Source organism: Strix uralensis, chromosome 2 (genome assembly GCF_047716275.1).
Source record: "Strix uralensis isolate ZFMK-TIS-50842 chromosome 2, bStrUra1, whole genome shotgun sequence".
Classification (NCBI taxonomy): Eukaryota; Metazoa; Chordata; class Aves; order Strigiformes; family Strigidae; genus Strix; species Strix uralensis.
This window is the reverse complement of record NC_133973.1, coordinates 53484117-53556205: the sequence shown is the minus strand read 5'-3', so window position 1 is coordinate 53556205 and position 72089 is coordinate 53484117. Positions and strand designations below refer to the sequence as shown.

Here is a 72089-nt window from a genome sequence, read left to right as displayed (position 1 = left end):
CAGTTGGTTTCCATCAGAAATATTATCTCCATAATACACATGTTATAAAGGAGCCTGGTTTATATCCTTAGGACGAGGCCGTTCCTCAGAAAAAGTCCAGCTCACAAGCATTTCACTGAGGCATTTATTTCCTTTTCAACATTGCACCCCATTTCCCAAAGGCTCATAAACATGCAGTCAGGCCATGAACACTAGTTGTTGAGTTAGCGAAGCTGCAGAATTATGGTGATTTACTACATATTGTTTTACCTCCCTCACATTGGCATCTTTCTCTGGCAAAAACCAAGAATTGAAACATGAGGTCCATCTAAAGGTGAGACAGCTGCATGAGACTAATGTATTAATCTACTCACTGCCAACGATTCTTCACCTGCATCCTAATCATCACACACACACAGTCAATCTCCAGCTATGATGTCAGAAATAGTCCCTTCCTGATGTGTTTGCTCTTCGGTCTGCCGCCTGCATCCACCCACCACCAGCAGAGAGTACTTTGGAAATGGATCCGTCAGTTAGTGCTGGGAACAGAAAATCAGACGGTGGCACTTTGTGTTCAAACTGGAAATGGAGATGTTTATTTTTCAGCATTGCAAGGTGACATCTAACCACCTGCCTCATAAAAAATTATTTTCTTCAGGTTTGAATCACGACTGTGCCAGGGCTACCCAGGCTTGTGTGTCCCAGTCCTCCATGGGTAAACAGACGAATACACATGTTCTACTCTGGGCCACCAGTAAAGTACTCCCAAACTGGGATCTGCCTGTTAATTTGGCAAACATTTTTTGGTAATTTTGCAGACAAGAAACTTAGGCTGATGGAGAAAACCAAGGATTTTTTATGAATTGGATTATGTTGAAGGGAAAAAGAATCCAAATAACTCACATCACAAACCTGATGCTCTGTTACCAAGCTCACGGCGCTTCCAGAGATATAAATAAACCAGCAATATAGTACCCTGCCACCATCACTTTAGCAGTACACGGAGCTATTTATACACGTGGGAGCACTATTTCTGACACTGCATCCCCCGGAGCGTTACCTCCAGCCGTGCAGCCGTAAGGTTGCAGTCGCAGCAAGAGCCACCTCCCTGCGAGCTGGGGACACAGGGGCACTTGAGGCCAGCGCAGCCCATGGCAGCTGCTGGCAGGGTGCAGAGCATCCCCAGTGCCAGCAAGTCCAAAATCATGGGGAGCCTCTCCCAGAGAAGGGACGATGCAAAAAGGCTTGGGCTAACAAAGCTCAAGTTCAACAAGCTCCGGGTGGCCCCTCCTCCCTGATTTCTGCTATTATCACTCTGTAACAACTTCTGTCTTCTTGACCTTTTAGGCAGGGGCTGGAAGGGTGCAGAGAAGTGACCAAGCGCTCAGGAATCGGCACTCCCAGCCCCACGGCACCCTCCAGCTCAAGAGGCACTCCAGAAACACCACTTGCTTGGGGTGGAGATCTCAGTCCTGCCAGCATTGCACATGGGTTTTTTTGGAGCCATCCTGCCTGCTCCTCTGGCGCCTTGCAAAATGCTTATTGGGCAAAGCAAAGAGGAACCACAGTAAGAGGTCACCCTGAGATCTTCCAGTCACTGAAAATGCTTTTGGTGTCCGGTTGGATGCCACACAAGAGTGAACCACCTCCAACAACACAGACTATGTCAGTCCTAACCAAAACAGGCCCATGGCTGCTCCCTCTTGCTTCTGCACTGATATAAGCCCTCTTCCTCCCAGACTGGCAGAGTTGCAGCTAAACTGTCTGCGGCCTGGGAGTCCTGGGGATCATACTCCTCCAGCCTTGCCCACTGGGGATGGACGGCAAGGCTGCTGCCAGTGGTGCCCACCTCCTTCCTAGCAGAGCGCGGGCTGTGCAGGGGGAGCACAGCAGCAAGACCATGCGGGCAAGGAGGGACATAGAAAGTGGTTTTGTGGTCATGTGAAACTTCCTGCCTGCCCTGCTGATAAATGCAGACACAAAAGGTCGTCTCGAAAATTCTCTGTGCAATTTTAAGAAAGAGATCCGCTGTACATAGACACAACCAACCTCACTTACGGCACCATCTCCTGTTTTATGTATCCACAAAGGCCAACTGCAGACAGATGCGCTTTCAGTGAACTGCATCTTAGTCTACCATTGATTATTAATCAGCAGATATACTGTAGGCTAAATTCAAGTAAATGTCACAGGGAGATTTAAATACAATTTTATTTCTTCCAAGAGTATTTGAAGGGCCATATTTTGCCAACTTCAAATAATATACTAAAATCGCATTTTTTTTTTAAATAATATTTCATTTTTCAGGTATCAAATGAATTCACTCTTCTTTCTTCAGTGATACAGTCTTGTTTTTAAGACAATACAAATTCAACTCTGTTTTTTTTTCTTCAGAAAGGACAAATTTGCAAATGGTTTTGTAATTGCAATATGTTACAAATGGAGAAGCTCAGCACAGTTTACCAAGGTAAAATTTGCTCTGATTCAGAATAGTTTGATAAGGGATTCCGGCAAGAAGGTGAAGTAAATCAATGCACATCACCTGCAATAAAGATAAGACTTGTAAACCGATAAGGGAAAAGATGAACCCTGTTTAAATGTATAAGAAACTGCTGAGGAATTTATATGCTGCTTTTTTTTTTTTTTTTTTCAGTAAATGATATAAGGTAACAATGTTGTTTAGCACCAACAGATGTCTTTGAAGCATTTTATCAGGATCAGCTATCTTGTAGAAGCTTCTTAAGATAAATAACAGGTTCTGTACTAACATCACTATCAACACAAGACCACAGAAGTATATAAAGAATGTCTCAAAGCAAGCAAGCTGACTCCCAAATTGCAGTCTCACAAGTCACCAAGATCACCTCGGAGTACCCTACAGCTAGCTCACTGGTGGCCTATTGCTTGTGTTCTTCATCTTTCAAACTCATAAGAGAGATAGCTTAACTACATTAATTATTCCAATATCGGTTTTTTTTACCTGTCACAGGGAAGTTGCATGATTTTTGAGTTGGAGGGTAATGGCCAGAAAATTTCCTGTTTTGGTTGGCACACTCAAAATAATTTCACAATTCCTTCTGAAGCTGTTTAGTCAAGTATCAGTAAGGACTGTTTATCTTCTCAGTTACTCTTTGTGTCTCTAAAACTTTATGTTAGAAGTTGGAAACATGAACTCCTAAGTGTATCTTTATTCCTTTGCTATGATAGTAAAAGAACCTAAAAGGAAAAAAAACCCATACAGAATTTCTACCATATCTTGAAAAAGGAATGGTGTTTTCTTGCCCTGAAATTATACGTAACTAATGATTTCTCATAGTTCACGACTGAAATCTGTTTTTCTTTTCCAGGACACCTTTGGTATTCAAAGCACACGTATTTTAGTATTTGTTCATTCAATCCTCAAAACATGCAGTTTGCCATGAAGATTTACAAGCTGAAATATCATTATCAATGACTACAACAAGCTGTATTGTTACTTTGTTGAATATGGGCACATTATTGGCTAGCTTTATTGCAAACAATTTTAAATAAAATTGAAGCATCGCATCTGTTGGCAGTGTAAATATAAAAAAAGTAAGAACGGAGACTTGAATAACCAGTGACTAACTGCAAAATAAATGCAAGTCTAATTTATTGCTGTGTTTATAATTTATTATTCTCTGCCTTTAACTTTGGAAATTCAGCCAAGTTGTACCTGCTAGAAAATTACACTCATTCCTGATTAAATCCTGGGCAAAGGATGTGAAACCCACTAAGCCTCCCTGCTGAGACAAAAAGCAGGTTCTGAATCATGACGGGGATGCCTAGAGCTTGGAAGCTCTCAGAAAGCCTTGTCATTTTCTTGAGTGAGGCCAGGATTTAACCCAAGGTGCATACAAGGTCTAAAAAGGAGTTCAGGATGGGGAGAGGGGAGGCAGTGGAGAACAGGAGTCATTGTGTTGGATTCCAAGAGGTTTAAAAATTGCCATTCAGAGGGGAAGGACAGTTATAACTGCACACAGATGAATTGCCACCTCCCAGCCATATGAAAACAAAATGCTGACATGTCAAATGTTTTGTGATTTTAAAAGCAAAGATTACTACTTTTTAGGCATACAGCAAAAATCTAAATTCCGTAGCTGCAATGCTAGAACGGCATGTACATGGGGTAGGTTGAACAACCCATTTTAAGAGGGCATTAGAAACAGTACTGGGCAAGATGATGGCCCATGAATGCCACATGGCAATGTGAGAAGTGAGTGCCCCCAGATTAGCTGTGTCACTGCGTAGATTTACATGTGTATGAGCTGTTGTAATATGGCACAAATTCCAATAACTTAAAAAAAATGAAATGCACTTCAGATGGTGTTAAAGTAATCATTATTATAACCTCAGGCTATCCACAGTCACTTAAAACATTCAAATCCTGGATCATTGATACTATTAATGTGCTATTGTTCAGCCATGCTACTAAATAATGGAAGGCTAATGTAGATTTTTAAAGAATCTAATTCACTCCAAGTGTTTTCAACAGCCACTAAGAAAGAGTACTTAGCACAGAAGGACTCAATTTCAAATTGACATGACTTCTCTGTTCTTCATCCTCTTTCTACATGTCAATTTATGAAGAAAATACACTAGTTTGCAAAAATTCCTATCTATTTGGTGGGAAAATAGAGTGGGGATTTATTCTTTCCCCAAGCATTTCAGCAATTTTATTTTTTTCAGAGAAGATTATACAGTTTATGTTATTTCAGTGGATTATCTAGTTATAACTTCAGAAGACAATATATTAATGTTTGGGGAAAATGCAATAAGCAGGGATCATTTATTCATCCTCATTGATGATTATTTCTGCCAAGTCTATTTCATTGTCCAATTCTAAAAAAAGGGAAAGGGTTTTAAATTAGCAATTTCTTTCTGAAGTAAAACATCCTAGTAATAAAGTGTAATGTTTTTTTACAGACTCTGAGTGAAATGTATCAGTCATCAAGCAATAATATATGCATTCAGAGCACATTTTTAAGAAGTGAGCTACTTTGAAAAGAATGAAACCGATATATTTTTTCCATAAAATTACTAAAAGCTGACTTCTAGCTAAAAAACTACCAAGTTTATTGAGAAGGTGCTGTGCACTGCTGAGGTACTTTGCATTGGAATAATTCACTTAGTTTTGCAGTGAGATGAAAACACTAAGATATTACCTCAGGAACATATTTTTTTTTAATTTCTGCATTTACACAGGCACTCCTGTGGCAAAGTGGCACATGAAATATGCTGCAGTGCACATAACTTGAAACCACATAGAGTATACTGAAATTATAAATTATTGAGTGTTAAATAATCACAACTGAAAGGCTGTGTTTGAGTAACTAAATATAAATCATGTACTTTAAGAAAGTTAGGGACATCCTTTGGAAAAAATAATCGCAGTGAAACCATCAGCATTAGGCAATCAGTGATTATCGCCTGCTGGAACCTGTAATTTCAGATCTGTTCCTGCTGAGGTCGCAATTACTGTTATTTATAGGATGGTGGTTGTATTTATCTTCCTGTCATTAATTCACAGCCTTTGGATGGGACAGTGAAAGACACTCCGACATACATGACCGCTACACTGACTCTCCAGCATAGGTAAAAATTCATAATCTAATGAATGTGTTCACGAATGTGAATTAATTCTTACCCACACTGCATAGTCTAAGAAAGTTCATGGGATCTTCAAATCCAACAGCTGCTCTTGGTGATTATTTTACACTATGCTGACAAACAAACAAAAAAAAGCTGACAAACAGGGAAGAGTGCTGAACTGGTCTGACTGTCTCGTATAATTTCTTCTTACAGTTGTGTTGAAAAATATACCTATCTACAATATTGCATGATTTTATCTGATTTCTCCGAAGTAACTATGTTGCGCAACTGATTTGGGGGGATTAAAGAAGTTGGTACATGTTATATGCATTTGGAGACACCTAGACAATTTGGTAATTTTAGAAATTTCATACTACTTTGGGAAAAGAAAGGAGGAAGATTCTGCCAAAGCCAGAAAGCTCAGAAATTTACTCCTCTCTGGATTTCTACAATGCTTGTGTATTAATAATTGACATCCAAATATAGATTAAAAATTGTAGTACTATACTAACACATCCAATGAGTGTTGAATTTTCTTAAATGAGCTTGAGAAGAGACAAAATTAAAGCAAAGGTTTAAAATGTTGTAGATAGCATTAAAATCCACTGCCAAGAAGTAAAGTTGAATTAAAAATGAGCCTTAATTGCAGAAATCTTAAAAAAAAAAAAATGCAGCAGTTTATCATCATAAACAGTCATGAGGTACTCAGCCACAGGGGTGGGGTGTCAGGGGTGTGGGGAGGAAATGTTTTTTCTGTGTTGCAAAACTACTTGGTCGAATGCCCCAGGCACTTGAAAGCTTCATAAAGGTGCACTTTGCATCGGGGACCTGACTGTTATCTGTCGATTATCTGATTTAGCAGAGTTGCATCCCTTGGAAAAGAAAAAGCGAGGCAAAGTTAATTTTTGCATTTTAGAAGTGATTGTCCTTTTGGTCTTCAGTATTTGCTCACTAGGGCGGGAGGGGGAGGACAGTTACACCCTCGGTAGAGCCTGTGCAAAGGAAATAGTGCAGGCTGAACAGCAACAGCACGCTCCCACCAACCATGAATTTTGGAAGTTTTTGGCAGCTTCTGCTTTTCCTCTCACGCTCGAGAACATTTCAAAGGCAGGATTACAAAGGAAGACATCACATGTTCGGATCAAAACTGTAACTGGGGCTCTGGGGAGAGGAAAGGGGGCAGGTACAGAGGCAGCGCACGCTGTTTGGGAGGACTCATTACAAAGCACTTACCTTCACACCTCGCTGCGCAGGTAAGGATTGCAGCTGGGCAAATGATTCACCACCTCTCCATTTAGACAATAAGGAGGAGGATTCGTGAACCTGAAACTGCTTTACCGACCTGTGGATCTGACCTAAATACCACAGTTAAGCAACAGGGTTTTGTGGATGTAGGACTGCAGGCAGGAACTAGACTGATACAAACCTGACACTTTAGAGCAAAGACTGCCAACTAAGTGATTTATAAACATGCAGCTGCTGTCTTGTACCTATGAATTATGAATTTCACAATATATTCAAGGTGTAAAGTTGTCATATACCAGAAACCTGAGGTCACAGAAAAGACCAAAGTAGTATCACCTCCTTAAAGCAATAATTAATATGACTAAACAGCAGCATTACACCTCCTACTCTTTTGTCTTTCCCCTAGGAGGATTTGGTATTGCTTTTCTCTTGGCTAGAAACTCCTATTACGTACTGATCAAGATGATCACCTTGTTCCTCCTACTCAGTGGCATGCCTAGAATGCAGAGAAGGGAGTACTGAAAAAAAACCAAAAAGGTGAAAGAAACTAAAACCAACAAAATGCTCAAACACGTGCCTTTACGTCTATTCAAGATTTTAAATCCTTGCATCAACACTTACCTTCCACTTGTTTAAAACTTCATGTGTCCCAGGGAGGTAGAGAGGGAGGAGAAGAAAACTACCACTATTCAGATACTCCTTTTACTGACCCTATCATCTTTTTTAATAGTCTCTAATGAGTAACTCACTCATGGATAAAACATGCTAGCGTTATTATTTTGCCTTAGCAGAGTCAGCATGATTCAGAAGAGAGCAGTCATAAGACTGTCACAGTTCCCAAATTGTCAAAAGCTGTGAGAAAACAAAAATTAGTAGCTGAGAGAGAAGGCTTAAGTCTTACTACCATGAACAACCTAGCAGCCTGTTGGTTGATCTGAAATATATACATACACACACACACACACAAACTTTAGAAGGAAATATTGCTATCCAGCAGCGACTACTCTCGAGCAGACAGGTTTCTGCTGCCTGAGAATGACAGAAAAATCACTCTAATAAGTAAATTTATTCATTATACCAACTTGGCTGGAAAAACTGAGTTCTTTGACGCACAACCCCTCTTCTTAGGGCCTTAAATCATGCTGACTTTAAAAGTGCTAAGATGGACCTAAGACTGCATTTAGGCATGACAGCTCACGCTTCCTCGAGCAGGCTTCCCTTTTGCATCCCAGCCTTTTGAAACGGGTGGTAATAGAGCCATCACAAGGTACACGCCTACACGCTGATCACTGTCCTGGCCAGAGGACCGGAACCACTCCTACAGATACCTGCCAAAACCCACTGACATCTCCTGGTTTTTGGAAATCAAAACCATGTTTTCTTGACCCTTTGGGATCAAGACAAGCTGGCTCTAGGTATAATTTTACTACCTTGTCAAAAATTTATGTGATAAAGGCCCCTTATGTGTGTTTGTGTGAAGGGGTTCTACAGCTCTGGATGGAGGAATGGTTACCAGCAATCAGCAGGCGATGATGAGAGATGGCATGCTGAGAAGCTACATGTGAAAGTCTCCCAGTAACTGGTGAGCTCTGGAGACCAGTTGTCCTGTTACATCCACCAGAACTCATAAATTCAGAACTCCAAGAGCCTGCTGGCTGTGTACAAAGCCACTACCCACACTAGTATCAGCCGTGGGTTGCGTAACTTGCATCATGTACAAGCAGGTAGTGGTTGCTATATGCAGCCAAAAACCCTACAGAATTACATACACAGACCTGATGAAGCAAAGGGTTCTTTGACAGACTTTCTAAACTACCCACCTAGAAGCCAGAAGCCTCAGGAGTTGGATCGGCCTCCCAGCTGTTGCTCCTGCAGAGTAATTATGAGCATGCGAGTAAGTGATTGTGTTGTGTGAATAGTTATCCGCTATTATTTAACAAAAAGCTTTCTGTTGGTTGTGATCTGTATCTCTCCCAACTTGATCTGCTGTCATAGAAAAGGGAAACTACAGAATCAAGCATCCAACTATTTTAGCAGTTATTTCTCAGGGATACCAATCCCCAGTAACCAGGACTGCTGCTGCCACTAACATTTCATTCCTCAAATGATTTGCTCAAAAAAGTACTTGCAGAACTCACTCTATGCAAGAACTCAAATGGGACTCCAGCTGTTCATGACAGAAACACAGTGAACCAACCCAACCAGTTTTCCTAGTCCATGCAATCTGGACTCTCCATTTGAACACCAGCATGTGCTGAGATTAATCATCACAACAGACAAAATAAACCCAAGGTTAACACCTTTAGTTGCTTTTACTTCTGAATGGCAAGTTTAGGAAAGCATGTATCTCTAAACAAAATTCCTCTTGCTGCCACTTGAAGATAAGACTCTAGAGAGCCTGAACCTTTGTTCAAACTCGTTCCATTTTTCCATGATTCCAGGCCCAAAAGCCCCATACCAGCATAAACTTTCCAAGTATTTCCAGCAGACCTTTAGATTTTGTCACATAAAATCTCTCCCACACATATGCATTAGACCTACCAATTGCATCACAGCCACAGAAAGTTGTGCCACGTCATTATGCATTACTAGTCAGTTGGAGAATTACTCCCAGGAATCTTAGAGCTGTTAGGAAAGGTTTTAATGATCTCATGTGATGATACGCAAACTAAGCATTCATGCCTCTGGAAAGACTCTTTAGTAGGAACATGTTGTTGTATGCATTATTACTCTGCTTGAATAATTTCACTTCTACACTTCTGTGATTTGACTGTTCATTTCTTTTAAGTAGTGGTAAGTAACAACTCCATGGAATTAGAAAGTGGCAATTTCTGTCCTTAACAGCTTCTCTTCATTTGTCTCACTCTACCAATTCAATAAAGGGATATGAACACAAGTGGAAGTTTCTCTTTAAAAACAGACATATTGACGGTTAGTTACAACATGACACCAGGCTGCTACAGTGGTGCTAATAAAAATCAACTGCTGGGCTGTTTACACTGCTTTGCATAAACTCCTTCAAGTGCCCTGAGCTGAACAGTAGCTTTGTTGCTCTGAAAGTTTCTGCTCAGCTGGTTTACCAAGGTCTTGCCCTTAGCAGCAAGCTACAGGATTGCACTTTGAGATTTTTCACTTCATTTCAGTGTTTATAATCAGGAACTTTCTTCTGGAAATTCCAGTGACAACTGACTGCCAAGTCCTGACAATGAGCTTTTAAGCTTTGGGCTGAACAGAACTGCAGCTTAACAAAGAAAGGACTATTTTAACAGTTCTTTCTCATCCAGTAAATACTGAGTTTCAGATACACGTGACAATGTCTTAAGGCATTCTTGGCATCTTAATGCAAAATTTCCCTTCTATATAGCCAAAAAAGGAGACATTTAATACTTTAAAAGTGAGATGACATCACTAAACTGTTGAATTTACAAAGCACAGCATTCTCTCATTTATTGTTTTTCTAGCTAGTGGTCTGTCTTTAGATGTGCATTGGTTTACTCCTGTTGCCAGTATGAGAAGATGCCTCAGACTGAAAAACATCACCACCACTCTAATGCTTCTGGAAGACATACATGCAGAAGTTGAACTTTCTGATGAATAAAAGATATATAATTATTCTGAAATGTCAGTGTTCCTTTGAGTCAAAACATATCTTCTGTTCTTCCTGCCAAACTTTTATTATCAGAGTACATGCTGCAGATGTTAACTATTAAAACTGTTTCTAGGAAAACAGAGAAGCAACATTTTTACAACTTTGGAAAAATGGTGACAAACACTAGGAATGGTCTGCTTACATAAAGCAGAGATAAAGGAAAGTAAATTGTTGTGCTTTGGGATTTTCTAAGCTTTCTGCGACTCACAAAGCTGAAAAATGGTGGAAAAACACGATTTAAAAAGTCACTACCTCAGCAGGTAGTACCTGCAAGATCACAGGCAGTTCTGTTCCTGGATGCATAGGCGGTATCTTGTTCAAACTAGAGAAGGCAGGAATAATAGGCAAAGAGTTGCCCATTATTTAAAACACTTGAGATAGGCCAAATACACTGAACAGCTAGTATCAGCAGACAATCATTTATGACTCAGGGAACAAGCAAACAAATCTTCTGACATTGAAACTAGGTTAAGGTCCAAGGAGGGACAGTTTCCTCTAGGATATACCAGTGAGATTAGCCCTACCACTAGATTCTGGGTGGGAATGGACTCCTCAGACCTGAAGGCGTTTTATTACAGTGTGCACCTTCATGAGTTCTTAAAATTTTGTAAGAGGCCTGATCTGGTTGTCCAGCTCAAATAAATACCCTGAAATCTCTCAGATCTGAGGGTGATCTCTTGAAGATAGGGCTGCAAGGTACAATCAGTTTTCTTCTTCAAGTGGCATCATTAAAAGTTATTTCAAAGGCTCCATATATCACGAAGATAAGCTGCCTCTTCTTGGAATTTGTCAAACCCCATACTCAAATTATGAATTAAAATTGGTTGCTTAACTTAGATCCTTTCTATAGCTGTCTTAAGATTTCTAAAAAGAGCTTAAATTTTACCTGTGTAAACAGTCATCTTTCAAATTTAATAGGACTATTTTAAACAGTAGATGCTTGTTAGATTTTTTTTCTGATATAGTTCATTTATAGTTCAGGAATTATGACTTTGAAATAGGACTTATTAACAAATACCTTAAAAATAATATTTTCAAAATTTGTAACAAAATCATGACTCAGCTATCTTTGATATTAAATTCTTGCCAAACCAGCTACAAGTCATCAACCAAAATACCGGTATTTACCTGTAGAAATAATTGAGCTATAGAATAAAAATAAGTACCCATGAAAATATAAATATTATTTAATAATGTAATTTTAAAAAATCTTTATTCAAAATAAATTTAGTGAATAGTTTCTAGGACTTGCTCAGTCTCCACACAATCATATCTGAACTGAGCTGAGCTTCTGCTATTTTCAAAGCAAGTTCCTGGTAAAGGGCACCATTCATTGTTTGATTCATACTTAGCACACTCTCTTCCCGTTCATTCTGAAGCTTCTTTCTGAACTGCTGAACTCCTTCCTCACTGTCCAGTAAAGAAGCCACAGGAGGATCACTGATTTTCGTGCCAGGCTCATTCCCCCATGTGAAACTGTTTTCAGCTTTACTTTCTTTTGAGAAGAACAAACTCCTCAAGGTGAGCATTTCTTTTTCCAAAGCCAGTGCTAACTGTTCAGTAAGTACACCTTTGCTTCCAGATGTCAGGAGTTTTACATCACAGCTTGGTGGGAGAACTCTAGTGAGGCTATGAAGGCACTGGAACAAGACAGTCAGATTTCTGTAAAATAAGATTATTATTACTAAAGCTACCTTCTATCTTCAAAATTCTATAGTGGGAAATAAAACAAAGTTACTTTAAATCAAACAGGGAAAAACTTATGCTGATTATAGTTTTAAGTATTATCTGCACTGTACATATAAGAGTAAGAAAGGGCTTTCTAATGGTGTGCACACTAGCCACTGTATGTCAAAGAACTGACACTAAGCAAACTTCAGCAACATAAATACTCTATGCTAAAATATATGTCCATGATTAGGGTTACATCTGAATCACTTTAAGACGCAGTTCATTATATGTGAAGGCCACATGTAAGAGCACAAAGTAAATGTGTTGTCTGGTCTACATTTAGGTGCAGAAAAAAAAGTCGCTAAGTCACTTATATTCATAGATTGTCACTATCAATAGGTATGTACAGCATGGCTATTAGGTGGCCCACAGCTTGTCTTTTTTAAATGGCCACTGGAGAGGGAAAGTTGCACTTAAAAATCAGACATTCAAAATTATTAAGAAACCAAGATAAAATAATGCTGGGAACCGATACCAGTGTAGCATATACAACACAGTGACACATTCCTCATTCTAAGAGGAATGTAGAGTTTGTTCAAAGACTTATTTCCAGTATTTCCCCAGATGAACTCCTCAAAAGATGTCTTTGGTTGAAAAAAATCCCCAATTATCTCAGGAAAAAAACCCAAACAAGGCATGAAAACCAACCAACCGACCCCCAAAACCCCACAAGCATGCTTAAGTAGCTAGTTTTCTCACACAGATCAGAAATGCATCTTTCCTTAAAGTAGTTCTATTTCAATTTAGTTATCTTAACATTCCACTACTTATAACAGATACCATTTATTTTGGTTCTGAAAGGCTGTGAAAAAGAATAGTCTGTAGCTCCCACCTATCACAGAAATATCCTAGCTGGACAAAAGTTCTATCTGAAGATGGGAAAAAAAAGATATAGAAAGTACAGTCATAGTTACACCATAAACGTACACCTCACTAACTATTAATGTAAATTGGATCAAAAGTGAACAGTTTTCAAGTAACCTAACTTCAAAAGGAACCAAAAGTCTTGAGACTTAACATTTTACTGATTGATTTGTTAAACATTTCAGCCTTTCCTCTTACATAAAAGAAGGAAATCAACTCCTAATTTGAGTAAAAGATTGAACCTCACGATAAATTAGAGACTCTTAAGATATACACCTTTCCTTTCTTTTATATTTTAGCTTGAGCAGGCAGCATTTTTCAATACTTGAGAAGTACTTCTCACGTTGTGAGCCATATCCAACTAAATCGTAAATTATGGCAGTATTACTAACTTGTGTAGCCTGGTTTAGGAAATTTTATAGATACTTGTCCAAGAATCTACAGAAGAAAAGGAAATCACTGAGACTCTTCAGATTATTTCATTTTCAGAATCATGGTAGATAGGAAATAAATATATCAGAAACATGAACAAAATTAGACTAAACTACAAAATGACATAGCAATAAATTTAAATTTAGTATAACTTGGTGTTTGTTGTATGTTTGGGTTCGGTTTTTTGTTTTTAACATCTTCTTAAGGAATTTTTTCTAAATCAACACATGTTGAAAAAAAAAGTGTATTACACTAAGAATAATGTAAGAAAAATGAATACAAAATTATGATGCAGTGAAATGAGCAAATGAAATAGTACCAAGCAGATATTAAAGGAGACTAGACTTATTTGTAATTCAGTGTTCTAGCCTAGACAAAATGCAGTTCAGGTTCTGCCATAGTTCTGATTTGAAAAATAATTCTGTTACTGCTGATGTTTATCATCACTGTTTATCAGTGTGTATGCAAGATGAGTATACGCTACACTTTTTGAGCAATTTTACCTGCAAAATAATGTTAGAACTCCTTCAAATGGATTTTTCAGTGTCCAGTTGAAAACTGTACCATACACATTTCCTGCTTTATGACAGAATATGTTGTCATGGTATTCCTTAAATGGCGTGCACTCCATTTCTCCCAGTAACCATGAATTTACTGGAGTCAATGTGAAGTCAGAAGACATGATCTGAAAGGAGAATCTGACAGATACTGCAAGGACAGCATGTATATCTTCCATGGAACCTACAACAAAATACAGTAAAGAGATATTTGACCTAAATATTTTGATCATGTTCCATGCGTTAAATGTGCTTAGATTTTTGGTTCACACTCCCGGTTTTATATGAAGAGTTTGCACCTGCATTCAGGCATTCTTTGGGAATTTTATTCTCACTTAAATTCTTATACCTACTTCTGTCAAGCAAAATAGTTAGCTGATTAACAGAGCCCCACCTATATAAAGAACGCTCTAAAGATAAATATCGTCTTGCCAAAAGAAGACTATTAATAGCCTCCTGTGATACTAAGATGACATGTTGGCTTTAGCCAATAATACAGCAATATAGGAAGAAAGAAACTAAAATTCACTGCAAATGATCAAAAGGATATTTCATTACATGAGCAGAAGCCCTGTTCAAAATCAATTCAATCAGGCATATTAAAGGAAAGGAAAATAAATTACCTTAACAGACGTGTAGATGAGGAAAAGCTTGGATTACTTTAGTATTATTTAAGAGCTAATACTATGTCAGAAAAAAAAAAAAAAATCTATGTATCTAATCAACAGTATCTTATAGAAAAAAAGCAGGCTTCAGCATTCTGTACTCAGACTCATCTTCAAAATTAACCTTTCCAAATAAACTTCAGCACTCATGCTAGCACAAAACCTTATAGCAAGTCACATAACATTTTTTCCATTTTGAAAAATGTTCTGTCTTGCATTTCACCCAGCTTTTAATTCCCAACAGGTCCATGCAGTTTGTATTCAAAGAGACAGATGTGATTACACCTTGAAAACTTAGCTTGGCATCACCTACACTAAATGGAAGAATCAACCATATATTTATGAATCCAAATTATATCATCCATTTACCTGTACAGTAACTATTATCCCTTAGCATTGTTACTGAATATTTTCCATTTGAAATATCTTCCAGACTTAACAAAATCTTCCCACAGAGTACAGTAATCTTTTTGCTCTCCTGTAAACGTTTTTGTTTCTTTGCATGTAGAAGAACTATGCAACGTACACGATGAAATGCCAATAATGGTGAAAGGTTGGTAACAGCAGTGACTGTCTTTGTTTCATCCAGCTGAACCCTTGAACATCTCTTAGGAAACTCTTTTTTCAGCTCATTCTTGCTGTGCAAGTCCAATTTCATCTTTTTTGGAGGAGGCTCAGTCTGACACGAGGAGACAGCCAATGCTGAGAAGGCTTTGTTCAGCTTAATGATTTTATTTCGACACTCGATAATGGGGGAAATCGAAGAGAAGTTTTGATCCATCACTAGAGATAAACTGACATCACTCAGTGACCTGTGAAAATTCATAAGATGACTGCACTCCCAGTTTGTATTTTGCCTTCTGACAAATAACCAGAGCTTTGCAGATACATACAGACATTTAAGATTACCACAAACTCCAATATCATTCCAGGTTAAGTCACAGATTGTGCAAAGAGTATAAGTCCTTCAAATGACTATTTCAGCTAAGCTTAGTATAAAGTTTTTCAAACGTGGACTGAATTTTGTAAGAGCTTCTAGGAGTTAGATGCCTCATTGCAACTGAGAGAATTTGGTTGTCTAATTCACTAAAAAATGTTGAAAATTACACATAACCCACACGGATACTCTATGACAATTATAATAGATTTTTAAAGACTTAACTTTGTTTTAATAAAAAATTATAGAAAGTATCAATTCTGCCCTCTTTGACAATTAAAAGCTCTTCTGATGTTCTATATTGTTTTATAATGTTCAAACAAAATTGAATGTATAAAGTAAAAGGTTTAAAATACTACTACCTTAAACATGCATTAATTTCCTGAAATGTAGGAAGAACTTTATTTATTCAACACAGGGTTCTTTCAATGAAATTACTGTTTCAGATCCTCTCTTAATGAATATTTTATTCTGTCAATCAATTCAGTCTCAAGATGTCACTGACATCTGAAAGTCTTACGAATGTCTAATTTTCTTTACTGAGAAATATCACCACCTCACAATGAAATCTAAAACATCACTGCAATCTTGCATTAGTAGGAAGCACAAAAATAATCAATAAAGACTTACAGTGTTGGGGCTGGAGAGAAAGCAAGCCCTTTTCCCCCCAAAACACAGGTCATTGTATATAGTACTGAACCAGAGCCCAGAAGACCTAGGTTCTGCTGCTAGCCTGCCAGGTAACCTTTGACAAATTACTTCATCTTCACAGATCTTTTCTCAAGTGTAAAAATGGGGGAGAGGGCAATATCGCTGCTGGTTTTTAAAGAATGGTTCCAAATCTTCTGAAGATTTCTGAAGCTATACAGGAATTGTTTCATTTTCAAAAACAAAGTCATCATCATCAAAGCTACAAAAATAAACACTGGAAAGGCAAAAACAATCGTTTGCCTCAGTGGCTCTTAACAGAGGCTGTCAAGAAGATGAGGTCAACTTTCTTGTAAAGTTACAGCAATCTGGCAGTTGCGAAATAATATACCCACAGCTCCAGCAAAATGGCCAAAGGGCGTAACAGGTCAGCTCCCTCACAACCACTTGAATGATTTTCAGTGGCACCAGTAGTCTTTAAGCTTACCCTAACACAGTCTCAGCTACACTGCTTATGGGAATATAGCTCAAAAGGTAAGTTCCGACTCCACCAAAGTTTACATCACACAACACACATCATAAATTTATGTTTCATGTAATCCTGTTTTTTAAACTGTGTTCCAAACTAGTTCCCTCCCTGTGAAGGCAAAATGACATAAGTAGTAGTTACAACTAGAACTGAGCAATTAAAATGCACAGAATAAGCAAATAATTTTAAAGACAAGAATAAGCAACTCATTTTGAAAGTTTTGAAAGCTGAGCATTGAATTGATCAGAGAATTTAAAATGTATTCTTTTGTGCTTCTTTAAGCAAATAACTCTTTAGGAACAGCAAGATATTAACAGTAAGGTATCAGGAACTCTATAGCTGAGAGAGCTTTATCTAAACCACATACTGATGCAGCATAGCTATGTCAACACAGATTATAAAGAACCATAATTTTTGTCAAAGAAAACTCTGTTGTAAAAAGCCTCCAGTAATGATGAGGTTATACTGACACAACTGATTTTTTGCTATACAATGTATTTTTTGCACAGTGCTAGACAGAGACAAGCAGCAGCAACAATACTGACAAAGACACAGACTTGAAATAATTTATATACACATGTTCAAAATAAGAAAGTTCAAAGCTCAAAAATCCACTCTTGCTACTGCAGAGCTTAACCTGCAAATTCAGTTTCTATGAAACTACTCAATGAAATTATTAGATAAATTTATATACTTACAAGTAAAACGACTCAGTTATCTTTACTCCAACTACCAAGCTGTCACCCACAACACGCTGCCACAATTTCTCTATGAAGTGCTCTGGGACTTTAGACGCCAATGATGTCTCTTTACTAAGAGAATGAGGAGGATTTTCTACATCATCCCAGAGAGAGACAAGACCTTCCTTACAGAAAAACGTTTTTTTTTTAGATAAGTGGAGATATTAGTTCTTTTTATACTGCATTACTTCATGTTTTACCACAAATGATTGCTGGAAGTGCTTTTAAGATACATAAAATTAAATCTGTATAAACTATTTATTCTCTACAATAGATTCAAAAGATAGAATTGCATTTTCTTAAAACACATGATATCATGAAAAGCACAACTCATTCTATCCTTGTAAACAATCACAGGTATAAATCTTGAACTGTCATACAATTAATTGTCCAAAGAAGATTTAAGGTACTAGAATTTATTTTATATCACTGTATTAATTGCTTAAAATTTTTTTGTCTAAACCTGGACTTGAATGGGACCACAACATTAACTGAAAGGGAGATCAACTCCATCTCAAGTAAATTAGGAGGCTTCTTTTGAGCAACATATTAAGATAACATTTTCCCAACCCCCATCACCTTCTCAGCCCACAGTTCACTCTGCCCCCATTATAAAATCAATGTTGTTTACAGCGCATTTTTCGTAACATGTTAGATCACAGACACATATTCAATATCTAGGCAACTGCGCCAATTAAAACTGTACACTCCCCCTACTGTTTGTCACTCTTTGTTAGAGGTTACTCCTCCAGACAACTCAGTTGGCAGGAGATATTGTGCAAATCAATTTGAAGTAGACAACTAAATTTACTCTTATCTCCATACATTGACAGGTTAAGGTGATGAACCAGATTGAAAAAGCAGATTAATAAATTTTGGTAGTGGCAATCCCTACTGGTGAAAGCAACAAGTGGTTGAGGGAAACACCCTCAACAAATGGCTCAGCAGAATTCAGAAGTGATCTGTACTTTCTTCTGCATTTTACCTCTTTTGCAGTTGGTAGAATATGGGTTCTTTCTTCAACAAGATCTATTAATGCTCTGCAAGATTCAAGAATCACCCTCTTTTTGAGCCTTAAATGCTGCTGTAGCTCTTGAACAGAGGTGTAACCAGCCTGTAAAAGATAAAAATGACTGTTAGACTTATGCTTAGGTCTACTGCAAATAAGAATTGATACTAAGGCTACCAAGATATCTTTTCAGTTTTCCATTTTTATGCAAGTATCACAAGTCAAGATCCTGGCGTTCCTCAAGTAATGCTTCTAAAAAATGTTCAAGTCGGGCTACTCTGCTGCTAAAATATGAGTTTAAGAATCTTGGTCTCTCAATATTAAACCTGGAGTTTAACATTTACTTTAGAAGCTTATCTTATCAAATTATGTAGATATTCAGCCCTTTCATTATTATTCCTGCTTCACTTTTCCATTGATACCAGTTTTGATTTCTTCTCAAGACTTGTATTCATTATTGGTCAAGTAAATATATTGAAGAGTAGACAGTTTTACAAATAGCCTGCATGTATGATGTATGTCTATGTCTCAGGTAAAAAAAGACCAAAAAAAACCACACAACAAAAAACCACAACATGCCAGCACCAGCTTCTTAGATTTTAAGAAAGCCCTTCAAAAGCTATTCTCTGGAAAGCAAGATCCTGAGAAGCCCAGTGCTGCCAAGGAAAGAACAAAGCTTACCATTGGAATGCAAAACAAAACTTCCCTCCTCCCCACCCCCCCAAAAGAAACCCCAAACCAAATCACAACCAATCATACCCAACCGAAAAGCCTTGACTAAAAAGCACTTCATGTAAGCAAAGTGATGCCCTCTGCTCAAGCTGAAACAAGCAAAGGGCATTTAGAGCAAGTGGCACTCATCATATCAAGTTCTGTAAAAAATTTATTTGCAACCTAGCAAACCATATATCTTAAGTACCATTTCCAAGCAATAATCCAGTGTCAGACTTGAGTCAGGAGAGGAAAAGGAAGAGTTAAGAACAAAGATAATTCTACAGTACCTTCCTAATCTAGGTCATCACAATACCAAACCATTACTTACTCCCATTGCTGAGCAGCTCCTGAATAAACAACTGAGAAGGAAAGCAAATGGAGAAGCACAGACTGAGAGCCAAAGATCCACTGATGTATACTTGCTGACCAATCTGACTTTTGCAAGCCCTTCTTCCCCATAAAGCAATACAAGAAAGAGACCTGAAATTTACCACATGGCAATCCCAAAACTCTTTAGCACATCCATCAACTCTCTCTGGAGCAAGAGACATGCACATCCTTTCTGCCATATGCCAAGATGTACTGCCCAACAAGCATTAGCAGAAGTCACAATCTTTGCACCAAGAAAATAAAACTAGTTCACCTTAAAATAGAAAATAAACATCAACATAAAAACAAGGCAGTCCAGAGACAAACACAATAGAGCTGTGAGTAAATCCAGCACGAACAGCAGAACAGATGAATCACTGTCAAAAGCAAAGCAAATGAAGGCAGAGGCTTAGTGGTAAGTGGAACAGACAAGTGTTTTGACACATTGCAATTAAGGTGGCAGAATTCATAAATAGATAAATAATTTATGTATGTACCCATACATACAGAGCTAAAACTACTGGCTCAGTAGTGTGCCACAAGAACCATGGCACTTTTACAAAAGAAAGAAAATAGAAAGGAAGATTCACAATTTATAAGTCTAAAAAATATTGGGAAAAGCAAAAGTAAAAGTAGACAAAAAAGAGAGACAGGACATAATTCAGAGATCTATAGGCTGAAACTGCTCATATGGTAAATAACTGGTTCTATCTTTTTCAAGTGACTGAAATCCTTTATGAAGAAAATATCAAAAAGAAACTTGGCCAATCCACAGCAAGACAAAAAAATAAATAACACACTAAAAATAGTAATAAAAATCAAATCTACAGAACATTTCTTAAATAACTTTCTACCTACCACCAAATCAGCATTATCAGAATGAGAACAAAACAATTAGACATTGCAGCAATTCAATAAATCAGCAGTAAGGATTAAAAAAAATACCTACCCCTAAACAGGCAAACCAAATCAAAGGAAACAAGTTAATCATAGGTAAAAGAATTTGGCATTATAATTCTTACAAAATTGTTAAATACTTGGGGGGAGAACAGGCCAGTGGACATAAAAACACACTTCTGACTCACGCAGTTTCTGCCCCAACAGCCAACTAAAACCATGAGAAACCTAACCTCAGCTGTTGTAATGTAACTGCAGTACTCTGCCAAAGGAAGTCTTCAGAAGATACTAAAACAAGTGTTAAAGGAAAAAAATCTTCAGAGGAGAAAAGGCTGGGTTCAGGCCCAAAAGATTGTATACAAGATAAACAGAACAGTTAAAAATTTTTCAATTTCACTACCTGTAAAATGCAACTTATATGTATTACTGTGTATAACTTAAAGGCAGCCTACTTATTTGCAGTGGACCATAATTCAGTCCTGCCAAAGTTCTCACATGGCTAGAAAACAGCTACGCAGTTGTGGAATAAGGGGTAAGCAATGAAGTGTAAAAAAGCGCTGCATCTGCTATTTCATTTTCCCTAGAAGACAAGATTCCATAGAGACTGTCAAAACAGGATTTGATTGCGTATTTCTAGAAGACCTGAATTTTGATGATAAATATCAAGAAGCACCATTCCAAGGCTAAATAGCCTTTGGAAATTCCCAGTCTAAGCCAGATCCATGTGTTATTGCATCAAAACAATTGCCTTGAGATTCAGTTATACATCAGAAGACAAAACCCAACAAGATTACTTCACTGTTCAGGGAAACATACAGAACATTGCAGATCTCAACAAGAAGCAACAGTAAGGCTAAAACCAAATATCTGCACCTACTTCCAAATTCATCAGCATGACAATTTCAAAGATTTACAGCATTGAAACATAGGAAGATTTTCAACTTGTTTACAATGCTTGCGCTAGCATGTGGCTTTGAAAATCAGAGATCAAAAAGATCTTAAAATAAATAAGTAAATAAATAAATTAGGTCTTATTAAGGATTGTGTGTCTGTAATAAGAACTTTATCAGTAGATGATACATGAAATCTCCAGCCAGTGGCTTGTTTCCAGGAGAACCAGTAGAACGTGCAAACCAGACTATTGCCTTGATCCTAACACAGATTCACAGAACTACACAGCTGAAAGCCAGTTGGTGTATTAAAAGAACAAAGTCATAGAACAGTTACACAGAACATGCAGCTGTCAATGGCAGGGTAGACAATCTTCATTACAACAGTGGAAGGAGCAACAAATGGGAGAGATTGAAACTAATTTTTGTTTTGTAGAGGAGGAAAGTAATGTAATGAGTAGGGAAAGAATGCAGCATTAAAGAAATCAGTTTTAAAATACATGACTACCCAAAAGAATCAAGAAACAAACAAACAAACAAAGCATTTGGAAGGAAGTTTGCACTTCTGCATGTAAAAGTCAATAGTCCTCTAACGTGCACACTGAAGAACTGTAAAATGTAAGGTCAGAATGGACCTCAAGAGGTCCTCAGAATTAATCCAACTTCTACTTTCTTGTGTCTTCCAGGAAGGAAAGAAACCTACTGTCCAGTGTTCTTCAAACAAAAACTTTTATCTTTTGGAAGATGTATAATAATATCTTTTCAGTCATCTCTTTTGTAATTAGAACTAGAAAAATTGTGGGGTTTTTTTCAGTCTTTTCTTAATGGGTTGTAGTCCTCCTTTTTTTCCAGTACTACACTTTTCCCAGTTAATTTACTTCATTTTTAAAGGCTGGAGATAAAACTGCCACAATATCCTACTTAAATTTTCAATAATTCGCAAATGATGGTAATAGTTAGCTCATACTTAAAGCACTCAGACAAGTAACAGTTGCCTCACATCATTGACTCAATTTGAGATGTATCTATCTCCTAAAGCTTTTTTTTCTTTTTTTTAAATAATCTTCCTATTTTGTCAATTATTACCCATTTGGTATAGGCCAACGCACAATACTGCAAAAGAATATCTTGGAGAGTATTTTGGGGGTTTACTAACAGCATGAAAGGTAGAAAGAAAGGCAATGATATATTCCCATTGATTACTTGGACTCTGGCAAGTTTCCCCCAGCTTGTTTTACAAATGATGCTAATTTAAAAGGAGGATACATTTTAGCTTCATTTACTCTACTTTACAAAATTATCCTTATAAAACTGCTAGCAACAGGACAAAAAACATCAGCAGGTGGTGAAATAACCATGGTCACTAATTTGGGCAAAAGTAAAAGCCAACTTGACTGAAGTCCATGGACAAAGAAACAGACTAAGACTCTTCTTGATTTTCAGGATTAACCATCACGCATCAGTACTCACTGGGAACTTAGCACTACTGTATCAAAGAATGTAGTGTGGAGCAAAAGTAAACGTTCTCATTTTATTAAACTGGCATTTAAACACCTATGAGTAAAATGACCGTTATGAAGCTTTGATAGGACAGCTTCAGCATTATCTCAAAATTTTAATTAAAATTAAATTAGACTCTTCCGATTACCCAAATGCATTTGTAACAACAGAGAGAACTGAAACACAGGCTACCACTGATTCAAAAAGGGATACTTAATGTTGTGTTTTCCCTGAACCATTTGTCCAATAAAAACAGTAATATTAACCTTACTTCAGATAACTTAATGATATGGAAAAGTAATTTGAAGAAAATATGGAGGCAGAACTATTGAGTACAAACCTGTAATCTTGTTTCAAGGGCTCGGACAGTAAGCAAACCATTCTCTTGCAATCCTTCTGCAGCAGGAACAACATGTTTATAATTAATACCGCTCTGAAAAAACAAAACAAAACCCTGAATTAATTAAAAAGCTGAAAGTAAGGTACAGGCCATTACACAGCATTATAAAAATCTGGGGGAAAACACAGAAAACCAGAAGAATCACAGTACGCATCTTAAAAGAAAAATTTTATGTTCTGAAAGCAATTAGAGGTTGACAGTACGTAATGGAAAGACCCAATTACGAGAAGATAATTAACAAGCACTATGTTCTTAATTAAGAGTTCTTAGCCAAAAGGTAAGCATTGTAGCAAACCTGTTACATATGGGAAGCATTTTCAATGGCATTACTTTAATTTCCCAAAAGAATGTTGATGCTATCGAGGAAGTAGAATAATCTCTGCAGATAATTTATGATTACAGGGGGGAGCATTGTATTCAAACTTCAGGGCATTTCACAGCAGACATCCAATTTCACTTTGCACTGATACTTTAATGATTTCTTGAAGTCATCTTAATTTAGTAAGCACAGACTGAGTAGCTGAAAAAAGGCAAGCTGAACTTACTGCATAGTTGACCGCTCCAAGATCTGTTATTTTGAATGTACTTAACACGTCTGCATTGGAGTCATCCTTAAAAAGCAGTAACAGTTGCTCGCTTCCAGAGCCAATAAAATCATCCACCAGAAGAGACTTCACTTCTTGCCATTTGGAAGCCACCTACAGTAGACAAGGTTTAAAAATATATATATATATATTTGAATTAATCTTGTATTTGAGATTTCATTTTGGTGAAGCTCACTTTTTCTAGAGAGGCAGCCTGTTCAGGTGTGTGGAATACAGTATTTCAAGAAGTTTCAAGCTCTCACTCTTACTCCATCATTTAGAGCCTATGTAACTCTGGGAAAAATTAGCCATTCCTCTTTTAAACATCACTTTCCAGAATGCAGGTTGCAGAGATCACAAGTTCTCAGTATACTCAAACAGCTGAATAGCTGAATGCTGTAACATTTATTTAGAACCAGTAATGCCTGCAGATCAGTTAAAGACATTATACATTTGGCATTCAGAAATATCTCTGCTGCATTGCACACAAATATTTATGAAAGGTAAAGACAAATTTGTACAATAATGCCAACAACTAAATAGGACAAACATGCATTTCTTGAGTTACGTAAGCTTTCCTGACAGAGTATTACAAAACCCTAGCAGTTAGCTCTGTCTCTCTTGACTTTAGGAAACAAAAGCAAGGCCTCTTCTCATTTTCATGAAACAATATTTTTTGTTACTAGGCTAATGGGACTCGAAAAGTTTTTTAATTCCAATGAGAACTTTATGCTTTGCTATTATATCAGTTTACTTTCACTTTAACACAAATTACGTGGGCACACTCATAACTGAATTACAACTTCAAGTTCTCATACTATGAAAGTTTTCAACTAGCAACACAAACTTTGGTTCAGATTCATAAAATGTATTATTAAGTAATAGAATACAGGGTTTATTTTCAGATATATATAAGCAAGCAATAAAAGCAAAATAATCTCATACTTTAGACAGGTTATTTTAACAAAAGCAACAATAACAAAAAAAAAAAATCTATAGAACATGTAGCTTTTCAATCACAGAATCTCCCAGTAAGACAATATATACAAAAAAAGACACAGCAGTAAAAGGGACCTGTTTAAAGCCACAAATACCTGTAAGCTGTCTCTCCTCTGTACAACACAAATATTTCCGGAAGCAAAAGAGACAATAAATAGCAATTCATTGCTACTGGTTACAGCTGTTTTTACTGAACATGGTTTCTCATAAGGAAGCTCACAAACACCTTTAGGTAGCCCATCTTGGAACCAAATAAGCTGATTCTTGTGAGTTACGGCAACAAGTGATATTCGGAGCTGTTTTTTCAGTATCTCATTCTTGCAGACATGAACAGAAGATACCACTCTGCTGTAAGCATGAGGCATAAAGCATGTGCCAGTTAGCATTTTTTGTGACTCAATTGCATATCCGAAGAACTCACTACCCCAGATGGCTCTGTCTGAAGTGGAAAACTCATCCTCATCTTCACTCTCTGGCAGGCAAGCAGTTCTTATCCCTAAGACAACAGTGCCTTCATCCTCAATTTCACCTGTCCACACAACAGAAGAAAGATGAACAGGAGCACTTAGAACTGTGCAGGTGTTGGAAGAGATGTAGAACAGCTTGTTGGCATGCCTCCACAAAACTGAAGGGCCAGCAAACAACCTGATGTCTTCTTTCACCTCATAATCCAATTTAAAATGAAAGGACTGCTCAAACTGATTTGAGCTGTGAAGCAACAATAAAAGGTATTTGACAACATTGTTCCGTTTTCTCTTTTTCATCAAAATGCAGGGAAGAATAATCCCTGTCCTGGAATCCGTTGTGCAGCTACAACAAATTATTTCCATCTTTAAGGGACTGGCACGCATGCTGAATACTCCAGAAGACTTCTGAACAAACAGTTTAGTGTCTCTGTCGAACGCCATTCTTCTGACACATAAATTCATTGTTTTATCAGCTGCTCCCTCTGCATGTTTTGTTTTTGACAGATAAAATATAAGGACTTCTCCATTGTAGGACAAGAATTGTTCTTGCTCACCTAGAGGCATCTTTATGTATATTCCTTTACAAGAAAAATGTATGTGTCTCCATTTTTTTCAGGATTATTTCTCTGTGGAAATTTTAATCTATCTGGACATTTTCCATCTACAAAAGTGAACAAAAAAAAAAGTCAAATCGTTCTGGGACTAGCTGAACTAATCCTTGAGAATAAAAAAAATTATATGTTGTAAAGCAATGACATAGACTAATTTGAGACTGTGAGGCCAGCATGTGCTTTAATCTCACAGATTAAAATGAAATTAAGCAACCTTGTACTGAGAGATTTACATAATAGAAACATTTTTCAGAAATGCATCATCAACATGCTCATCAACAGCTACACGGCATAATAAAAATTAAAAGCAAACAAACCAAGCCATACTACGCACTGTATGTGTGACTGAATTCAAGGCATCAACTCCACAAGTATACTGAGCAGACTGGAAAGCAGCAGTGCTTCGAATTCTCAAATTTAAGAGCCTTCACTCAGGTGGAGGCTTTATTAATAAATATAATTCATTCTTGGTTAAAACTGTAAAGCCTCTTTAAGGAGAAAGCTCTCTGAAGAAGAGTCCGGTCATTTTGCCGCCAAGTAGGCTCCCTCCCTCCCCCAGACAAGACCCCGGGGACCCAGGGCGAACCGCAGCCGTCTCACCAGGTTTCACTCAACTTTCGGGGTACGAAGCGGCGCCCCTCGCCTGGCTCGGACGCCCGGGCAGGACAGCCTCCCCCGGCCGGCTGAGGGGGCCTGGGCAGCTGAGGCGCCGCGGCAGCCGCCCCCGCGCCCCTCACAGACTCGGCCGGGCCTCACCACCCCCCTCCCCGCGTCGAGCGGCTCCCAGGGCGGCGGCAGCCCCAGGGCTGAGGCGGCGGCGGGCCCAGCCCGACTTCCGCCCCTGAAAGCCGCTGTCCCCTGACAGCCGCTAACAGCCTCCCCGCCCAGCCCGACCCGGTTCGGCCCAGCCCGGCTCGGCCCGACAGGGGCCACGCTACGGAGAGAACCGGTGCAGGGAGGCACAGCAGGCTCCACGCCGGCCAGGCCTTACCCGGCTCCCGAGGCCGCCGCACTCCCGGCCCGGCCCCGGGGCAGGTGGGGGAGGGATGAGGAGGCGCGCGCCCGTCCGAAACTCGCGCCGCTGGGAGGCTGACGGGAGGGGAAGCGGGGGAGGGGGCGCGAACCGAGCGGGCCCGGGGGCGGGACCAGGCGCCGAGAAAGGGGCGGAGCCAGCGGGAAGAGGCTTCCGGGTGGGTGGCTTGGGCCGCGCCGGCGCCTCCGCGCTCGCGGCCCGGGGAGGGCGGGCCCTCAGTAGGCCACGCCCCCATGGCCCTGTGCCCCGCCCCCTGCCGGGGTCACGCGACGGCTCTGTCCCCATTTATCTCTGCCCCGTGCGGCGGCGGGTCCTGCTGCCGCGCTGCGGGCGGGGCGGGCGGCTGTGCTGGACCATGGCTGAGGTGAGTCCCTGCGCTCCCCCTCTCCTCCCTGTTGCCTTCCCGCCCCCGCCCGCCGGTCGTAGCTTGGGGCGGGGGGGATGGCTGGGCGCGCCGTACGGGTGAGGGGCCAGGGCTGTCTCGGGCCCCGGCCTTTCCTTTCCTAGCGCGCTCCTCCCGTTTCTTGTTTCCCCCTCAGCAGCGCCAGGACAAGGCCGCGCTGATAAGCGAGACTCGGCGGCGTTTCGATGCAGACTACCTGCCAGGTGAGCGCTTCGGTGGTGGGGCAGGGGGTGGGCCGGGAGCTGTGGGCCTGGCTCCGTGGATGTGGTCCCTGGGACTTGCCCGGTGTCGCTTTTTCTCCGTGGGTTTCCTCTGTCCCCGCTCCCCAGGTGAGTGGGTGTTTCTGCCTTTTCTTCAGGTGACCGAAGCTACCGGGTGGGGATGATGCACAAAGCTGGAGGTTTTCTGTGTTGGCTCTTGATGCTTTCTTCTAGGTCTCTGTCTTGGGCAACAACACATGTCGGAACAAAGGGTCTGGGTAACAACTGTGTTTCGTTGTAGTGTGGGGTCCGGGACACTGCTGTGCTTGGTGCTTTTTGGACAGAAAACGTGTGGGGGGGGGAAGAGAAGAATTCTGACCTCGACCAGTTTGTCAAGGAAAGAGTTGTTTTTCTGGAGTAGCTTGCACTTCAAATTTATGTTGGCCTTAATTAAAGCCATGCTGCGTGTCCAACTCAATTCTTAAGTGTATACGCTTTTAAACTTGTAAATGAAAGCCAGGCGCTGCTGGGGATGCCTTGGGGAAAGGCAGTACCAGGGTAAGCCTAGAGGTATTTTGTTTTATTTCAGGTTTGATTTGCATTGCTTATGATAGAAGAATATATAGTAGTATGCTAACAACTACAGTAAGCAGTACATTTTATTATGAATGTCTAAAGACTTTCTATTAAAAACATTCTTCTGTCCAATTTTTAATGCAAATACAGTAAGAACCCAGTAGTTTAGGAGTTGCATGCGTCCTTTTTAATATAAGCCTCAATCCTGCAAACACACGCCTTACTTTGATGTTCCGGATCAAAATTATTGAGGTTACCTAGTTACTACTTCTGCATGAGGCTTGCACACTTCTGTGACTTCTTTGTGATTGGCTATAGCATTTTCCTGGCAAACTGAGGGTCTTGAGGGTGGTACAACTTTTGCTTCATAGGGTTGCTCTGCTAACTTTCATAAAGGAAACTACTTTGGCCTTGATTAGACATGACCTGTATTTCTGGCAAGATGACAAAACTATAGAATAGTGTCTTGAAGAAAGAGCTTAATTTACCGTTTGTTATTTCTATGTGAATCAAGATGTCTTCAGCAGTCTTAAAGATCAGGCTCAGGAGAGTGGAGGATCATCTTAAACTATAAATTATTTTGGCTGTTAATGTTTTCAGTTAATGTGTATATTTTCGTATGACCGGTGATTCATCTTGCTTTGTATTCTATTATCCTAGAGTCACACTCATAAAAAATGACTTTAGGAAACCTAGAAATGCTTTGGGACAGTTGCTGCTGAAAGGGAGTATTACCTTTTCACTTGACCTATCCCTTACAATCTTGAAATTCCACAGGTTTCTCTAGTTGTAATGAAGCCTCTGTTGGGCTGGTTGTTACAGCCATTAAAATAATTGAATACCATTGCAAGGTAAGCTGTAATCCTATTTGCAGTATTTTTGAACATAGTTTCTCAGTAAGCCCATTTTTGGGTCATGGTTTAGGGCTCTTAGCCCTTTCAAGAAAATAGGATTAGGATTTTTTGAGTTTACATTCTTAAGTCCCTCCTTTGAATTTAGGAACACCACAAGCAAATTAATGTTGTCATGCCCACTTCAAGTGTGAAAAACGGGGGTTTAGTTTTATTGTGATCCTTCAGCCTTTACTGTTTGTTCTAAAATGTATTCTTTTATGCTTCCTCTTAATGAAAAGGGGTGTGGAGCAGTGCATGTGTGCAGACACCCCCAGATAGTGACTTTCTATGTTATGAAGGTACAAATGATGGCTTCATATCCAGAAGTTTTAGTCTGCTTTCAAAACTTGGGGCACACTGAGAAACGGATACTTTCTGTGAAAGTTTAGTGTGATCATAGAATTGTGAGCATCTACAGAATGAACTTAATTCCATTTACAGGTGAGCTGCAAATGTTAAAATTTGAGTAAAATTTTCAGGCAGCTTTATTTCTGGACAGTGTACCTGCTACTGTTTTATTTTCTCTCTGAGGAAAACTGTACTGATTATCTAGAAACTTGGTGTTTATGTTATGAAATGATTCTTCCATGTTATGGAATTCATAGTTACTGGTTTCCCCTCCATGAGGGAAGAATTGCTAATGGTCACAGATGCTGTGATGGTCTTACAGTAATGTTTATTTTTGTTGTGAAATGAAAACTTAGAGGGCCTTCGAAATCCTCATTTTGAGTTGAAGTTATTTTATTGGCAGAAAACAATGTTTTAAAGTAGAATATGCAAAAACACGTTATTGAAGTTACAACCAAATGATGTGCTATGGTCTTGACAGTTTTCAAGGTAGGAAAGAATTGTTTTAATAGTCAGATACAGTTTGGAAAATACGGTGTCAGAAAACCTTAATAGCTCATTTTCCCAAAGTTTGCACGAGAACTTTTTTGATGTTCAGCAAATGTGGCCATTGAGAGATTCCAGAAGGAAAGCTTTGCCACTGTGAGATTTTAATCTGCAAAGCAGTGTTTAGTGTTAACTGTGATCTTGTGGTGGTGTTTTTCTCTTCAGTGAATTTTCTAGCTGTATTTGAACGAGAACTTCTGTTCCTATGAGGAATGTATATCCTTAGTAATTAAACCCCTTGTATTTAAAGGGCATATTTCCAAAACTGAAAAGTTCCTGTTAGTTCAGTAGACTAGTAAATGCTGTCTGATGTGGTAAGCAAGCAGCACTATCTTTGCAGTTTTGAGGCCTAATTTCTGTTTTGTCTCTTTGGATTCTTTGTGACAGTTGGTGATGTAAATGATTTGGCTGGTGACAGGAACAATGAAAACAAAAGAATATTTTCTAGTACTGACTGGTACTAACAATGTTTTCTAGCAAACAGTCTTGTATTTTTCTTCCTTAGAGGATTTCTAAAATTAGCTTTTATTTCTGGGCTATTACTTTCCATTTTAATGTTACAGTGGAAATTATAATCAAATCTTGGTAGATTTTTCCACTCAACAAGTCTTTTCCATACTTCCTTTTGCATATTTACCATTTCTTATTGCCTGTATTCCCTGCCCCTTCCCATTTGCATTGTCTTCACTTCTCCTTTAGGCAAAGCTTAGTTTTCAGAAAAAGATTTTGCAAGAGAGGTTTCCCCCTCCAATTAAAAAGATTAAGTTTAATCATTACTTTCTTTAAGCCAGTAGCAAAATGTGTTTTATTAATCATATTGGCCAATTGCAAATAAAATTGTGGACATATGGGGCATCCTCAGAAAGCATAGTGATATGACTGTTGTAGAAAATTCTTAAAGTAATGTTTCAAACACCTGCTTATGCCTTTCTTCTCTGAAAAATCGATTTTCCCTGATTCTTGACTTTCAGGCTGAGAGATGCTAGAGGGATAAGATAGAAAACATGGATAGGATAGAAAACATACTTTTATAGAAAGGTATGTGATATTAATGTTTGAACTTTCTACTGAAAGTAGTCTTTGTCACTGAGAGTGTTCAGTTTTGCTAAAAAGATGATTTATCACATCTTGTGGAGGTAGATACTTTATTTGTTTATTGCTGCTTGATTTTGTCGAAATAACTCCTTATTGGGAGGAAATAGTTTTGTTCACTTCAGCTCTGTGCCTGTATGGCTACTGACCTTCTTAAATTGTTTTCAGTCTTGCCGATTTCCTCATGGAACTATTGAAGGCACATACCTGAATGGTTATAGTACTTAGCTTAACATGTTAGGCATCAACAACCAATTAAAATGGGTTTCCCCTTTCTAGCCAAGGTCAGAGGAATAATTATGGCTGTTTCAGAGCAGAGACTTTTTGGCTGAAATAACTTAAGGCAGTAGTTAAAGTGAGAGGCTTTGTATAATGGAGCACTTGACATACTTTGCTAAATTGCTTTTTTCCAATTTTTTGTACAACGAAGTGGGTTTTTTCCTCTAGTCAAAGGTACATAGTTGCTATCCCTACTTAGCTTTGTGTGTGACTTGTTCTGTAACATTTTTTTTCTAGATAAGAGTTCTTCCTGAAGGGAGGAGGAGTCATTCTTACAGGTTGTGAATTCTGAACTTCTGGATTAATTTAGTGTGGACTTAGTTATACTGCCTGTTTTCCAGTCCTGTAGTCTGTCTTCTATATTCTTGTTGAATATTCTCAATTTTCTATTTTTCCTAAAGCATGAGTGCCAGAAGACATCATAGCAGTGCACCAGTGGTCTTCTGGCAATGCAGATGGCATAAAAAAAAAAAATGTGAAGAGAAAGGATGCTACAATTTGTGTGTCAAAAGAATTTCATGAATTCTTCATTAAAGTGTTGCAGTGAAATCTGTGTTTGTTTAGCTTTGCATGATTCTGGAATTCTTTTCAGAGCTGTTGTCTTGTGTTATACAGGATCCTTTATGTTGGAAGGTAGTAATTAAGCCAGAGTTTCACTGTAAGTTTCTCAGCTTGGAGACCACTATGAAAAGGGCAGAAGGTGGTCTTAGAGGAACAGAGCTCCTCACTCAAACAAGAAAAAAGAAGGCAACTAATAGGAAGAAGCTGCTGTCAAACAGAACTTTTCCTGTCTCTCCCAGTCTTTTCCCTTGACCCCAAATGTTCAGTGTGGAAATGAAAGTAACTTTTAAGTAGCTATTTTTAAAGTGAGGTTAAATAAAATTATGAACTTGAAACCTTTAAAGTTCTGTCTGATTAATCTGGCTCACTGAAATTTTCCTGAATGTCTTTTTAGCCGAGGGAATGAAGAGAACTAATTTTGGCCTCTTCTCACAGAATCATCTAGGTTGGAAAGGACCTTGAAGATCATCCAGTCCAACCGTTAACCTAGCACTGACAGTTCCCAACTACACCATATCCCTAAGCGCTATGTCAACCCGCCTCTTGAACACCTCCAGGGTTAGGGACTCCACCACCTCCCTGGGCAGCCCATTCCAACACCTAACAACCCATTCTGTAAAGAAATACTTCCTAATATCTAGTCCAAACCTTCCTTGGCGCAACTTGAGTTGTTACTGTTACTCCATGATATATAACTTAAAACTTGGTTTTAATTCTCTGGTAAATGTCAGATTTGCTAAACAGATTATGCTTTCTCTTGCTTTTCTGGATCTGAGTCTTGCTTAGTTTCTACACAGCTTATCAGTTTGCAGCATCCTGGTTTAGCCCCTTTCACTGGCTGTGGAACTATTCTGGGATACAGTAATGTTTAAATCTCTTGGGCTGAGGGAGGAACTGAGTTTCCAAGCTTCTGGACAGTTGTTGTAACTGAAATGTTTCACAAAACTCTGTCACTGCTGTTATATATGTGGCTTTCACTGTCTCTTCCTGAACAGAAGTAGCTGTGAATGCTGTTCCTTGTGTTATTTTTGGGGCAAGTGAGGCATGTTCCAAATACCTTATGAAATTCTGTCTGTTATGGATTTAATTACAGAGATGTCACCTTCCCTGAGTAGAAGGTGACTAAACTTAGTGTGACTGCATTTTAGTGGCAGTTCTGCAGGTGTGAAGTAACAGGCAAATTTCTAGTGAGAAAAGCATCAGTATATGTTCACGTGTATCTTAAGTGGGTAGGCGTGGACATTGTCTGAGGTAAGATACTTCAGTTTATACTTCACCTGAATTTCCATTTGGGTGCCCCTCAAGTTCTGTTTCCTTTTTGTCCTCTTAACTGTTGTGCAGGATATGTTTAGATTATGTGTTGAGAACCCCAAATTTATGTGTTGAGAACCCCAAAGGTCTATTTTTCAACTAATTCTGTTTTAACTCTAGGAATTTCTAACAATTCAGTAACTGCAGTCAAGTGTTTCATGAGTGATTTAAAATTGGAAACATTCAGATTATTTCACAGCGTAGTTTGAAACCAAGTTTCAAGATGTCTGTAGAATTATGGGAAAGTCACAAATTTGAAGAGGAATTACTCCTCTGTATTGACGTATTTTCAATGACTGGATTATTGGAAGGACTCCAGCAATTTCATATCATTCTGCTTTATATGTGTGAGAACACCTTTATTTTGGGTTCACAATCTCATTCTAAATCTTATTTTGTAGCAAGAATTGGATAAATCAGGTAAGGTTACAACATTAATCAATACTTCTGTTCTATCAGTGTAAGCCTACCTGATTGAAATACTGGCATCCTGCAAGTGCCAGTGGAGGCAGAATTTGACTAGTTGTTCCTGCTTCAGTGTGTTAGAGTATATATGTAAATTCATACTACCTGTGTCTTGTTGAGAATTTAATTGCTGAAGAAAAATATCTTAAACTCTCCCTGTTTCTGAATCCAGCTTGCTTTTCATTGATGTTGAAAGTTTGGCTAAAATGTTATTTCAATTCCTCTTTCATTTCCTTAAAATATTCACAAAGTTAAATGTCTGGTTTTTAATATTATCTAAGTTCAGAGTTTGGGAAAACTTGCTAGTGGCCCAGCAATGTGTGTTCTGGGTGTGTTCCACATAGTGATATGTGAATGTTTTTTTTTTAAATTAGTTTGTTACAAGATGTCATTCTGACAGTTCTGCTCTCGAATCGGTATTGAGAGTAAAGACATCCTTAGAAAGCAGTGTGAAATGTTATCCTCTTAGTTTTAACTGGTGGTGTGTGTTTTTTCTCTTTAATTACACAGTACCCAAATCCCTTATACAAATAGGATATACATGGGTCTGATTTTTGGGTCTGATTTTTGGAAAAAGTACTTGGCTGATTAGCTGCAGTCACTCTTACCTGGAAGCTAGTGTGTGTAGTAGAGATTATTAAATCAAGTTGAAGTAAGGTAGCTCAGGTACTGGAGACATGTAATACTCATGTTAAAGTAAATCTTTGCTCTTGCAGAGGCCTAGTTTGGTGTGGCTATGAGTGGCTGTATATGGTTTGGACAGCCAATATAGCATAGTGGATAATTCACAGCATAGAATAGTTTAATATGCTGTGGCTAAGACAAGCCAGTGCTTCTCTTACTGTAGCTGGCTCTGGGTGTGCCAGTTTAGTTACTGTACCTGACAGTATCTCTGAAGGGGATTTGAGTTGGAATGCGTTACATGCAGAGAGGCTGTGGAATCTTTCTACCCTTTTGAGTTTTTAAAACTTGACTGAAAAAGGTATTTGGCGACCTGTTTGAACTTAGAAGTTAGCCTTGCTGTGAGCAGGAGTTAGGAGTGAGATGACCTACAGAAATCCTCTTCAGTGTTAATTTTTATGGTTCTAATTTGAAACGAGGCACTGCTCGTGTTTCTCAGGCAAAACTCTCCAAACTGTAGATCATTGGGGGAAGAATCAAATTTCAAATGAGCAGTTGAGATTTTGCAAAGTTTAATACCGAAGATCTTTGCAACTTGTTCCATCTGTGGTTGACCTAGAGCCACAGAGAAGTTGAACAGCATTTCAGTCTTGTACTGAGTGTTGACTTTACTGGACTTAGTCAGAATGTAGGGAATGAGCTGTTTGGTGCAAGTATAGAAATGATGAGAAAGGAACTGAAAGAATGAGAGTTTTTAGTGGATTTGGAGGCTTTTGGGCAGAGAAGAGCAGCTAGGGGACTAAGATTAAGGGAAGTGGGATTTGACAGTAGGCTTGGTTAAGGAACAAGGTAAGGTAGTGGGATGGGATCAAGGGAAGGAGAAAATTGAAACCTAATGAAACTGAATAGATTGTGAGAAGCAGTCAGATGTGAAGAGATGCATTGGAGGAGTGCAACTATAATAACTCTTGGTGGATGGGCACATTTAAAATGGGTATATTCTTACAGTTATATTGACTAATTTGTGACGGGAAACAGTATAAATTAAAAGACAAGTAAAATAGGTCATATCTTTGCACACAGGCCAGTAAAACTAAAAATTAGCAGAGTTTAATGGTGCCTTTTCTGAACATCTTCCTCAGAATTAAGATGTCTGAAATATACATCCCTAAACCATGCAGTCACAGTTCTATATAGTTATTTTAATCGTGATGGCCCTGAAAGTAGTTATTTTGAGTTTATTGGTGCCGACAGAAGAATAGTCTTTCAGTATGTGAAAATTAACATCTATTTTATTAACAACCAGTCTTAACTTTTTTCATGCTAATCATAAATTTAAGTGAATAGTTTAAAAGCTTGGGTTTTTTAGTAGTTAGCAAAGAAATGTGTGTTGGTGTCTATTGCTTTCAGAAGCCTTTCTATCATAGGCTCTTGATTTACATTCCAATTATGCAGATTTCTCAGACAAAGAGGAGCATTGATCTAAAAACTGAGTCTTCACTTAAGCATATCTACAATAAAAATAGGTCCACTTAGGCATTTGTATTTTACAAACCTTTTCCTGTCTAAAAAATAATAAAAAGAAGTAAGGAGCAGCAGCAATTCCTGTTTCATCTGAAGTTCTTCCTAAAGCATTTTAGCCTGTTCTCCTGTTGCTAATCTGATAGAGTTTGAGGCTTGGGGGTTTTGTACTGCTCTAGTTGTATGTAGTTTGTGTTCAGTAAGGTAACAATTTACAAGTGTAGAATGTGTAGTCTTTTTAAAGAAAACAATTTTATTTAATGCAATGATACATATAGCGCGTGGTCAAAAATAGTTATTTTAACATCTGTTCTCTGGCGTTTTGTGGTCTGACATGCTGATGCCTATAAGTTTAAGAACTCAAGCTTGAGCTAGTGATGCTTAATATACATTCATCAGTACACAGATTCTTAGACTATATACTAATTTGTGTTAATTGTAATTTTTCCAAAACCAGGTTTCTATACCCACCCTACACACACCTTCTTTTCTAATGTTTTTTTCTTTGAATAAGAATCACAGAAAATATTTTTCTATGGAGTAATCTTGTGTTCCTAAATATCATTACAGTAGACAGATGTCTTTAATCAATTTCTTATGCCATGCTTTGTCTGCTTGAGACTGTAAAAGAAATCCTATGTACCTAGTAGATGCTTATATTGAAACTTGATAAATCTCTCTTTCATCTTTTCATACAAATGCTATAGCCTTACAATAATTTCTTTATTTGCTAGATAAATCAGATAAATACGATTCTAGAGATGTGGAAAGACTTCAGCAAGATGATAAATGGGTTGAAAATTATCTGATTTGGCGTCACGATGTTGTGGATGATACATTAAAGATGATTGATGAAAGCTTTCAGTGGAGGAAAGAATATACAGTTAATGGTAAGCTATGTTATAGAATGACTTTGTGTGTTGCTTTTCTATTGAACTACAACTGACTTCTATATGTAGTTTTGTTAAGCACCTTTTAAAGGTTTTGTAAGTACTGCAGAGCTGAGCAAGAACTTTTGTACTCAATTTAAAAAAAAGAAAACTAAAATTACTGCTTTTCATGTTGACCAGTGCTATCTCACTGTTGTGGTTCCATATGTCTATTGAAAGGTTGTTTAAGAGGAAGGAAGCCGGGCAATTATCTCTTGTTTTGTCTCTGTATTTGCTAGAATGGAGTCCTTAAAGGCAACAATAACAAAACCCACAAAAGAACAGGATTCTGTTGTTCATGATAGTAGCACTGCTCTGACACCCTAGGTAGAATAGATGTGGTTTTTGTCCTGTGAGAATATTTTGAAGCTGAGCTCTATCTACAGGACTTCACAATCAGAATTAAAGGATAGAGCAAGAGGGGCTTCAGATACAAACAGAAATAAACATTTGCAGCTTCTCACATCAATTTTTATTCTTATTTCTTCCTAAGTAGATCCTATTCTACAGCATGAGAGGAGGAAGATAGTAAAGATATCAAATGAGCTCAATATTTGCTTTAGTTTAATAAAGGCTTTGGGAAGTGGTTTATAAAGACATTCTTGTATTGTTAGACTTCTGCATTTTTAGTGACTTGTGTTAAATTACAATGTGATTATTAATATGATTACTGAAATAATCTTTCATTTGGCTTTGCAGACTTGACAGAATCTGTCCTTCCAAAATGGTTATTTGAAAGTGGTGCTCTCTTTCTTCATGGATATGATAAAGAGGGCTATAAATTATGTAAGTTACATAGAATACAGTATTTTCAGTCATTGATCATTATTTTTTGTTTCCATCATTTTAGTGTCTAGTTTGAAAAATAAACATTTGAAAAGTAGGTATGTACTGGCAACTGTTTTTACTAAAAATGATGAGTTGTTGATAACTGAGTATCTCTTTGGGTCACAGAAGTGGAATGAGGAAACTCAGCAGTTTCCAAATATCTTAAACCTTTATCCTAACTGTAATGCAGTTTTTAACTTTACTGTCGAAGTACATTGTTTCTGTATCTCCTGTGGTGAGTATATGACTAGTATAAATGTTCACTATTACAGTACATTGTCATTGCTTTTCTAGCAGCCCATGTTCTTGCATACTTATGGTAGTTCACAGGAGGTCTGTAATAGTTTTCTTTTGTCTCTTTCATTTTTTCTGATCTCATTGAAATGTTCAGTAACAGTGTGAACAGCTGAGAATTGTTGGAGAATGAACTCTCAAGTTGTGTGATTAGCTTCTAGTAATGAAAGAATAAGATTTGTAGGGAAACAGTAAATATTGCCTGAAATACTCTGGAGTTTTTATAATAGTGTATAATAGATGGTCAGTATTTTTTCTATAACTTAATCTGTTGTAACATCTCGCATATTTACTTTTAATTAAATTTAAATCCTATGAAGCAAAAGAGTCTTTTTAAACAAATCATTCATGAGGCTTTCCAAGCAGTGATCTTGAACCTTGAAAAAACCAAAAATTTAAATCTGAAATTCTGCTTTTTCTTGGTTTACCAGGGCTAGTTTGTACTTCCGAAATACACTAACTATCCAGTGTTTTACATGAATGACTGTTTTAAACACCAAAACACTAGTTTTCCAAAAAACAATGACCAGAAAAATACAGCTTTTATTCTATGGCAGTGTTGTGTCAGACTGTCCTTTTTCTTATTGTAAGATATCACTGCTATATGAAAAATTGCTGCATTGTTATATTTCATGATTTTTCTCTTAGCCTCCAATGTAAGTATTCAAGGATTAGTGGTGGTGATACCTTTTAATTGCATTTAGAAAGCTGAGCGTGATTATACTGGGTGGTTCCATTTGGTGAGATAGGGGGTGGGGGTAGAAGTAGAAAAACATGACTTTCCTGCATAATTTTCTCAGTCCAAGCACTGATGCAAGTGTTTCACAACAAGAACGTGTAAGTCAGGTAAATAATAATTTCTGATTTTATTTTCACTGAAACATAACTAATGGCTCAATTTCCCATACCTGGAATGTTTCTTCTGTGAATGGAAATTGAGTCAGAATATCTGACTTGGTATGCAAATTCAGATTATATCATAGGTAAGAGTTCCTGGTTAGTCAACATGTGAGAAATGTGTTTCTTGGGCCACATGCTCCATTCTCATTGTGATATGTAAAACAGACACTTTAAAGTATAAAGAAGTTCTTCAAGAATTATTGGTTACTTTCACAAGAGTCCTGGTTTTGAATAGGGGTATCTTTGAAATTCTGAACTTACAGCATCTATTTAATATGCTAGGTTTAAAAGAAAGTTTGTTTCTTTACATGCGCCATAAAATATTTTTATTTACAATTGGAAGTAAAAGACATGGAGAATAAATTTGTTTTTTAGTAAGACTTTTCAAGTTTCAGGGAGAACAATTAAGTTTATCTACAATCATTTTCAGGGCTTGTCTAATGTTGGTATTGTAGAGGCACCAAAAATGAAGGCCACTCTTTACATTGTGGTCCTGAATATTTCTTTTATCACTTCATTGTATAATCAGTAATTTGGTTTCAGGCACTTTTATAAAGTCTGTTACTTTGAAATATGCTACTTTCATGGAAAAACTTGTCTCTGCATGACTTGTTTCTTATTCCAGAAGGGGATGTATTGGGCTTTCATTTATATAGTGTTGCTCATCTTCTGGATTTTTTCACTTCATTTTGAAAGGTCTGATGCTTTTCATATAACTCATAAGGTGTGTATAAATAGTTTTTCAAAACACATCAACTACAATGTTGTAGAAGACATAAGCACGAAAAGAAACATAAATTTAACAACCCCAACAATACTTACAATATTATGTTTTGCATAGATTCTATCTGAGGACTGTGTGATTTAATTTGAATTATGAAATTATAATCTAGGTAAGAAGTAGTCTTTAAATATATGAAAAGTATTTTCCACTCTATTTCTTCTGTGCTATAATTCTTTGTATTTTCAGTTTTTAAAAAGTTCCAGTATAAAAATGTGAGCAAGACAAGGGGTGTGTGTGGAAAGGTGTGCAGTTGTTTTTACGGCTGTTCAGTGGCCACAAAATCGGTAGAAATGTAGAACACACTGAGGTGAATACATTTGTTCATCCTGTATAACTATACATAATGTTTTCTGCTAATTTGGATCTGTTGATTCAATTTTTGTGTGTTTTTCTTCTCACAAGTTTGGTTCAGAGTGAAGCATCATACAAGAGATCCTAAACAGCAACTTGAAAAAAAGAAGCTGGTTGCTTTTTGGTTAGAACATTATGCCAAGAGAGATCATGGAAAGCCCTTAACAGTGGTATTTGACATGGCTGAAACTGGAATCAGTCACATAGTGAGTATTTTTGTCTGTCTGATTGCTTCTGAATTATTTAATTTATGTCCCCAGAAAAAAGGGAGTCCCCGTGCAGTCCTTGACACCTAAATAACTTAACAGTTGCTCACATCAGTGATATGTAGATTTTGTTCCTGTGACATGAGCAGTTTCCAAAATCTTTTGTTACATAATTAAACTTTAAGTCTTGTGTAGCACACTGAAAACTAATTTTAGTTCAGTCACCAAACTAAAAGCTACTGAAGCTCAGCAGCTTGGTTTGTCAGTCATCATGGATGACAGTAGTAGAACTTAGTTTTTAAGCACCCAAAAGGCAATAGGCTGAGCCGTCTTTATTGTGAGTATAATTGCTGCCACTTCTTCAATAGCTCCATTTTCATTGCTGTCTCCTTTTTTGGATGAATCAGTCAATAGTAAAGTATGGAAAAATGGGATAATGGTGAAGCATTAAAACCCTCAGGTGCAGTTGCAGAGATCTTTGAGAATGATGATCTGTTCTGACAAGTCAGCATCTTCAGTAGACAATTCTGATCCTGGTCCTGCCTCCATCCTCCATGCTATGTAAGCTGTCCCCATACATTTAAATTGTGTTAATTTCTTAAGTCCCTGCATGCATCTTTCCACCCATTGAATTTTGTTGAAGAGAAGTTAGCTGGATGCAGAAGAGCAGTTCTTCAAGTAGGCATGGCTTTCAGGATTCATCTTAACCAAATATAGCTGGAGTCTGTCTTTTCTCTAACTAAACATGTTATTACAGTAATGAGACTGATATGGTGAAGAAATCTACATGCTTGTGGCTGTGTACAGATAGAGAAAAAATGAGGGTGTCTGAACAGATGTGATAGACTTCTGAATAGTAGGCCCGTCTATCAGTTTTTACTTCAGGAATAATTATCTTCACTCCCTTTTTCAGTTCCTTGTCCAAGCTGTCAGCTTTACTGAATACTGCTTCTTCTAAGCTTGACCTTACATAAAGAAGAGATTCCAACTTTTCAGAAGAGACACTTGTTTTAGCAAAGGCTTTTATGCATTTCTAGATGTTCTTTAGGACTACAAAATGAAGGAGGAGCCGTGTAGCTCAGTCGCTTCTGTAAAAGTGACAACTGTTCAAAAGGTTGCAATTAGATAAGAAAATTCCAATGATTTTGAGTAGGATTTCACCTTTGGCTTGGACATAATTGTAGAACTGAATCATTAAAGAAGCCAAGAAGAATTACACTGGTTTTGGAAACTATTAGAGACAACTGTCTCCCATTTGTACAATAATTTAGAAAATTCAGTTTCTTCATTTTTAAAAACATTTCAGAATTAATTACTTAAATTCCATTTTGTAGGTGTTTGGAAATAAGTATAAAAATACTTCCATATCAATTAGTCATACGTCAAGTCAGTAGTCAACTTTGGGAATTACTTGGAGACTTCCTGTTATACATAGGACTGGGCAATTCCCTGCCTGAAGTAAACTTCAGAGAATGTTTAATTTTAGATGCTCACTGGAATTTAGCAAATTCTTCATGTATGTTATATGAAACTTCAGTGTATTTAGGAACTGTTCCTGAATTGATGTTCTTAACGGTTAAGTCCTGTGCCTATATGGAAAAGTAGAAGACTTGAAGAATGTGATTTGTGGAGGTTCCAATTTCCAGAAGGTTTGGTTGTCTCTTTGGCCATAATATTTAACAAATTGATCCTGACAACATTGCTGTGAAATGTTAAAATTTCCCCCAAACTCCTCCCCGTGGAGTGTTCTTACTTTAGAAAACCAGTAGTTGAGTATTTTTTAAATTTTTACTAAAGCTTTCACAAAGCATGTGAGTATCTGTTTTTATATGACCTCTGGAATTTCATAGTGTTCGAGGACACTCCATATTTGCTTTTGCTTCAGTGATTCCTGCACACTCTCTGCACCTGACGTAACTTGGCATCCATACATATGCATTTCTTTGAGGGATGCTAAACTATACTGAGATTGTAGTGTGGTGGCATCAACGCTGTGGCATGTAGAGTGGGGCTGCTTCTAGTCTGAGCTGGAGGTTCAGCACAGTATGGTATTTTTCCGTTGTTTTCCATTGCAGTGCAGAAATGCTGTTATCTATTTCAGGAGTCAAATCAGTTGCCTTAGTACATACTCCTTGTGAACAGTTTTTTCTGATATGATGGATTTCAACCTACAAAACATACAAAGAAATGCATTTGGTTCACTTATTTAAGCATTTACTTTAGTAAATTGAGATAGGGATCTTTGCTGATGCCCATTGGTATTTCTGTCAGATGTGTCAGCACTTTTATGAGGACCAAAATTACAAACTACTCCTTGGGGAGTTATTTGCAAATATATTGTAGTTGAAGACAGAATTGTCAACTGCATGCTGTGGGTTTTCTTTTTTGTGGTTCTCTTTCATTTCCCTTGCTTTGAGATAAAATTTTTGATCCCAGTACATTCTTCTCCCTTCTCAACACTCATCAGTGCACTGACTGGTTGCACAATGTCATCTGGACTTTTTGTATATTTTCTAGAAGTTTTTCAATACATATTTTGCTCCTAAGATTACTCCGTAGTTGGATTTAGGTATGTTTTATTAAAAAAAATCTCCTGGTTCAAAAGCTGTTCCTGTTATAGAGCAGAAGTTCTGGTTAATATCTGGATCACTAGATTTATTTAGTTCCAAGTGCACCAGGTGCAATCTTTGTTTTATGTTGTCATCTTTACCAGACCTGGGGGGTTTTTGTGATTCACTTAGGTATGAGTCTGGGCATCAGCTTGTGTACAGCTTTATCTACAGTTGCTGTTAATACAGTCTGAACGATATACTACCACTACGAGTAGTACTTGATCTATTTAGTAGCATAGAATGGAGCTACAGCGTTCTTATTGGTTGAGGTCGTCTTCTAAAATTTGGAAATGAAAATGTGTTTTTTAAACTTGGGTAAATTTCGGAGTGAATGTATGTTGTAGTATCTCTCTGTTCCTTTAGGTCTGGTTTTCTACCTATTAGTATCTTTATAAAGAAAGCATAAATGCATATCCATAGCTTACTATAGCTGTCTTTAAGATTTGCTTTGTAGAAGCTTGTTTAGAAGATTAGAACAATATCACCTCCTTCATTTTTACTGATCCTCAACTTAGACAACCTAAAATAAGGAATTTTTTTTGAGGGGTGGAAGGAGGCAACATTTGAATAATTTTAATGTGGATAGATGAAAATCTAAATTCTGTCATTCTCTTCAACTGAGTTCATTAGAAAAAAGTGTACATTTTTAGCACCCACTTTCAGGAGCAGAATCTAAGCCGGTTTAGATGGCAGGACTGAGATCTTGCCTACCATTACATATTTATAGATTTAATCTAATAACTAAAAATCTCATAGATTGGCTACAGGTAAAAAAAAAATCTTATTTCTATAGAATACTGAAATTTTTCTTGCCAAATGCCATGCTGTCCGGTTTTTCTTAAATGGCTAAAACTTGTATCTTGATATTCTTTTTTTGTTGGTAAGGCAGGAATGCACTTAAATATAAGCAGTTTCCTTTCTGCCTTTTCCAGGTAAGATGGTTAATGTTGCATTAGAACCTTGCAGCTGTGCAGTACAGGGCCATAAGCTTTTGAGAGGATATTTTGACAAATATGGTGTAGTTCAGTTTTGCAAGGCAGAGTTGATGCTCTTAAATGTGCCTTGAGAGCTGTCAATCCATACTGCTAAAGATAATACTAGAGCCATGGTTTTATATAACAAGAATAAAGGATTGTAATGATTTCCTTGATGTGAAAAAGCAACTTCATTTGGGTCTTATGGAGCATGTCCTGAAGCAACTTCTTTGTGGTGTCTTTGAGACTCCCAGAAACACCGTTTCAGCAATTCCTGTCTGTAAGTGTCCCATTATACAATCTTGCTTTGTAGTTAGTACGTTTATCACAGAACAGGAATATTTTTTTTAATGGCTGTTTGTAGCCATGTAGAGTAATTGATAAATTTTATCCTAAAAGAACTTGTTTTTCTAAGTTATTTTCTAGAGTGTGCTTCATTTATTTGTTCCATTGCTATGGACATCTACTCTATCAGTTTTTATCCCTGGTATGCAGCCAGGTAATTCTGATAGCTCGTGCCTTGTGGCACCAGTTTAGGTAACTAGAATAGTTGCAGTTATTGAATGATCTGCTGAAATCTGTACTAATTCCAGATTTTCATCAAAATAATGGTTCCATCCTCCTAATATTTGATAATGCTGCTTTTGAATAGGCAGCAGAATAAAGAGCAGCATTCCTGTTAATGCACAGGAGACTCTAATTGCTTGGAAATCTATCACTTTATGCTATTAAATGAAGGATACTGCATTTGGTACAAGCAACAGCCTTCTATTAAAGGCTACCTTCTGCCTCTAAAGATACCAAGCTTTCAGTTAGTTTCTAGTTATTGAAGCTACTAATAAAGCTTTCAGGTGGGTAGAAAATCCTCTTATGGGTTGTCGAGTTTTTTCTCTGTCTGCAAATGTTATAATAGCGTGTTTACATCGCTCCAGGAGGCTGTTCCCCATAACATTTTTACTGTTATGACAGGCATTGGATCCTCCATCAGCAGTATATTTTGTTCTGTTTCTGAAATTAGTAGTAGTAGTGGTTGCTTCTGTTAGGATGACTGGGGAAAGCTATGAGTACTCATGGCAGGCTTTGCACCTAACCCAAAGTACCTTATTGTGATAAGGTATCTCTTACTTTATTGTCTATACCTGTTTCATAAAATGCTTTTTTTGCCCATTTCTGTGTAGTCCTATTATACCTGGATTTTGCAATGGAGAACTGCCTGTACTATTTCTGTGTAGCTGCTCACTGGATGGAAGCACCCTGAACATGGGTGGTATACAAGCAGCTCTTGAGTGCTGCCTCTGCCCACAACTTCTCTGCATACCACAAGCTAATACTAAAACCATTCTCTTAAAAAGGAAAACTTTTTTTTTCTGGAAGATCCTGAGTTCAGTAGTATATTGAACAGTATGCTAGGTAAATTATTGACAGGAAATTTCAGTATGTTTAGTGTTCTCCCCTATAAGGCTTTAAGATAATCTGTCAAGCTTCTCTGGTGCTAAAGGTTTATTTTTCCTGTATCTTTCCTGTATGGCTTAAAACCTGTTGATACTCTACAGAAGTTTAGATACCTAACTTACTGCATTAATAATAGGTCTGTTGACTTCTTTCTTAGATCATAAAGCTAAGTTTGACCACAATCCTGCAACAGTTTAATGAAGTGAAAAGCATTGCATTCAGTTTGAATGATGTTTGTAGTATGTGTAAAATTTGAGTATAGATGACTACAATATAGGTGCCTTGTGCTATTCAGTAAATGCCTTAGCTTAACTAAGCCTGTATTTTTAATGTTTTGACTTATATTGCGTTTGCTCTGTGCTTTTATTTTAGGACTTGGATTTTGTTCGGTTTATTGTCAACTGTTTTACAGATTATTACCCAAACTTCCTCAGTAAGTATTGTACATTAAATCTTAAGTACTGTAGACTTGTGCAATAAGAGCATTTCATAATATTGCAGATGATGGGGTAGATGAAGTCTTTTTGCACATGCTTTATGTGGTGACTACATGGAACACATGGATGTTACAGATTTGGAATATTTTTTGCTCGTAAGTCAGCACAACTTTGTGTTGTAAGTTAACTTTACATTCATCAAAAATCAACTGGCTTTTCATGAAAAAATAACCTAAGACATGTTTTTACAGATGAAAAAGTGATATAAGCATTTAGTAGAACTGAAATGTCCTGTTTTTTCCTTTGCTCCTTGTTACTTGTGTAGGAGCTTTGCAAACTTGCATGGCAGTTTATATCCTTTAGGAGTCTTCAGGGGATGAAGAATGAATGGCTATAGAAAATTTTAGGAAACAGTGTTTTACTCCAAACAGGAATAAAGCATGTTTGTGTGCACACTTGGAAAAACCTGCATAATTGTCTGTTGATTTTTTTTTTGTGGATAGGCTAGGTCACCTTAAATGAGTTATAAATTTTAGGTGAAAATGTGTCTGAGTATTGAAATTCTGTACAGCAACTACTTAAACTCTCAACTTGATGATCAAAGTTCAAAACTTAAAGGCAAGTGCAACATGTTTTTAGTTTTTTGATATTAAAGAAAAATTTTGGGATGCTTTGAGTCAAAGTACTAACTTTTCGGATTTCTCTGATTAAACAAATCTTGGAAAAAATGTGGATTTACAAAGACTCTTGCTATTTCTTTCTTTAGAAAGAAGAGGTGCTGAATTATACCTGTTAAACTTCCTTTTCAGTGTTGCTTTTCTACATCAGGTTGAGATTTTACCTTTCTCTGCCTTGTTTGGGGAGATTCTGTTGGTAACTGTTAGAAAAGTAGTATCCTAGAAGTGTATAAACAGTGTATAACTTAGGATTTTGTTAACTTCCAAGCAAAACAGCAAATGTTTTTATATAGTAATAGAAATATGTTTATACGTATTAAAAACAACTCTACAAAACTGCTTCTATGGTGAAGTGAACATGGACATTTCTCAAGATGAGTATTCACTTTTTACATGACCAATATTGCTGTGCTTTCTCTTAAACAGAAATACATAACACTTGGTATTCAGATTATTTCCTTTTTGTCTTTTCAGCAAAGATAGTGATCTTTGAAATGCCATGGATAATGAATGGTGAGTTGTTTGGCTTTTGTTTTTTACATCATGATAACTTTTTAAAATTAGTAGCATAAATAGGAGGCATTTTCTGCTCTGTGTAGATACAGCTGAATGGTGGAATTTTTTAAACATGCATCTTTAAATCTCTCAATCAGTAGGTTGCATACTTTTTCTTTTCCTTCTAGCATTGTATTTTGGATCATATCTTTAAATAGAGCCTGTATTCATCCTGTGATCTCTAAAGATTGAGACCTTGATAAACAGTCTATTCCTTGAATGTTTCCAACTGTAATCCTTTCAAAGCTAGATCTGTTCATGATTTAGGAATACTATCATCAACAAATGATAGACACTTATACCCAGCCAAAACATAGAATATACAATTTAAGATAGATGCTTGACACCAGACACTGATACTGTTACATATGTTTTGGTGTGTACTTCAGTAATTATCATTAATGCTTATCCTGTACATTAGAATTATTCCTGTATTTTTAGAATACATATTTTTATGTAGGCTTTATATTTTTTCTGTATGTTGATGTTCTACCATCACTGAAATAACTGTGGTGTTTGGAAATGCTTTGTAGATCTAAACAAGTGTCCTTTAAAGTAGCAAAATATTTCAACTGGGAAGAGTACATATGTATCTTTCCCAACCTCCCTCCCTCAAATTTGAAATACAATTGGTTTTACTCCCTCAGTACTTGCTGGGCTAAAATCCAAGATGACAAAGTTGTCATTAATTAAATCAAAGATACTCTTTCATGAAATTCTGTTGTCTGTCTGCATTTATCTATATAAAAGTGTATGTCCATGAAATACTTTCTCTGTAAATTATACTCCTTTCATGCACTGTTTATCCCCATTATAACAGATACTTTCAGAGCAGGTCCTGCCATATTTTACAGGATATAGCTCACTTGTGTTCTATAAGGTCTATCAATACACTGCAAGAAAACGCTTCCTGACAATTTTGTGTACCTTTTTTTTTTTTAAAGCTGCTTTTAAAATTGTGAAGGGTTGGCTTGGCCCAGATGCAATAAGCATGTTAAAGTTCACGAACAAGAATGATGTACAGGAGTATATCAGTGGAGAGTATCTTCCACCTCACATGGGTGGAACTGTAAGTATATTAACACTTCATGGTCCTTTTGTGATATTGAGACACACCTGTATAAATTACATATGTGGGGCTGAGAGTTGGCACTTCATGGATGTGAGATTTCTTGAAATTGTTCTGCCAATGATAATTTGTAAATCACATTAATATAGGTTAACTTTATGAGAATTTTATATCTGGCAGTCTTAAATACAGAAATATTTTTTTCTGAATCATTCATCCATGCTCCTAGAGCAACATGATTGTGTTGGTCTATGAAACAAGTTATGTGAACAGAAAACAGGTTTCATGGCCCTCAGTTTTCATACTGCTCCAGAGCTATGATTCGGTAAAGACAATCATATTGCTCTAGGAGCAAGCTCTGATAAGCAGTCTGGAAAACTAGGCTTAGGTGCTCAAAAACCACTTGCTCGTTGTTTTCATTTAGTAATAAATGTATACTAAGTCACTGTTTTCCTGATCCCCAATCTGTTGTATTCCACATTCTACCATTTCCAGCTGTTGATATTGCTGGTGGAACAGTCCAGTCCTTAAAGCATACATCTTTCTGGCCAGCCAGGGAGATTTGTTGCCTCTTCAATAACATTTTGTGCAAGACTGATACACATACAGTGTACACATTGATGCAAGACATGTACATACAGTAGGGTTTTAGTATGTGTAATTGCTCAGTTTTCCTTTTGTCAGATGGATTTAACAAGGATGAATTGCCCAAGATGCCCTCCACTGGTGCCAGTATTGAACAAAGCGTGCAGTTAGAATGCTGTGCTGTTCACTTTAGTAACTGAATTGATAGCCCATAGCTTGTTTTCTTGGAAGTCCCTTTTTATAGGTCAGTGTTCTGAAGTTATACATCAGGTGTTTTGCATGTCATTTCATGGCCACTGTGTACATGTAATCTTAGAAAATATCACTACCATGATTAAGATATCTCTACCACAATTGCTGAACATAGTGTAAATTCTCTACATCTGCTATAAAAGAAGACTATTAGTCTGTAGAATGGATGTATCAAGCATTGAATAAATCTGTCTTGTTTGCCTGTCTGAGATTTTCACCCTGTTAGTAGATAAACCTGTGTCAGTGAAATTTATGGACTGTGATTGGGAAGTGTGGGACTTTGAGTAGTCCCAGTGATGAGATTCTGTTCAGCTGCTGAAGCTATCCAGCATCGTGAATTAATGTGGCCAAGTGAAATGTTCAGTAAAATTGACGTCTCTTAATTAAGGTTATTTTGTCTTATGCCTTTCATCATATGCTGGAAGGGAGTGAAAAGGCTTTTTATCGGTTTGGTTAAGGGTAATCTGGCTATTTCTGCCTTGTATGTGGAAATGGAGGATGTCAGCATTCTGCAAGCCTACTGGAATGTTTCTAACAGTCTGGAGTTCTCCTCTAATAGTGAATTGCTCTGTTGCTGATACTTAAAGCTTGTCCTTTAGGCCCTTAATTGCATATTGCTTGAGCCAGTGGCTACATTTCACTCATCTAAAGGTCTGTGACTTGCTTCAACCTGAACAGGAGAGAATTTAGGCCTTGATTTATAGATTAACGGGAAGTATGCTGCTTTGGGGTTTCTTTGGCCCTGTCTAAGGTTTTTCCTTTTACTTCATAACATCACATTATTCTTTGTTTTGAGAAAACATACTTGCTTATGGTGAGCTCTCTTGAAACACCTTTTTTAACTCCCTGCTGGTAGCATAGTTTGGGAACTGTGGGCATGCTCAAGTCTGCCTCACAGGAGTGAGAGCTATGTTATTTCCCCCCTCCACTGGAAAAGCTGACAGACTAATTCAGTTTATTTTGCGTTTAAAAATGTTTGAAAATGCAGTAGGAACAGAGATCCCTGTTTCTAACACTAGATGTAATTAAACAATTTTGAGAATGTTAAGAGAATTTCTAGTTAGCAAAACCTGTTTTTTTTTTTTTACTGGTCTTCCAATAGAAAAGATGCCTTTACTGTAGAAGCATTGAGAACTTAAGTATGCTGCTTCTAAATTACTTGGATGTCTTCAATATAGTCTTTAAATTGATCTGGCATTCCAAAGACAGAGGTCTGAGTTGCAGGACATGTTAAAGGTCCACACACCAGGTTAAACTTGAGGGATTGTTTGGGGTTGTTTTGTGGTTTTGGGTTTTGTTGGTTTTTTTAAACTGTGGCTATTGTGAAACTAAAATACAAAGAACAAGTTTTTCATCACTTCTGGGACACTCTTTAGAATTAGCTGTCATAGTTTTTAAACGATGTTTCCTAGAACTAAGAACAAAACGTCAGTATTAAGGCTATGGATGCTGATCCTCAATAGACCATATTCTGCTGTGATTATAAATAACAACAGTAGTTAAAATTTAGTGGCTTCATTGGTCACTAATTGTCTATTAGTGAGAAAATAAAATTTATTGGTACTGTCAGCTTTCTGCGTAGGGGTTTGGCTTAAAATTGACAGTGAAGCATGTAAGTCATGTGAAACAAAAAAAATAATTTATAGTATTACCATTAAAACTAGAGAAGGTGCTTTTCATCATCCTAAATAACTGGTCCTTTAAAAATGTCGCTTATGTTTTAGGATTCATTCAAGTACAGTTATCCTCCATTGGTCGATGATGATTTTCAAACTCCCTTATGTGAAAATGGGCCCATTACTAGTGAAGATGAGCATGAAAGTAAAGAAGAGATAGATGTGGACACTAAGGAGACTGGGGAGCTGAATGAAGAACAAAACCTTAATCAGAAAAAGGTATCTAACTCTGAAGGTTGAGGCAAGACTAGTTAAATGGTTAAAGTGGGACAGGAAGCATGTATTTTTTCTTCTCTTCCTTCATGTGTTGATTTTTTTCAGCATTTTTTTCTGCCCTCCGGTTTGACAAAAGAACCCAGTAAAACTGATAATTATTCTTGCAGTTCAACCTTGCTTCTTAGTCTAAGACCGGTTTCATGCTTCTGAATGAGTAAAATATGTACCAAATATTTAGTGTATCTCTGCAATATAGTGAATTGTATAGTAAAATTTAAAAAGCTTCTGTGTTTTCAGAAGTTATGTCTTTCTAGTTGGTTTATTTTTAATCTTGGGTTATCTAGTGGTGTACACCTTAAAATACGTCTAGTTTTCTCAGATGCTTAAGTCAGTATGTACATGAGAAAATATTAACAGTTTAAATATTTGTACTTTATTAGATATTGTTCTCTTAAATTATTGATAAAATCTCAAAATATAAAAGGTTTCATTTAGTCTCAGGAGAACTTGTATCCCTAATCCATCAATCCTGTTTTACAATATAATTTTCCTGCAGTGGTATTTATCCAGAAATATAAAGGCATTGTTTTACACAAGTCCATATGAAGTGATATTTAGTAATATGCAATGATAGTGGGCATATTGCTCTTGAAAATAGTAGGAAAAATCTGAAGTTCACCACTTTAATGCCATGATTAATTTTTGAGTATGAATTGCAAAACTTATGTTTAATGGAGTGGAATACTTTATTACACTTTCAGTTTCATTTACTGCTTTAAGTTTTTGTCAGAAGAATTTGAAACACATGGCTCACTTGAAGTAGTTCAGTTCTTTGCAACTTGGCTAGCTATTAAAAAAAAAAATTCACTGACCTTAAGTTCAAAAGGAAGCATTACATGGAACCATGGTGATTTTTCTGACCATTAGACTCAGTAGCTTGTTTGGGTTGTAGCACACTTTCCAAACTCTGATTCTCAAGTATGGAAACATGGAGAACTCTTGTTAAGTGTGAGTTGGCTTTGGTGCTTAATAGCCTCAGTGTTTTTGTTTTTAATTTGCTTGGCTGACTTCAGCTTTCTACTTAAGGTAATTTTTTACTTTCACTTTTAAAAATAATGATTATTTTATGGTATTTTATACAGTATAATCAAGCTGCTACACAATCTTTTCAATGAACTAAGCTTGACACTTATGCTCATTATGTATCAATCTTAAGGCATGTTTAAGGCCTTACCTTTAACATACTTTTAAAATTGCAGACCATATCTTGTTGGTACTGTTTCTGTAAAAAGTAGATTATTGTTTTGCTTCAACTCACTATTCTTCTGTTCACATATTTAAGAATAATAATTGCTATTTCCTCCACAGCAAGTATACCATTGTTTACCACTTCAATGTTATGTTCTTTTCCCAAATGTTTTTCAGAAATATTCCCTTATTGTTTCAGAATGGTTCGCACTTCTTATTTCCAAGTTAATTATTTTTTAGTTGACTGTCTAAATATAAATATTCAAGTATTTTTTAATAAGGCTGGCTTCCAAACTAACATTTCAAGTGATCTGTGAGATATCATTGTCTTCATTTACTGCACTATCAGCCTTTAGATAAATTCTTAGTGATGACAAGAATCTGCATATGATTTATTTTATATATGTATGCCTTCTCTTATTCTATAGAAGGGCATATTTCTTTCCACAGAGTAGAGGGAGCCATGAGTGATAAACTTGGTTAGTAAGTCCCTGTCCTATAGATGCCTTCACCTTTAACATGTGCTATTGTAATATTTTTCTCTGGTAATTTTATTTAGATTTGTGTAGAATAAAGCCCCACACATAACGAGTGCAGTGTGTTTACACACTAACCTTTTAATATAATTGTAATTATAAAAAAATCAGTGTTGTCGTTTCTTTTTTATAAAACCTATTTTCTATAAAATTTTGTATTCCTTTCATTCCCATACTTCAAACTTACATAAACTGAATTGTCTTCATGTCTTCTCCCTGTATTAAGTGGAATAAAAACAAGGCAAAGCAAACTGTTCAGCTAGCTGATCTTGAGTCATGATGTTACTAATTCTTTGTCTTCTATATTTCCCCCTGCCCCGTTTTGCAGTTAATTCTGGAGTTCTTTCATTTTTTGTATAATAAGATGTCCAGGCCTGCTGACATGTATTTTCTTAATGTAATAGAGGAAAACGTTCAAACTAAGATATCTAGAGTTTTGGATGCACCAATTCAATCAGCATTATTTCTTAAGTTCTCCAATACTTCAGAGTTCCATCTAAAAGCAATGAAGATATGTTTAGCAACTCTGCAATACAATAAAGTGTGAAAAAGTTACTGTGTTTTCTGTTCAGTGTTGCAGTGATAGTATTGGGGTGTCTGTTTTAATTGAAAAGTTTTGCCATGGAAGAATAACATCAGTGCTTTATAATCTTAAATATTTGAGGTACTATAACTTAACATGTCTGGAGTTTTCAAGAATAACCACCTTTGGGCATCAGGAAAGTACATGGAAAAAACAGAGCAGCAGTTCTGTTTCATGCATGCTCAATACATAATGTAACTTATGTAACAAATTATTCAGTGGACTTCAGGAAGCTTCAGGGAATGAATATATATTAATCTTTGTCTGTAATATATAAATTGTTGAAATAACCCTCCTCATTCTTTGAAATACCTGTATGTTTCTGTAATGTGTCATCCAGGTTTCTAGTTAATGATTATAACTATCATTTTTACTCAGATGAATTCTGTAGAACAAATTTCCAAATCAGAGGAAACTGACAAAACAGAGATCAAACCAAAAATTGCAAAGAAAGCATTAAGCACTTTTAAAGGACCTTTATTACATATCAGGTAACTTTCTTTAATTTTTTTCCAATGTGCCTTGGACACTTGAGTACTGAACTAATTGGTTTTCAAAATAAACTATTTTTTCAGATTATTAGAGGGAAAACAAGTTATAAACATCCTTTTAAGAATTATTTTTACAAAGCTCAATTTTTCTTGTTTTACCTTTTTTTAGCAAATCTTTTGGTGTCACCATTGGCATGCTTTTTGTACTAGGTAGTAGGTCTACATTTCATAGAATCGTAGAAGCATTTCATGGTTTCATTGAGAAACTGTTATTTGATTTAAACCTGTGCTTATCTGTAATGAGAGCAGTGGTTTGACATTGCATTGGCTTAAAAAAACCAAAGCATTTACTAAGACAGCTTTCACTGTTAAATTTTGCTTGAATTCTTTTAACTAAAGATAGTGTAAAGGCATACACTACTAGTTTGTGCTAATTAAGCTTAATGAATGGGTCCAATGTATTTTGTGTGGAAAGTGCTCTGTATAAATGGCATATCTGCTCAGAAGATGTTTGTCATTCAAGATGCTTACATCTTGCAATTTATCTGCTTTTTATTGTCAAAGTAAAAAAAATCAATTGGCCAATATAACTTTTCACTGCCTTTCAGATTAAGATGCTTGCTTAGAAATTGATTTAGATGTTAACTTTTATTTTCACTTCCAGTTTGCTATTAGATGAATGAAGACAATATCTAATTTATAGGTAATTCCTTAGCTAATTTTGTAAGTGCTGTACTGAATTAGTTTTGGAATGAATTTGAATAATGACATGCTCATTAGCATCAAAAAAATATTTTGTATGTGTCAGATTTTCCTGGTTTTGAACTGAGTTATCTTTAGTCCTTTGTGCAAAAACCTCCTCTGTCCCATCATACAAGAAACTAAGTCTATACAAAGGCATAGACTGCAGAATTATGATTTTAAAAGAATGTTTTTCTGTCCTTATGACAAAAGGAGCAGTGTTCTCCCATCCACTCCTAAAAAAAAAAACCATCCCCAAAAAACCCAAAACCAAACCACTACAAAAAAACCCACCCAAAACCAGCAAGAACCACAACCATACAACCAAAAAAAAATCCCAAACAAAAATAACACCTAAAACCCCCCACACGAAGTTCTAGTTCTACCCTTAGAATAGAAGTGTTGGACTTCATGTAAATTACATGAAAGAGTAAATTTAATTATATGTGTGCTAATACTTGTAGTCTCGCTGTAATGGAAAATAAAAGACTGTGTGTCTCTTGTCCTTGCTGTTTGGTTTATTTCCTTGGAACCTTTCTCAGGACACTGAACTGAAATGTATTGAACTGATAATATGTAGTGCCCTTTATGACTAGTCACAGGCACCTGTCTCGGAGAAGTCCCGGGGAAGTTCTGCCTGTATAATAAGCTGCTTTCCTTGCTCGTACCAGCACTGCCCTGTGAGGAGAGCAGCCTAGAGCCTGACTGGGCAGCTGAGGAACAGCAGCTCTGGCACCATGAAATGGCCAAGAACTGGCAGCCTTTCCACACCTAACTGCGGCTGCAGAAGACTCAGTTGGGGACCTCCTTAGACCCCCTGCAGGAAAATTCCTTACCTCTCACTGATTCATACCTGTTGGCTCTGGTGTGTGACCAAAGCTGGCTACTTATGCTCTTCTGTTTCTCATCTTTGTAGTCATATTCTCTAGTCACCTGTCTCACTGATTTAGACCACTCTTGCATTTGCCTTGCATACCTTTCTATGAAAGACTGGTCTTTATTGACCTTTTTCCTTAATAAATAACTTTATTTGAGAAGACAAAAAGCAGCACTTTACTTGCACTGTCTGGCAGTGGTGTGTATTGAGATGAGAATTTCTAGTACATGCTGAAATGGTTGCCCTGTGCACATCAGAGTAAAGAAAGTGTTTTAGTAAAAGTTAAGAAGCTAGATGTTCATTTAAAATAAAACACCCCACCCTCCCAACAACTCTACCCCACCCACCCCCAACACTACGGAACTGCTTGATTTCACCGACAACAGGTCTACAGCCCTATTTTTTTTTTTTTTTATCAATAGCCACAGTTAGTGGAACAAAGATCAGGTTCTGGCAGAATGTTCCTTTCCTTGAGCTCTTTTTGTGGCATATTTTGATGCTAGTTAATGCTTTTCTGCCTCATTCATGGTTCATCTTGCAATTGCTGTAATGCACAGCTGCAATAGTACACAGTAGTAAGATACCCAAAATATTTTGTAACTACAGTCCTTCCTTTCAATAGTGTTATTTACTTAAGTTGAAAATTTGGGAAGGAAAAAAAGCTGAGAGGAGAAGGGGATACAGTTACCCTATTAATCTGTTTTAAACCCATCACTTTCTTGCTTCCTGCTGCAGTCAGCACACTTCCTTCTTCCACACCAAAAAGAAAAAAATTATTGTGGACTGTCTAATGCATTGTAAAACATAGGCATGCACACACATGCAGAGTTGCTATTGAACTCTGCTTCTAGTATGGCCATTCAGGTTTGTCCTGCAGCACCAAGGACTTTTCTTCTCAGCTAACACTGGTTTAAGTGAGAGAAGAAGGAAGGATTGATACTGTAAAAGGAGGTCTTCTGAGGAGGAGGTCAAGCAAACATGAAATTGGCATTCTGGAAAGGGAAGAAAAATATAACACGATTTTTGAAAAAGGCTTTCTGTCAGACAAGCAGTTCTGTAGCACTGCGTAGTATGGCAGTTCTTTGTGTATTCTTAATGTGACACGTTGAAAGAAGAGTTTTTCACTTGTTACTTGAGTTTCCTCTCAACTTACAGTAGTATAGGAGCATGCCCTATTTTTTGCCTAAAAGTGTTCATTTGAATGCCTATTCCAAAATGAGTTGTGATAGTTTGATATGGTTTAAAATATTTCATGCATGACTCTCCTAATCACAGAAGAATATTAAAAATGAGCAATAACTTTATTTATGCATGTCACCAGCAGTATGTGAAGACTGACTCATAAGTACAAGTGAATTTAGCTGTAGTGGTTGAAATGATTGCCACTTGCAGATATCTGCCTGTTCCTTTTATGTGTGCACTATACCTATTACAAGGATAGATGTATGAGGTGGAAATTACTCTTTAATATTACCATAAATTAAAATTAATGAGGCTTTCCCTTAACACACTGCTCCAAGATGCAGTGACTGAAGTGACTGTATATATCTTGGCTATTCCTGCTGCTGCAGGTGGTCACACTCTTCCAGATGGAAGAAGTTAAAGGCAGTAATCAGCTGAGGCAGCTAGGTCCACTTGTGGTCATGAGTCAACCCTGAGCTTCACTACAAAATTTCTGCATTTTGCTTTCACAGCTTTTTTGATGAAAAGCTGTTTATAGGGACTGTAGCTACAGGGTTGAAAGTATTTTATTTTCCTGTAGGTGTGCTCAGTTTTTTTCTATGATATGTTGTAAAGATAATTTGAAGAAACTAATTATTTTTAAATTTCTTACTAGCCCAGCAGAAGAGTTATATTTTGGATCCAAAGAAACTGGAGAGAAAAAATGTTTGATAGTTCTCACAAATGTCACTAAAAACATAGTGGCTTTTAAGGTAAGTATTTTATATGTGGCCTGGTTTTCTTTACTAAATGTGTAACATTTTCTTGTTTTGGTTAAGGAGGAAGAATACTCTTAAAGCCACTTTTCAGTCTAAATTTTTTATTCTGTTGTGATGTTTGAAGCAGATAAAGAAATTTGGCTGACTTTACATGTGTACCACACTAAAGGGGATAATCAGTAATACAAATCTTTGGAGCAGTGACTGAAAAAGTGCTATGGTGATGGTTAGGTCTTTACTGAGAGTCTAATACTTAGTGAAAAAGAAAGTCTTGAGCACTGAAAAGTCATCTTTCTAGAATTCTTCTCCTTTTTAAATCTTGTCTGGGAACAAGTTAGTAATGCTCCAAAATGATGCAGATCTATCTGTAAATGTCACCATCAAAGGAATGAATGCAGTTATATTTGCTTCAGAAATACTGAGCTGACTCACATCTTTGGTTTTCTACCACATCTTTCGTGTTCTCTCCACATACAAATAACTAAAGTTTCTATACTTTCATATTAAAAATTTTAATAGTCTGATATTCTGGGCTCTTCTTAAATACATATATAAGAGAGAAAAATAGTATTTGCCATAAAATAAAGGATAGAAGTTGTTAAGAGAGAGGAAAAGGTGAAATACCAGTGTCTGATTACTCCTACAAAATAAAGTATTTTGAAGACTGTATGTATTACTTGGTCTTAATATTTAAGATTTTGGGGATTTTATTTATTACAGAATGAGGGAGGTTATGAAACAATCAGTTTGTGCGTGCATTTACTATAGGCTTGCTTTGTATTTTTTGTTTGTAGGTGAGAACAACTGCTCCTGAAAAATACAGAGTAAAACCCAGTAACAGTAGCTGTGAGCCTGGCACATCACTGGATATAATAGTCTCTCTTCATGGTGGTAAGTAAACTCTTACAATAGAAATTTTAAGGAGTTTGGACAAGTTTTATTAACAGGCTGTTGCTCCAGATACTAACCTTTGTATGTGCTTGCTGGGATGTATGACTGACACCCATGTCTGCTTGACTGTTGTATGAGAATGTTATTATTTGTAAAAACACATGGATGTCAGACAGCATTTGAGTAACTACCTGTACTGACTTACTACTCCACAGGCATAAGCAGCTGTTGACTGCAGCCTGTTCTGTTGTCTCTGAAAAAAAGTTGCAGTGGCAGCTGTCTCACTTGTGCTCTATTATGGTGGGAGTTTATCTGTGATAAATCAGTTTCCTAAATTGTTAGGAAGGACAGAGGCGAATTTGCTGGAAAATGCATTCTTTACAGACTTCTGGGTTGTCCTTGAATCATTCAGATGAAACTAGTTCTGTTAAAACGAAACCGTAGAATTTTAGGAAAACTGTAATCAAAACTGTTGAGCTTAAGAGAATGATTTCATTATTTTTATTTCTAGGAAGTCAGTCCTGCAATAAACAAGCTCTCATTTTAAAATTCTTTTGTTCAAAAATGCCTCTATACACTTTGTAATACTGCCATTTTATCTAAGCACACTTTTTTTTTTTTTCTTTGAGGGCAGGTTTTGCAGCTTCTCTGCAAGATCGTTTCCTTATCATGGCAGCAGAAATGGACCAGTCTTCTGGAGCAGGTGTACCAGAACTGACTCAGTTTTGGAAAGAAGTCCCTAGGACCAAAGTGATGGAACATAGGTGAGCATTGACAGGAGGTTTTCTTAGCCATTATCATTTAGCTGATTTATTACACTTGCATATCATAATCAGTGAAGGATTCTCCAAACACAGTTGTGTGCTTACTGATTGAAGTATATTGCTGAGGCTTCTGCTCTGTTTAACTGATTAGAGGTTTTTTTAATGCATAAAATGCCATGGTATTCTGCACGTGCACTTCTTTTTATTGTTGTTGTTCTTGTGCTGATTAAGAGTTAAGTGGAAAAATGTGAATGGATGTGACAATACACATGGACAGTATGTTATTTTTTTTAAATAAGAATGTGCACTTGAATTTTCTAGAAAAAAGGAAGGAAAGAAGACATATGAAATGCAAAACTGTTTTCTAGACAATATTAAAAAATATTCCCTTTCTGCTAGGGAAAATCATCATTTTGTAGATTTCTGTAAAACCTGTCGCATGTTCATATGCATGTTTTCCATATTTAATGCTGAAAAAAATACCACTCGGAAAATATGTTTCCCCACACACTCTTTTAAATACACCTGTTACTCTTCTCTCTCATCCGTTCACATTTAGTTATATCACTGTACATTTCTAGGAAAAGTTCACTGTAGTTCTTTTTCACCTAGAAGTCTTAGAGCTATGATATTGAGATGCTGTTTCATCTTTAAAAAAAAAGTAATTTGACTGTATTTTTACTTTAGATTGTTCCTGGTTTGAGGGGGGGGGGTGGTGGGGAGTGGTGTTTGGGGTTTTGGTTTTTTGGAGGTGCCTTTACCCCCTCCATGGCCAAAATGAACATAGAAAAAAGAATTTTTGAGACTTGATGCCTAAGTCTGGCTCTATCTTTGCTTCAAATGCTTATCCCTCATTTCCCTATTAAACAAAATCTACATCATGTGAGTGATCTTAAGTGTCCTTGCATAAATGTTGCAATTTTTTTAAAGAGATACCTTGAAACAATAGGGAGAGATTGTTTACATTAGATTTATCACCTGCAAAGCGTGTCATGTACTTATGTTACTGATGAATACAAAACCAACCTTTACTTTTTATTAAACCCAGATTAAATGTAGTGGAGAATATAATTATTGTCTTTTTAATATTATATGTGCAAGTACTTTATCTCAGGAAGGTACTTAGATTTTATTACACATATTTGTCCCTGGTTTTGTTTTGTCTTTCTGGAGAAGTTTTAGGGTTTCTTTTTCCTCAAAATGTTGGAGGCTGTCTAGGGTGCAGTGATCATGAGATGATTGAGTTTTCGATCCTTGGAGAAACAAAGAGAGGGGTTAGTAAAACTGCCACCTTAGACTTCCGGAGGGCAAACTTTGACCTGTTCAAAAGACTGATTAACAAAATCCCTTGGGAGGCTGCCTTGAAGGATATGGGAGTCCAGGAAGGCTGGACATACTTCAAGAGAGAAGTCTTGAGGAGCAGGCTGTTCCCGTGTGCCGAAAAACAAGCAGGCGGGGAAGGAGACCGGCCTGGCTAAACAGGGACCTTTGGCTGGATCTCAAGAACAAAATGAGAATCTATCGCCTTTGGAAGAGGGGCCAGGTCTCTCATGAAGACTATAGAGATGTAGTGAAGTTATGCAGGGAGAGCATTAGGAGAGCCAAAGCACAGCTAGAGCTCAACTTGGCTACAGCTGTTAAGGATAATACAAAATGCTTCTATAAATTTGTTAACAGCAAAAGGAGGATTAGGGAAAATCTCCCTCCTTTACTGGATGAAGAGGGAAACATGGTAACTAAGGATGAGGAAAAGGCTGAGGTGCTCAATGCCTACTTTGCCTCAGTCTTTAGCAGTGGAACTGGCTGTTCCTGGACATCCAGCCTCATGAGCTGGGAGATGGGGAGGGGAAGCAGAATGAGGTCAGCACAGTTGAAGAGGAGGTGGTCAGAGACCTGCTACACCACGTGGATGCACACAAGTCTGTGGGACCGGATGGGTTACACCCAAGGGTGCTGAAAGAGTTGGCAGATGTGCTCGCCAAGCCGCTTTCCATGATTTACCTGAAATCATGGCTAACTGGGGAGGTCCCATTGGACTGGAGGGTGGCAAATGTGACACCCATCTACAAGAAAGGCAGAAAGGAGGATCCAGGAAACTACAGACCTGTCAGTCTGACCTCGGTGCCAGGGAAGGTCATGGAGCAGGTCATCTCGAGTGCCATTAAAAGTCATATAATGGACAATCAGATGATCAGTCCTAGTCAGCATGGGTTTATGAAAGGCAGGTCCTGCTTGACAAACCTGATCTCCTTCTACGGTGGGGCGGCCTGCTTATTGGATGAGGGAAAGGCTGTGGATGTTGTCTGCCTTGACTTCAGTAAGGCCTTTGACACCATTTCCCACAGCATTCTCCTGGCAAAATTGGCTGCTCATGGCTTGGATGGGCACACGCTTCGCTGGGTAAAAAACTGGCTGGATGGCCGGGCCCAGAGAGTTGTGGTGAATGGAGTTAAATCCGGTTGGCAGCTGGTCATGAGTGGTGTCCCCCAGGGCTCAGTTTTGGGGCCACTCCTGTTTAACATCTTTATTGATGATCTAGACGAGGGGATCGAATGCACCCTCAGTAAGTTTGCAGATGACACCAAGTTGGGTGGGAGTGTTGATCTGCTCGAGGGTAGGGAGGCTCTGCAGAGAGATCTGGACAGGCTGGAGCGATGGGCTAAGGCCAACTGTAGGAGTTTCAATAAGGCCAAATGCCGGGTGCTGCACTTGGGTCACAACAACCCCCAGCAGCACTACAGGCTTGGGGAGGAGTGGCTGGAGAGCTGCCAGTCAGAGAGGGACCTGGGGGTGTTGATTGACAGCCGGCTGAACATGAGCCAGCAGTGTGCCCAGGTGGCCGAGAAGGCCAATGGTATCCTGGCTTGTATCAGAAATAGCGTGGCCAGCAGGGACAGGGAAGTGATCTTACCCCTGTACTCGGCACTGGTGAGGCTGCACCTCGATTACTGTGTTCAGTTTTGGGCCCCTCACTACAAAAAGGACATTGAATTACTTGAGCGTGTCCAGAGAAGGGCAACGAAGCCAGTGAAGGGTCTGGAGCACAGGTCGTACGAGGAGCGGCTGAGGGAACTGGGGTTGTTTAGTCTGGAGAGGAGGAGGCTGAGGGGAGACCTCATCGCCCTCTACAACTACCTGAAAGGAGGTTGTAGAGAGCTGGGGATGAGTCTCTTTAACGAAGTAACAAGCGATAGGACAAGAGGTAATGGCCTCAAGTTGCGCCAGGGAAGGTTTAGACTGGATATTAGGAAGCATTTCTTTATGGAACGGGTTGTTAGGTGTTGGAATGGGCTGCCCAGGGAGGTGGTGGAGTCCCCATCCCTGGAGGTGTTTAAGAGTAGGGTCGACATAGCCCTTAGGGATATGGTGTATTTGAGAATGGTCAGTGTTAGGTTAATGGTTGGACTAGATGATCTTCAAGGTCTTTTCCAGCCTAGATGATTCTGTGATTCTGTGAAAATAGAAAAATGCAACAGCCTCAATTTAACCATTTCATTAGCAAATAAATTCATTCCCACACTAATTGACTTCCATGTTATCAGAGGAGCTTCTCCTGTATTTTATAAATCATGTAGGATTCCACAACCTTCAGTTGTGACTTGAAATTCTGTTCCTGCATTTTCAACTCTGGAAGAGGTGGACTCTATGAAAAATATTGTTGCTGCGACTTAAAATGGAAAGAAAAGCTTTAGATTTTGTTTGCTGTTCAATAAATTGTTGCATCTCTGGTAGTAAGTATTTGACTGAATAATCCAGTGCATCATGTGCTATGAATTTGAAGTGATGAAGGTACATTTTAACTGAGCATGCAGATAATTTTGATCTTGCTTTCCATATCAAAAGCTATCGAAACATAATTGGTGGACGGAGGAAGCCTTTTCAGACTACCATTACAATAATCATTTAGAAAATTAATCAACGAGAACAGATAATAAAGTGCATATAATAACTGTTAGATGGACTATTTACTATTAATTCTACAATGTTACACTAAATTTATGATTTTTGGTGCGTATTTTTTTTCCCCTTTCACAGGCTCAGGTGTCATGTTATAGAAAGTAGTAAGCCTTCTTCTCTGACATTAAAAGAGAACGCATTTAATATTCCAGCAAAAACCAATGAAGATTTGCATTTACAGGTAATAGTGTATTTCTTTGTGCTGAAGATTGAACAAAATTATAAAAGATGATAGAGATAAAAAGAATTTGAACTAAGCCTCCTTGATACTTCATAAATTATACTATTTGAAAAGCTCAGCAATTGAAAGTAACTAAATCAGTGATAGTGATTTTGTGATTATTTTGTTGAATGGCAGTGGTTTAATAAAATACTACTTTCAATGCAGCTTGCTCATTTCTCTTGTGTATATTACAGGTCTAGGGTATCAATGAGCCTCAGCTGTATCTTTTGCTTCCTAATGTAAAGATGTCACCTATATAGGCAGTATGGGCTATCCATAACTTAAGATTTGAAGCTCCTTTAGTAGAAGAGATTCCTGAAGTATGTAGTGATAGAAAAGGTATCACTAAGAGAAGTCTTGTTTCTTAATTTTTTTTTCTGTGCTTATAGTTATTGGCTAAATAGTTCTAAATTAACAAGTACTTTCACGTGCAGTGATTCTAATGTAATGAAACTATATCTATTTTCAGCTAACTCGTTTACTGCAAATTAATAAAAGACTTCAAGAACAGATTGATCGCTGCCTCTGGTTCCAGCAGTTATCAGTTGTTTTATCGTTACTATCAGTTACTGTTGTTGCCTTCTGCTTCTACCTGGCATATACCCAGAGAAGCTAAAAAGAATTGCTGTGCACTGGATGTGCTGTCTAGCATGGTTGGTTGCAGTGGAAGAGATCGCAGTGCTGCGCTTGGATTCTGGAACTGCCAAAATGAGGTTTGTGAAACCACAACAACAAATGATGATACAATTTACTGACAAAAAAAAAAAAAAGAAGAAAAGAATGACCAGCAAAGGAAATGACTAGAAGTTGACACTTAGAACAGGGCATGAGGAAGATGTTAGAGCTAGGATCTATTTTCACAGTACAACTCAATAAATACTACTGAACTGGAAGGAGGAAGCCAAATACAACACAATTTAAAACGGTTTAGGTTTTTTTTTCTTTATTCAACTACTTTAAATACCATATTTAATTTCTTTTCTTCATACTCATTCTTACATTTTGAATTACTCTCCTAGAAGGTACAAGCAGTTAACTTAGTGTATTCTAAAGGTTCATAATCTATGTACATGCACATATAAAGGAAGATACTTCTTAGTAATTATTTTGGTAATTCGGGCTCATTGCTTTCACTGGTTAAATTGGTTATTTTTGTGCTTTATCTGAATGCAAAGTTGCTGTAAATATTTCCTACCAAATAACATATACACAGCCATAACGACCAGGAATATAACCTTTGTTTGATTCCAAAGATACCGATGAAATAATCATAAGATACTACTCCTTTTTTTTTTTTTTTTTTTTAAAGCAACTCTTAGTCAAATTGTGAAAGGACTGTGAGAGTTGACTTTTGATGACCTATTACTGGTTCATAAAAAGGCTAATAAACAGTCAGTGTAAGAACTTATTCTGAGATGTGCAATATGCTTAAATTACAGAGGAATTTATGAAAAAGGAAGTCAGGAAGATTAAAAACTGTTGAAGGCAACATAGAAGTGTTATATCTGCCATTTCTCAGAAAATGTTGTGGAAATGGTGTATGAAGCTAGTGAGAACTTAAGCTAACAAGGATTCTTTGTACTCATTGCTGTAAATATGTATATTAAAATGCTAAACACTTAAAAGGAGACTGATGGTATCTTTCATACTTTTAAAATTTTCACTCTTGATGAGGTCTAAAAATTTTAAATTATTTCTTTACTAGAGTTAATTTTTGCTACAAATTGGCTTTGTAACAGATCATTTAGTTTTGTCTGCTGACTTCAATATATGAGAAGAGATTATTGAGGAAGATTAAAGGTCATATTCTACTTCTGTCTTTTTGCTTACAGTATCTCTCCAGTGTGTTGTAGATGTAGTATCATTTCTAGGAAATAGAAAAGGGCAGTTTAAAAAAATGCATTAATAAAACATTAATAAAGCAGCAATATGATTACTAAAAGAATTAACATGTAAAAGGCAACTCTACAGAACTATTTGGTGCACAGTCTTCTTTCTTAATTTATACAATATTTTACCATATCTACATTTTCTTAATTTTTCACTAATCTCCTTTCTGTTCAGTTTGCTTCTCAGTATTTTATTTTCTTAATGAGTTGGCAACTTATATTGTTCACTGCTTACTATGATGCTGTTATTTAGGCTAGTTTCATGTGCATGCAACTCAGATGCTTTGCTTCCAACAAAATGGGTTGTTGTCTTGTTGAGAAAGGTAACGAAGAAATTTGTAACCTTAAGATAATAACCACCATGCTATTAAAATGCCAATTCCTTAATTTGAGTGGATTGAATAGCACTTTACTGTAAAATTGCAAGAAATATATTCTTAGAGTCTTTGCCAATATGAATATTTTAATGTTTTGGTGCTTTCATATATTTTCAGTATTTTATTACTATGTTGGTATTTTCTTTGTATGATAAACCAGATGAACATCTTTTCTATTTTAATATGTTTTAGAAAAATACAGCTACAAAATAAATATGAGGAAATATGTAGTCTTGAATGTTTAGTCTTTTAAAAAGCTGCATCTCCTGAGGTTTTGGTTCTCTTGTTAGTCTGTAGATACTTAATATGAAAGAGGGGTCAATATGGTAATGACTTGTAGCCTGTTGTATAATAGAAGTTGTGATGATACTTGTCAGAGAAATGTAAAATAGATGATCATGAGTTCTTAGACAGAGTGCCTAACATAATAACATAGCACATGATATTGGCATGTAAGCACTACCATGGCACAAACAATGCAAATCCACAAATCCAAATATTCTTAGTAAATCTATTAGTTAAACATCACACAGTAAATGGAAAAAATATATATAAGAAAAAAAACACCAAAGCAACAGTATTTTCTTCTTACATAGAAATTGCCAGTAGGCTACTTTGAAGTTTTCACAAAAGAAAATTACATTGTTTATATCATCACAAAACATATGGTGATCCATCACTGTTTTCCCAGTTTTCAGTTGTCAGTAGTTTCAGGTTTTGTGTGTCCACCCTTGGAAACACAGATTTCAGCCAGTCCATTTTGGAAGGTTTTGTGTCTAACACATATTGATATTACACAGTGCACATCAGTAACATGTTTTGATACGATACCCAAAATTGAGTGTGTACACAAAAGGTTGTTTTCAAATTTTTTATTTTATTTATTCACAGTACATGAAACTCGGTTTGTAAAGCTGGGGCATTTTAGAACTTAGACAATTCACAAAATAGGATTTTGATTACATGAACTATTGAGATAGAAGATTTCATTTTCCTTTCCCTCATTGTAGATTAGCAGTTATTTTTGGCTTTTACAGACAATTAAGAGAAAGCAATGACTGTAATCCTATAAATTAGCAATTTGTGCTCCAAAAGAGCACATACTCTTTTCCTAGCAAGCAGTTTTTGTGCCCTATTCTTAGGTTCAGTTTTTTACTTTATTAAGTAAAAGATTAGGTTCAAGACTTCATAGATAGTGCTTTATTTATCATCTCTTCTCTACTTCCAGAGTCTTGCTGCAGGACAGCTCTAAACCGTACGCACAGGTGGTGTTCCAGTGACACCATTCACATTGGCACTGATGATGTTCATCCTGAAATTATTTACGGTGGTTTAATGTTACAGTATATTTGAATGCTCAAGGAGGTATTAAATGGGAAGTACATTTTTTTAAATAGTGAAAACAGGAATTTTTGCATAAGGACACAGTCATGTTGAGTTTTTTTTAATTAGATGCAAAAACTAAGTATCAAGGAAAAAACACATTGGACTAGGCTAATTTGGAGGAAAAAGTCTTGGTTGTAATATTTTAGCATTTAGAAAAATAAACACAGACAAGCATTTTAGATATTTTATTTAAAAAAAAAATGGAGGGATGGGGAGGCAACAGGGCCAGGAACAAGGTTTTTTAATTACTTTTCTATTTCATCAGTGATTCCCTGCTGTAACTGATTTGTCTCTAATGTTTGCGTTCAGGTTCTCTCAAATATTTGTCCCTGCTTCCAGGTGTTAGTTTATATGGCTTTTGTTGGCTGTGTGAGGTTTTGTAGAGAGCATTTTAAGTCACTGCGCAGTCTCGGGGATCCTCATACTTTCTGTTGGACTGGCAGCATAAGGGTATAAATGCTGTTCTGTTAACAAAGGACAGTGTTAGCTCGTTCTTTTTCTAGTGCTTTATTGTGGAAGTGGATGTTCAGTCATAATAATAGAGCAAATTTGAGAATTGACCAAACACTATTCTGCAAAATGCATCAGAGGTGCTGTAAGAATTCACTGGTTTAGATCTTGTAGTAGTTCCATAGGGTGTTGTCTAAGACACGAAGATGTCTGTATTTACAGTATATTAGTTTAGGAAGAGGTAATCAGTTCTAATTAGCCAGGAAGAGCAAGTTGAATGCTCTTTTCTGAGGTTAAAGAAGACATCTTAAGTCAATTTCTGAAGTGCGTGGCTTACTGTTCCCTGGAAGATGGCACACTGAGGAATTACTGACTTGGTATTATAGCAGTTGCTACATTTCCATTATGTAGGTGTTAACACAGGTAAGTGATTTCAAGTTAATGATTCAAATGAACAATGCTTTTCAGTATGCCTAGTTCTGGGGCACGCTTCAGCATCAGCAGCTTCTGGCTCTGTTTTCTGCAGCTGGTGAGAAGAGAAGTGTAACCTCCCGTTTTCTGTTTTCTTAATCATTTCAGTCCCAGTTTTCAATTCGAACCTTGCTATTCTTGCTTTCACTGCTTTTATAGTGAATGCCTACAGTAGGTCACACAGATCCAACTTGAAAAGTAAAATGCAGGAAATCCACCTCTCCAGAAGTGTGGCAGTGGTGAGAGGTTCTCCTTTGTAGAGGAGGTGAGCGAAGTTCCACGTGCTGGTCCTGACTGAGAGGGATTTAGGCGATTTCCTGGTAGATCTGTGCAATTACTACTTTGCTACTTCTGAGTATAAGTACTGAAATCCCCCAGTTGTATGAGCAAAGAGTAAGTAGCTTGCCAGATTTTTACCAGTAGGTATCACAGCTCCTGGTTTACTTCTTTCACAAGGCTGGTGCATCAGCCTGCTTACTTGGCATGCTCTAGGTCACCTCTGTTTTCCTAAACACTGAGAGAAGGACTGGGCTAACAGCTGAAGAGTGCTCAATTATTGCTGTATGATTGCAGCTAGTAGCACTTGTTTTTTAGATTGCAGTAGGCAATTTGTTCTGATGGTATTGCTGAAGTTAATAATGAAGTCCAAACACAAAGCCTGTTTATTAGTTGTCAGTCATTGTAGTCTTTGCTGTAGTCTAAAGCATAGCAGTAGCCCACCCAAAGGACTGCTACGTTCTTCCTTATGCCAGTTCAGGGTCTCTTGATCTGTTAGTAATACTTCCTCTGTTCTATTTTAATTCTGTAAATACCAGTTGTGCTATATTGGTACTGTATTGGAGTTGGTTGAAATGTCAGAAAACCTAAATATGAAAAAAAATGTCTGTAACTTCTGTTTATCTTTCATTTTCTTTGGTCAGCAATGGAATATATTCATCATTTTACTGTCTCTTGGTGTTTTTTCGCAAAATATTTTTGGAGGTTTTGCTTCCTGTTAAAAATATCTTGTTAGAAGGATGGTAAATTATGTGTTTTGTTGATCTTGATTAGCCCATGAGATATGCCAACACTCGATGGTGATTCAGCTGGCAAGAAGCTGTGATTTCCTTAAAGTATTCAAGGATTATTTTTTTTTTTTCATTTTTCAAAAACGTAAAGTCACTGTGCCTCTTTTTTCTTTAGTCTTGATCAGACCTTGCTCCTGAAATAAATACATCTACACAAACTTACTTGAGTGAGGAGCAAAAGACTTGGCCTATTGGAACTTACCAGAAGAAACAGATAGTTGAATATGTACTTTCTGTTTCTGACCCAACTACAAATAACCAGTTACATCTACTCATGTTATTTCAGTACATGTGTGTATACTGTGAAGTAGCCACACAATAAACTGGCATTGCTACTTGATGAGAAAGTGAGTGATAGATTCACCCCACATATCAGTTTTATCCAGAAAGCCAGGAGGGCCAGGTGGAGCAATGCTACATAATGATGTGCTCTTCCTACAGCAGGCTGTCCATGTGGTCTCTCTAGAGCAAGTATTCACCTGATTTTGGGCCCAGGAGAGGGGAAAAAAGCAATCTTGGTAGGTTCTGGTTCAGATCCATTGTGGTTTCCTTAGATTTGCAAAGAAATGCTTCGGACACAAGACACAAGAACTCAAATCCAAGCCTCCAGTATCAGTCCCACCATCCCATTTTGTGTTTATGATGAAATCTGAATTAAGATATCCTTCAGGTAATGATGATCCTGTGTGGTGTTTAATTATTCAAAATTACAACTTTCTTGTATTTCCACAGTCCTGTATCAGTTAAAATCATTGCCAGTTTCATTTTTGACAGCTTGGAGCTGTATCTGAACACCTGTTCTCCAAGCTCCAGGGAAAATGTCAGAATGAGGAACACCATTTAAATAATATAGATTGCAACAGTAATGTGAAAAAGAAGCATAAACAGAATTTGTTAAGCTTTTATTTTCTAGAATGCTACAATTGATAAATTGCTGAAAGGAAAAGCGAATCTGGGCAAACACCACAGATGCTTCATTAATCTGGTACAACTAACACTTACAGATTGATGCTTAACCTACTGGCATCTGAATTACTATAATCCCCATGCCCTGAAGTGCATTTTCCTGTACACAAGTAGCATTTACCATATTTTCATTTTTCTTACAGTTTTTTTAGAATTTAAACTTGCAGCTGATGGTGATGACTCACAAAAAGATTTTGTAGTGCTTTCTAAAGGAAAGTAACATTTTCTTCTTGAGTTCACAGTTTAATGGACTTTGTTCTGCAAAGAGGATGTATAAACGTGGCTTCTTGGTCCAGTCTGGAATTAGGTGGGAAACCTCAGAAAAGCAATGCTCATTCATGCTAGTCAGTTGCTAATTTTAAATACAGTCCTGAACAGGTATGTGTTGATGTATATGTAATCCCAGATATTGCTGTTCTAGTGGGCATTGTGATTGACATGACACTTTTTCCTGCCCCTCACATTGGATGTGTGTTGGAGTTTGGAGTAGGAGTTAAGTCATTTATTTCTAGCTCATACTGAAAGTACACTCCAATATTCCTATGCTGGCTGTTCCGTACTGGTATATGGGTGCGGAATATGGGGAACTGGTACAGCCTCTCTGTTCTGAGAGTCTTCAAGAGCATCCATTTACTCCAGCTAATTCCTAAATTGAGGAGAAATTGCAAAAACATCAGAGGAAGGGTATTTAATTCTTTTCACTACTTCAGGCAGGTGCATCTGCTGAAACCTTGAGAAGTATTACATGATAAATAAAAGGTGAGGTAGCCAAGGAAGGAACTGTATCTTGGATTTGTCTGCTCTGAGCTGCGCATTGAAAAAACAAGGTAGACAAGCAGATTTTGTGCTTTGTCCATTTTCAGTTGAGATGTACCTTCCATTAACCATTTCACTTTGGAAATATATCTGAAGTTCCTTAATCACACAGATGCTGTCTCATAGCAGTCTGGCCCAACAGATGGCAAATCTTGCAGATACTGAACATTAAAATGCAGGAATACACCTCCTTTTTAAAATTCTCCTTGGAATTATTTACTGTAATCGAAAATACAATGCTGTTTTTGTTAATCCCTGGAAAACTCAAGAAGGTGTGGAAAACCCACACCATGTTTACAGGAGATTCATAGACAAGAATCATAGAATCATAGAGTATCTTGAGTTGGAAGGGCCCATAAGGATCATTGAGTCCAACTCCCTGCTCCTCACAGGACTACCTAACCGTAAACCTTATGACTAAGAGCATCATCCTGACACTCCTTGAACTCTGATGGGCCTGGACCTGTGCAAAGCATTTGACACTGTCCCGCATGACATCCTTGTCTCTAAATTGGAGAGGCATGGATTTGATGAATGGACCACTTGATGGATAAGGAATTGGCTGGATGGTCACGCTCAAAAGAGTTATGGTCAACAGCTCAATGTCCATGTGGAGAGTGGTGACGAGTGCCATTCCTCAGGGGTTGGTACTGGACCAGCGCTGTTTATCATCTTTGTCGGCAACATGGACAATGGAACTGAGTGCACCCTCAGCAAGTTTGCTGACAACACCAAGCTGTATGGTGCAGCTGACACACTGGAGAGAAGGGATGGCATCCAGAGGGACCTGGACAGGCTTGAGAGGTGGGCCTGTGCAAACCTCATGTAGTTCAACAAGGCCAAGTGCAAGGTCCTGCACATGGGTTGAGGCAACCCCATGCATAAATACAGGCGGGACAATGAGTGAATTGGGAGCAGCCCTGTGGAGAAGGACTTAGGGTGTTAGTGGATAAAAAAACTGGCTATGAGCCAGCAATGTGCACTCGCAGCCCAGAAAGCCAACCGTATCCTCGGCTGCATCAAGAGAAGCGTGGCCAGCAGGTTGAGGGAGGTGATTCTCCCCCTCTACTAAGATCTTGTGAGACCCCACCTGGAGTTCTGTGTTTAGCTCTGGGTCCCCCAACATAAGAAGGACGTGGACCTGTTGGAGTGAGTTCAGAGGAGGCCACGAAGATGACTGGGGGGGGGGGGGGGGGCTGCTGGAGCACCTCCCTTATGAGGACAGGGTGAGAGAGTTGGGGTTGTTCAGCCTGGAGAAGAGAAGGCTCCAGGGAGACCTTATAGCAGCCTTCCAGTACTTAAAGGGGGCCTACAGGAAAGATGGGGAGGGACTCTTTGTCAGGGAGTGTGGTGATAGAACAAGGGGTGATGGTTTTAAACTGAAAGAGGGTAGGTTTAGGTTGGACATAAGAAATTTTTTATGATGACGTTGGTGAGACAATGGAACAGGTCACCCAGAGAAGTTGTGGCTGCCCCCTCCCTGGAAGTGTTCAAGGCCAGGTTGGACAGGGCTTTGAGCAACCTGGTCTGGTGGAAGGTGTCCCTGCCCATGGCAGGGTGGTTGGAACTAGATGATCTTTAAGGTCCCTTCCAACCCAAACCATCCTAGGATTCTATGATTTTATGATTCTGACCACTTCCCTGGGGAGCTTGTTCCAGTGACTGAAATGAACTGGCTCATTCTGTAATGACTCTTCAGCTTTGTCCCTGTTTGTCTTCAGTACTATTCTTGTTATATTTGAGT

The 72089-nt window shown here is 37.5% G+C and overlaps 2 protein-coding genes across 8 annotated transcripts; one reads left to right on the top strand and one right to left on the bottom strand.

Annotated features, from left to right (window-relative positions):
• Nucleotides 1-11656: 11656 nt before the first annotated feature.
• Nucleotides 11657-27120, bottom strand: FANCB (FA complementation group B). Of its 3 annotated transcripts, none has more exons than XM_074858749.1 (9): nt 27018-27120; nt 25044-26076; nt 23911-24063; nt 23306-23398; nt 18572-18700; nt 17545-17711; nt 15102-15544; nt 14014-14251; nt 11657-12145 (listed from the first exon to the last, which is right to left on the bottom strand). In XM_074858749.1, exons 2-9 carry the CDS (start codon nt 25977-25979, stop codon nt 11725-11727), a joined length of 2580 nt encoding a protein of 859 aa, XP_074714850.1. In that variant the 5' UTR covers nt 25980-26076; nt 27018-27120; the 3' UTR covers nt 11657-11724. The 3 variants fall into 3 exon arrangements, with proteins under 3 accessions (XP_074714850.1, XP_074714851.1, XP_074714848.1); XM_074858750.1 differs by lacking the exon at nt 27018-27120 and adding an exon at nt 26627-27004; XM_074858747.1 differs by lacking the exon at nt 27018-27120 and having other exon boundaries at nt 25044-27004.
• A 205-nt stretch (nt 27121-27325) lies between these two features.
• Nucleotides 27326-68445, top strand: MOSPD2 (motile sperm domain containing 2). 5 transcript variants are annotated; one of them, XR_012627547.1, is made up of 16 exons: nt 27326-27423; nt 27599-27665; nt 36610-36765; nt 37504-37590; nt 40013-40167; nt 45578-45638; nt 46794-46832; nt 47819-47943; nt 50505-50675; nt 53418-53530; nt 56986-57082; nt 57883-57979; nt 58614-58743; nt 62779-62881; nt 63393-63636; nt 66418-68445. XR_012627547.1 is itself a non-coding variant. In XM_074858743.1 (15 exons), exons 1-15 carry the CDS (start codon nt 27415-27417, stop codon nt 63537-63539), a joined length of 1557 nt encoding a protein of 518 aa, XP_074714844.1. In that variant the 5' UTR covers nt 27326-27414; the 3' UTR covers nt 63540-65419. The 5 variants fall into 5 exon arrangements, 4 of the variants coding, with proteins under 4 accessions (XP_074714844.1, XP_074714846.1, XP_074714847.1 ...); XM_074858743.1 differs by lacking the exon at nt 66418-68445 and having other exon boundaries at nt 63393-65419; XM_074858744.1 differs by lacking the exon at nt 66418-68445 and having other exon boundaries at nt 27340-27423; nt 27602-27665; nt 63393-65419.
• The last annotated feature ends 3644 nt before the right edge of the window (nt 68446-72089 follow it).

Coding starts and splice junctions, on each gene's coding strand:
- FANCB (XM_074858749.1), bottom strand. CDS start 25,979: ATGCCTCTAGGTGAGCAAGAACAATTCTTGTCCTACAATGGAGAAGTC. Junction 14,252..15,101: donor GGATAATAGTTACTGTACAG/GTAAATGGATGA, acceptor ATTTTGTTGTAG/GTTCCATGGAAGATATACAT. Junction 12,146..14,013: donor GTTCTAACATTATTTTGCAG/GTAAAATTGCTC, acceptor CTTATTTTACAG/AAATCTGACTGTCTTGTTCC.
- MOSPD2 (XM_074858743.1), top strand. Junction 40,168..45,577: donor AAACTGGAATCAGTCACATA/GTGAGTATTTTT, acceptor CTTTTATTTTAG/GACTTGGATTTTGTTCGGTT. Junction 45,639..46,793: donor TTATTACCCAAACTTCCTCA/GTAAGTATTGTA, acceptor TTGTCTTTTCAG/CAAAGATAGTGATCTTTGAA.